General features: G+C 46.3%; 2 protein-coding genes across 2 annotated transcripts; one reads left to right on the top strand and one right to left on the bottom strand.

Annotated features, from left to right (window-relative positions):
* Nucleotides 1–39334: 39334 nt before the first annotated feature.
* Nucleotides 39335–57394, bottom strand: ATPSCKMT (ATP synthase c subunit lysine N-methyltransferase). The gene is made up of 5 exons (XM_047094131.1): nt 57149–57394; nt 52628–52914; nt 49297–49434; nt 47867–47917; nt 39335–40766 (listed from the first exon to the last, which is right to left on the bottom strand). Exons 1-5 carry the CDS (start codon nt 57162–57164, stop codon nt 40602–40604), a joined length of 657 nt encoding a protein of 218 aa, XP_046950087.1. The 5' UTR covers nt 57165–57394; the 3' UTR covers nt 39335–40601.
* A 24-nt stretch (nt 57395–57418) lies between these two features.
* CCT5 (chaperonin containing TCP1 subunit 5) lies at nt 57419–70697 on the top strand. The gene is made up of 11 exons (XM_047094117.1): nt 57419–57722; nt 60629–60689; nt 61218–61382; nt 62643–62841; nt 64426–64618; nt 64699–64848; nt 66344–66463; nt 67055–67240; nt 67838–67975; nt 68468–68648; nt 70336–70697. The coding sequence occupies exons 1-11, from the start codon at nt 57618–57620 to the stop codon at nt 70461–70463; spliced, it is 1626 nt and encodes a 541-aa protein (XP_046950073.1). The 5' UTR covers nt 57419–57617; the 3' UTR covers nt 70464–70697.
* The last annotated feature ends 959 nt before the right edge of the window (nt 70698–71656 follow it).

The following is a 71656-nucleotide window of genomic DNA, read 5'->3' as shown; positions in this document are numbered from 1 at the left end:
TGTAGACTCTCCCAATGTCTACAGTGCCATGTATTACCAGAGACTAGGAGCCCCCAGGAGACAGAGTCGCAGAATCTCAGAGGATAAACAGCTACAAATTTGGAGCAAAGGCCCTAGCTACGTGCTGAGTTCTCCCATTTCTCTCAGTAACAGCGCTGCTGTTTTAATTATGGCTCGTGGAGAATGCTGGCAAGGAAGAGAGCGGAAAGGTCAAAGAGGTGCTGTAGAAAGACGGAGGGTGGCAACCCACGTGAAACCTCATCCAAATTTGCCCCTCGCACCCGGGGTCCCAATATCTCCTCACCGACGATTCAGACCTAGGCAGGTAACTGGAGGTCAATACAGTGTTCCGTCCCAAGTTTGTGTGTCGCCTGCCACATTATTTCGGGCAGGAACAGCTACGTAGTTTGTGGGGCTCGGTGCAAAATGAAAATGCAGCTTCCCTTCCTCAAAAACTATGAAGAGTTTTAAGACCGCGCGGGAGAGCAGAGCATGAAACCAAGCACAGAGCCCTTCCAAGCATGGGACCGCATGTGACCGCCCAGGTCTTGAGCCCACGTGGCCAGTCCTGACTTCCAGACCCCGGGAAGACTGCTCCTGGTGCAGGGTGCTTGCTGAAAAGGAACTCACAGCCTGTTAGCTCCCTCCCTCTCAAGTAAACACGGCCAATCCTACAACCTGGGTTTCCTTATCAAATAATTGCACAAAAACAACAAGTGATGGGAAGGATAAACATGTTTAAAAGAAGCCATCTTTTCTCCTCCTATATTTCTAGAAAAAAACAATCAAGTATCTGCTGTGTGTGCCCTGCAGAGAACCTGAAGGACAAAGAGGAACAAACAGTAGCCCCAGCCTTTAGTTTTAAACCTTATCTCTGATGAAAGCCTTGGTCTCCCTTAAAGGAATCTTGGGCTTCTGCGAGAAGCCGGGAGAAGCATTTTGGGAGACAGGGAGCGTTTTCCCCCAAAGAAACTCTTAAAATCTTTCCATGTAGGCAGTGATCTGCTTAGAGTAGAAAGTACGTCAATACTTCAGAATCCCTTTTTTGCAGATCCCAACGCCTAGGTCCATTTTTAACTATAAGTGGACAATTTCTACCTGCACATAAATCTTTAACCTTGGCTCATAACCACCCGTCGAGGGAAACGTTTGTCAAGCCTGAGTCACACAGGTGTAGCGTGGGCATGATGACGAGCTCCAGTTCCGGAAACAGACACGCTTCACTAGCCCGACTCTACTGTTTGCAATCCCTGTGACCTTGAGTAAGCTGGCTCGTTTCTATAAGCCTCAGTCTCCCAACCTCTGCCATGGGGGTGACAGCAGGTGAGGATCAAATGAGACGGTACGTGTAAAACCCATCTGCAGCCTGGCACGTCATCAACTCAACAAATGTTAAGTCTCATCGTGGAGCCGTGGGTCCCACAGGCACACTGGGTCTGATGTGAAGCCCAGGTAGAACACCGGATCCCCAGGCCTCCTGGGGATGTTCCGGGACTCCGTTGTGAGTCTGGGGATGCTACTGGGAGTCCTGGTTTGACACCTGCCCCTGTTCTGGCAGGCAGCCCCTCTGCTTCAGACAGCCACCTACCCAGTCCTGATGGAGGAGTTGGGCTCAGCCCGCGGCTGTGACAGTGGCCTCCACGCAAGTCCCCTACTCTGTCACCTGCCTTCCCCAATCCACGACCAGGCCAAACCTCCCAAAACACTCTGAGACACACCAAGTTCTCTGCTCAAAGCCCTATTCCTTCCTACCACCTTGGCCTGATATTGGGCTCCTACCACCTTGGCCTGATATTGGGCTCCCACCACCTTGGCCTGATATTGGGCTCCCACCACCTTGGCCTGATACTGGGCTCCCACCACCTTGGCCTGATACTGGGCTCCCACCACCTTGGCCTGATACTGGGTTCCCACCACCTTGGCCTGATACTGGGCTCCCACCACCTTGGCCTGATATTGGGCTCCCACCACCTTGGCCTGATATTGGGCTCCCACCACCTTGGCCTGATATTGGGCTCCCACCACCTTGGCCTGATATTGGGCTCCTACCACCTTGGCCTGATATCGAGGGGCTTCCCTATGACTCCCTCCTGAACTGATCTTGTTTTCCACTCTACTCCACAGCATCAACCTCTCCTTAGCAGTTCCTTACTCCCTGCTGTGACTATGCCAAGTTCACGCCTCCAGCATTGCCCCGATCTGGAAAGTCTTTCCTGGTCCTCTGCCTGCCCGACCTGACCTGGGGCCACCCGGACCTACAGGTGGGATGTCTGGAATTTGTAACTTGGGAAAGCATTGGAAAGAACACCATTTAGCCTAGAAGCCTCTGCTCCCCTTTAAGTTGCATACCTACCACGCTCATCGTACCAAAATAAATTACAAACGGGTCAAAGATTTAAATTTTTAAAAATCCATAAATACTGTTGGAGAAAACATGGGCCAATTCCCTTATGCTCTCAAAGTAGGGAAGATCTTTATATGCACGACACAGAGTTCAAAAGTTATAAATAAAAGATTTTTAAAATCTGAGTAAACAACTTTCAAATTTTCTGCATGGCAAAAGAAAACTACCAGTTCCAGTATTGTTTGCAGCACCGTGACAAAGGGCTCCTATAAATCAAAAGGTAAGAGTGCAACAACATAATATAAAAATGGGCAAAGGACGTGAACGGACACGTCACAGGGAAAAAACGGCTTTCAAACGTATGAATCTTATCATTTAAAAATACAAACTGGGGCGGGGTGGGGGGGGGGGCCGCCTGGGTGGCTCAATCAGTTAAGTGTCCGACTTCGGCTCAGGTCATGATCTCACGGTCTGTGGGCTTGAGCCCCGCATCGAGCTCTGTGCTGACAGCTCAGAGCCTGGAGCCTGCTTCGGATTCTGTGTCTCCCTCTCTCTCTGCCCCTCCCCTGCTCATGCTCTGTCTCTCTCTCGCTCTCTCAAACATAAATAAACATTAAAAATTTTTTAAAAAATAAAAACACAAACTGGAAACTACAGTAGAATCTCAGTTTCCATGACCAGTTTAGCAAAGATACAATTTTTGTTTCGTCCATTGCACTGGCACTGTGTTCTTACAAATACCGTCGTCTACACTCTCGGCTGGAGATGTAAATTGATACCAACCTCTCTGCGCAGCAATTAGGCAGCAGCAATTAAGATTTAAAGCTCACGTGCCCACCGACCCAGCCCTTCTCAACACACTGATGGCTTGCCCTGGATCGTCTGTTGTCAACTCCGATGCCACCACCCACTTTGGCATCACAGGAGGAAAGGAGGGGGCTACGTCCCCAGCGCCCCTTCCCAGGGCGGTTCTGAGTTTGAACTCCGGTGAGCAGCCCTTGCAGACAAGAGAACAACTGGAAGGTGGGAGACTGCTGCTCGTGGTGAGCTCCTGAGGACCACCCGTGGCGCTGCAGGCGGAGATCCTTGGTGAGGGCTTCAGAGAGTTCTGGGAACCACAGCCAAGTTCACTAAGCTTGGAAGGACCACCCACGTAGGTGCTCCCTGCTGAGTCCCAGATTGCGGTTTGTATCCTCCCTGACCTTCACCGCCCCACATGTGCTAAGGATGTGTACGTCCTCACCACCTTGAAAACCTTTAACAGCAGCATGATGAAGACTGGCTTCTGTTTTCCTGACCGACCCCCGTCACACGTTCACCTTTGGGGAGTTTATCCTAAGGGTAGACTCACACACATGTGAAACCATGTATATACCACAAAATTCAATTGTTTCTAACAGCAAAAGAATGTAAACGACCAAAAAGTATATCAGTGGTGGATGATTTAAAACATCATGATACAGGGGGCACCTGGGTGGCTCAGTTGGGGAAGCAGCCAACTCTTGGTTTCCACTCAGGGCATGATCTCACGGTTCGCGGGTTCGAGCCCTGCATCTGGCTCTGCACTGCTGGTGTGGAGCCTGCTTGGGATTCTCTCTCTCTCTGTCTCTCTCTCTTTCTCTGCCCCTCCCCTGCTAACATCCTCTCTCAAGAATATTTTTTTAAAAAATCATGATACAGCCGAATGATAGAGTGCCATTTCAGACCAAAAAGCGCAATGCCTCATGTATTCATACAAACTGATCTTCAAAATGAAAAAAAAAAAATCAGCTTATATTGTGTCCTCCCACTTGTATAATTTTTTAAAAAAATACGAAGAATATTGCCAGGCATATACGGAAGAAACCAGTGACCATGGGTGCCTCTGAGGAAAAGTTAGGGAATCAGGACTGGGAGACAAAGCTACCTCACTCCATCTCCCTTTTCTACTCCTGGATGATTATCACGTGCATATATTTCAAACATGAAACTACTAATTTGCAGTTATTGAAATTACATAATCATTATGAAACAGCAGCAAGGCACCCACAGGACTCCATGCTTTCCTCCCTTTCCCTCTCTTTCTGTTTTTTATTTCTTCCTGAATTGTAAAACGCATTGGAGACAGGGAACTTTCCTCCTGGTTAGGGTGCTTTGCAATAATTGTCTCTTTGGCTTTTTGGAGATTCGTGTCCTACAAACATGTATAGTGTCTAGCACTTTCTCCTCCAACCCCAAAGATGAGGCAGAAGCTGGGTTGAGATTTATGTGCTCCCTCATCTATTCTAACACAGGATTACTCAAATTGCAAATCCATATGCTTGGTCTTACTGAGCTGAAGTGCCGACTCTCTTTTGGTTGATACGTTCTAGGGATTGACTTGACTGTTCCATATCTTCTAATTAAAAAAGAATAAACACAAAGGGGGCACCCTACTGACCTGGGAAGAGAATCCACATTCTTTAAGTTTCAGCCCTTGGCTAGAAATAGCGAGTCCAAATGGATGCCCTCCATTGCATGCTGACTGTCTGAACTCCAGTAACACTATTGAAACCAGAGTTCGACATCATGAGCCCGAAAAATCCCAGCTTCAAGGCACTATTCACACCCCAGACCTGTGATAAAGATCTCACGCGCTTCATCAGACATGGCTGATATTTCAACTTTTCCATGAAACCTTTTCTATTTCAGCAAAAAGTCCTTTCTTCCTTCTTTAGACCTCTGTAATATCACCTAAGTTTAAAAACTGGCCATTCACCAATGCATTCAAGTATATTTGGGTGCCTGATATTATTAATTTCTAGACAGTTATAATAATGAGAGATTTCCTGGCTCTTTCTGACATTTCCCCGTAACAACCAATGGTTGTTTGATTCTGCTTTACGTGTAATATGTCCGGTCTTCCCAGTCTTACGTGTGTCTGTAACCCCATCTCTCTTTTTTCACTTAGGCAGTTTTGAGCTGGGTCTCTCACTTCCAAAGGCAAGAATCCCAAGAGCTGTCATCCCGTCTTCCCTCTGCTGTAGTGTCGACGGTTCATGCAGCCACGCACACCTCTTCTCGGAGCCACTCTGCTAACTCAGCTCCTAATGAAACAGTCCTCCCAACACTGATAAGTCCTCCTACGTCCGACCTTCAGTGCTCCTTCCCTCATACCCACTCTGCTTCAGGCCCTCAAGTTCTGCCTCAGGGGACTTCCCTGCTCATCCAAGTGACATTGTAAGAGACCCAGTCCCTTCCAAGAAGCTTAAGGGAAAAGACATATTACAAGGTGTTGTGGGTTGACTTACGTCCCCTCAAAGGATATGTCCTAACCACAACCCCTGTAAATGAGACCTTATTTGGAAACAGGATCTTTGCAGATATGACAAGTTAAGACGATGTCATTAGGGTGGGTCCTAATACAGTATGACTCCCCCACCCCACACACACACACACACACACCCACACACACACACACACACCCTTGAGATTCTCTGCTTTCAAAATATTGTTTGGAGAACAAGCATCCAACCACTCAACAGACAACAATGCATTCTATCCTACAGAATGTTTTAAGCCAGTCTTAACTCCCTATTATAACAACATACCAGACTACATTCATAGAGTTTTATCAATGAGTTGTTAGAATTATATGGGGTTAAATTCCTGTAAGTTCTCAGTATTCAAAAAGGTACACAGCGTATGCCTTGGGTCATCATACCCTGATTTTACAAACGTTAGTAATTCGTGAGTTGCCATTCCTTGTTCCCGGCTCGTGGTTCGCGTTAAGGCTAAATGCGATCTGAAGGTTCCTTGATGACTCCGCCTCCTTGCTGTCCAGTGTTCATCGGCCCAATTGCTGCAGCTCGAAGTAAATGGGACTGACGTGTGGGCTGGAGGCCCAGGCTTGCTCTGATCTCAGATTACATGGAACCCTTGCCTAACTAGAGGCAGCCGAGTGGAGGAGAGTGCCTGGTTTGGGGAGAATCCAGGACCACTACCGACGAATTAACGTAAAGCACGTTCTTCCGACCCTGATTCAAGAGCATCGCCTTCGACTACAAAAGACAGCTCCGTGACTAATGACCATCCTCTGAGGTCAGCTCTACTGTTTACCAAATGAAGGGCAAACTCTAATACACTGATCATATTAACACAAATTCCGTGAAAATTCTGGACATTTCCCTTCTCTTGTTGTTGACTAAATCAGCTGAGATCGAGCAGGCTATGCCACCATAATGAACAGTCCCCAAATCTCAACAGCTGTAAACATCATTTCTCACCCGTGCTCATGACAACTGTCGACTGGCTGGGACTCTGCTCTATGTCATTTGCATTCAGGCACACAGGTTGACAGACACTCCACCATCTGGAACGTCACAGATGCTGTGGCAGAGGGAAGGGGGGGCGATGGCAAACGGCGCATTCCCTCTTATGGGAGTCTGCCTCGACAAAACACCTGTCGCTTCTGGTCACATTTCATTGGCCAAGTGAGCCACGTGACCGAGCCTATCTTCCAGAGGTTGTGGAAGCACAATCCTAACAGCTGAAGAGTCCTCATGATAACTGCAGTTCACCTCTCTGGTCGCTAAATAGTCAGCTCTGTTTTCCTCCCTTTAAACAAAATCTACTTATTTCCTACCCAAGAGAGACAACTCAGAAGCCCCATGCCCCGGACCAAGTATCTCTGGGTGACACAGGGCAGTCTCTTCCTCCTGAGTTGGGTTAGTCTGCTCAAGCTGGCATCACAAAACAGCACAGAAGCGGGGCTTAAACAACAAAAGTTTATTGTGCACAGTTCTAGAGACGAGCAGTCCAAGGTCAAGGCGTAGCAGGATTGATTTTTTCCTGAGGTCTATCCCACTGGATTGGGGCCTCACCTTTATGACCTCACTTATTCTTAATCACCTCTTTAAAGGTCCCACCTCCAAGCATAGGCTCATGGGGGGATTAAGGCTTCAACATTCGATCGTGGGGGATACAATTGAGTCCATAACAGGAAGTAAGACACAGTAACTAAACTGTGCTTAGATGTGCCTCTTCTTGTTCTGGAGACTTATGAAATAAAAAGAGTTACCTATCCCTCACATACCCAATTTACAAAGATGAAACAGGGAACAGACAATTCCAACAAACGTTCTTGTTTGGAAAGAGAAAATAGGAGAGACACAGGGACACTGGTCTCTAGCAATTCTGAAACCCCTGGACAAATACCTTAAGGTCAACCCTGGGCCTGGGGAATATCAGACCCTAAATATGCTCTCCGCGAGAAGCCTCATTATCCATGATCCTCCATGGACCCTGATTTCCTTTTATGTTCTGCTGTTCTGCTCTCTGATACTTCCAAAGCAGGCAGGCATTAGGGAACAGATTGAGCTTGAGGGTGAGCTTACTAAGCCCACCTCCTGCCCTAAATATCTGGGGCCCAAGGATCATTTTAAGAGGTTAGTAGTTACAGTCTCCTATAGCTCAACCTAGAGCGATTCTTTTGGAAGTGTATCTTCTGCAGTCACATTAGCCCCTGATCTACTTGATTCTAGAAAACTTCATCCGCCAGCAGGCACACCCATAGTTACCTTCAAAATATATCTTACTTGGATCTTTGCTCTAGTAAAGACATTTTAATAACGCAGAGGTTTTAATAATGTAGTGACAGCCAAGGAAACAGAATCAGTTGAATGGTTTTTAATAGTGGGCAAAAGAGGTCACGCCCTTTGCTGCAAGACTCAGATTCAACATTTTTTCTATTAGCAAAGGCTCTCTCAAGTTTATCTTCTGCTGTTTGGAATCCAATGTCAGCCTTTCCAACATTGCAAAGCCTCAAATTCCCCATTAACCCCTGATTATCCAGCTAATTCTTTTCTGACCCTGTCTCTTAAAATGCAGCCAACAGAAAGCAACATGCGTTGCTAATATTCTGTTTTCCTGCCCCCTTCTCTACAGCTACCAATTCACTAGGCGCATCATCTGCCTTCCAAGTTAGCTGGGCAACGGTTTAACCAAAATTTTCTGTGCTGCATAACATGGATTGTTGTCTTTCCAGACTTTATAACCGTTTCTTCACTGCCTATCGCTTGTCGTTCGAGCCAGTGACAAATTATAATTTTCTGGCTAGGTTAGCACCCCACTCCTGGTAGCAATTTCTGTAGCAGTCAGAATAAGCTAAATTATGCCACAGGAAGAAACAACCCCACAGTTTCCATGGTTAGAAGAAATTATTATTTCTCTCTCATGTTATATATCCATTACGCATCAGCTGGTGGGGCTCTGCTCCTTATCATCATCACTAAGGGATCCAGCCTGACAAAAACTCCACCATCTCGAACTCCTACGACAGGAAGAAGTCAAGGGAACAACTGGTATACTAGCTCTTAAAGATGTGTGCCCACATTCTATTAACCAAGTCAAGTCACATGGCCAAGCCTAACAAGGGTTGGGTGAGTTCAATCCTACCGTGTGCCTGGAAAGCAGGGCACCTAAAATAATAGTAAAATGTCCTGATGATTATCACATTCATTTTTTTTAGATTGAGATGTGTAAGAATAAGTTCCAATAAACTTTACAAAAATACACCCAAAAGAAGACACCAATATTCACCTGTGTTTCTACGTGCATGAGAATACCTTAGGGCGTTTCCCAGACTGCTCTGCGAATTACAATTTAAGAGATGCTATGTGAGAAAAAGAATTATGTATTCTAATAAATCTGTAAACAGGTGGATAAAGACTTTAAAAGGTTTCTTCACTACATAACTTCTCAGGAACATCTCATCGAACTAGTGTGTACCTGGACGTATACCTTGAGAGGAATGGCTTTTGCTTCTAAAAATACAATTCAGTTAGTGACCTTACTTTGTGTTTGGTCTAGGTTTTTATTTCTCAGGTGAATTAACTCTAAGCTTGGCTCTTTTAGAGGATACAAGTCATGAAGTCCAAAGAATCACCTGTGACTAACTAGAGCAGGTGTCCCTGTGTCACAGAACCACCTCTAGGATGTCAGCTTCATATTCTGCATGCCCATCACCTAGAGAGGCATCTGCGAGCTGGGAGGAAACCTCCGGTTCTGTATAGATAATTCTATCACAGCTTCTTCTGCTCTCCATTTCTGACTATTGACCAGGCGGAAGTATGGGGTTTCTTCTCTCCTATACACTCCGCATGCCCTTCAGAAGTTCCTTTCCCATAAAGACTGTCTTGCCATCTATATCAATACAACTTTATTCATCTAACGATAGAAGAAAGCTATACCTAGACTTCATGACCTCCATGGGCCTGGCCCAAACTCACCTGGACAGCCTCATTGATCGCAACCTAGTCCACATCTCTTACCCAACTATTACTGGAGACTTCTTTGTGTCTTACCCCAGTGTAACTTCCATGTCCTGATTTTCTCTTCAGGGTATAAGAAGGCTGTGTACCCATGCATATCTAGTTACCATTGTGTTTGTGACTTTAGAAATAAAAGACTGATTTATTTCCTGATACCAAACTGCATTATGAACAGTTTAGTGTTTGAAACACTATCAAGAATGAGTTTCCTCTCTTCCTGTCCTCTTGCCTGATTTACTCCGAGAAGAACACTGGGAGCTCACTAAAGAAGGATAATGCTCCATGGTTATGTCTTCTCTGGGAGTTGCAAACAAGACTCCATCAGCCTGCCAAGCATATGCACAGTATCCCAATGTGAAACAGAAGCTTCACTGATCAGTGAACAGAACAAGCCACAGCTGCTACTTTAGTTCCGGCTCGAATCAGAAGGTGTGACTTACGCCATCTCCAAAGGCTGGTTAAGGCTCTGATTCGTGCGTGAACTCCCCAGTCCGTATGGGGTGGGCAACTCGGCCTGAGCTAAAACTTTTCTACTGGAATTTAAGAGAGTTCAGGAAAACTGCTCGGATACCAATCCGTTACCATTTTCTGATGATTAACTGAATAGCGTCATTTCAAGCCACACACTTTTCATCTCTGAAGAAGCAACGTGACTTGCTCATAGGTAAAATTTGTGGAGAGCTGCTAAAAGTTATCTTTCCGACCAAACTACCATCTCTGGCTCTTCCAATGAAGGCAAGAGTCTTGGAAGTCCCCCTCCTGGCATGGATATGTGCTCGGGAATAACTCCTTGAGCCTACACTTCTCAAACTTCCCCACTACAGTACCCCTAACGAAGACAGGAAAGGCACAAGAGGCATTTCAAAACTCTAGAGGAGAAAGCAGGAAAAAAACCTCTCTGACCTCAGCTGCGGCAATTTCTTACTTGACACATCTCCAAAGGCAAGGGAATTAAAAGCAAAAATGAACTATTGGGACCTCATCAAGATAAAAAGCTTCTGCACTGCAAAGAAAACAATCAACAAAACTAAAAGGCAACCGACGGAATGGGAAAAGATATTTGCAAATGACATATCGGACAAAGGGCTAGTCTCCAAAATCTACAAAGAACTCACCAAACTCCACACCCGAAAAACAAATAATCCAGTGGAGAAATGGGCAGAAGACACGAATAGACACTTCTCTAAAGAAGACATCCAGATGGCCAATAGGCACATGAAAAGATGCTCAACGTCACTCCTCATGAGGGAAACACAAATCAAAACCACACTGAGATACCTCCTCATGCCGGTCAGAGTGGCTAAAATGAACAAATCAGGAGACTATAGATGCTGGAGAGGATGTGGAGAAATGGGAACCCTCTTGCACTGTTGGTGGGAATGCAAACTGGTGTAGCCACTCTGTAAAACAGTGTGGAGGTTCCTCAAAAAACTAAAAACAGATCTACCCTATGACCCAGCAATAGCACTGCTAGGAATTTATCCAAGGGATATAGGAGTGCTGATGTATAGGGGCACTTGAACCCCAATGTTTATAGCAGCGCTTGCAACAATAGCCAAATTATGGAAAGAGCCTAAACGTCCATCCACTGATGAACGGATAAAGATGTGGTTTATATATACAATGGAATACTATTCGGCAATGAGAAAGAATGAAATCTGGCCATTTGTAGCAATGTGGATGGAACTGAAAGGTATTATGCTAAGTGAAATACGTCATACAGAGAAAGGCAGATACCATATGTTTTCACTCATATGTGGATCCTGAGAAATTCAACGGAAGACCAGGGGGAAGGAGAAGGGAGGGAAAAAAAAAAGTTACAGTGAGGGAGGGAGGCAAACCATAAGAGACTCTTAAATACAGAAAACAAACTGAGGGTTGATGGGGGGTGGGTAGTGGGCATTGAGGAGGGCACCTGTTAGGATGAGCACTGGGTGTTATATGGAACCAATTTTGGCAATAAATTATATTTAATATAAAAAAAGAGGCATTTCTAAAGAGGTGTGAAATTCCTTTGAGGTGGTTTCTGTTTTATCTCTTAAATGTAAATAAATGTTGCGTTCTACTCCATAGATGTTATGATTATTTTAATATCATAGTAAATACTGATTTATGTACTTGTATCAGTCAGGGTCTGGCCGGGACACAGAAACCACGCGCACCGTTTTCACAGAGAATTTAACAGAAAAGCTGACAACCAAGCACTGGTGACCTAAAAACGCAAATGCGGGGGCGCCTGGGTGGCTCAGTCGGTTGAGCGTCCGACTTCGGCTCAGGTCATGATCTCGCAGTCTGTGAGTTCGAGCCCCGCGTCGGGCTCTGTGCTGACAGCTCAGAGCCTGGAGCCTGCTTCCGATTCTGTGTCTCCCTCTCTCTCTGCCCCTTCCCTGCTCATGCTCTGTCTCTCTCTGTCTCAAAAATAAATAAAAACATTAAGAAAAAAAATTTTTTTTAAATAAAAAAAATTTTTAAAAAAATGCAAATGCGGATACACAGAGGTTCACAGAGGTCGTCATGCAGAAAGCAACTAACACGCGAGGGTCAGGGAATAAAGAGAAGAGGCTGGGATAATGGAGCCCTTGAAGCCCAGAGGAGGAGGCTCATAAGGGACCCGGGTCTCTGAGTGGGGAGGATATGCACAGCCAGTGCCGTGTTTCTAAGGAGACCCATGAGACTGGTCCTGGGCACGTGGAAAAACTGCAAACTGAAATCAACCGTTGCTACTGGAAACGTGATGCTGCGAGGTAAGGAAGTGAACGGGCCCCGGGCGGTCAGCCAGTCACAGGAAACAGGAAGAACTGGGTCCCTTCTCCAGCCCTGTGGCCACACTCACGATCAACCCCCCTCTTGACAGACCCTGAAAAGGAGCAGCTGGCAAAGCAGAAAGGTGCGGTCTCCGCCCCTCACCGAACACGGAAGGGGACGGGGAGCTAAGAGACACGACCCTTAATTTTTTCCCAAGAAGAGTACTTCTTGCATTGACCCTCCAAGAAGAGGCACCATACTGATTCACCCAGTGGCTGTGCAGAGCGCCACAAAACCTCTTAGAGCCCTGCCAACGTGGGAATTGGGTATGGCCAGCCCGGTGTGGATGAGCTTAGCAGGCATTCGGCCAGATCCAAGGACACTGGCCAGGCCAGGCCAGCCACCTCTCGTATGACGTCACCTCTCACCTTACCATGAGGGAGCTGGTTAGCTTTCTTCAGGTCCATCCCAATGTTATAGTTACGGGAGATTATCATGGAAAAGCTCACCTTTCAGCGGCATGGTTTTTGTGGAGAGAGGAGTCCAAAACAATGGGACTCCTAGAACCCTACTGGGGCGTCCGGAAGTAACTTAAGGGCACTGGGAGGAGGAGGGCCTCGAGGAGAGGGGGTGAGAGAGAAAGAGACAGCGCGGGAAAGGAAGAGCGCTCAAGAGAAACCCGTCAGGGGCATGAAGGGGAGAGCAGACAGGCCGGGCAGGAGAACGTACCTGGAATCTTCTGTGATTCTGATTACTTGAATTTTCCCAATGGCTCATCCCACGGTTTCTGACAGTTGGGAAATGCGAGCTTCGCATGCGCGATCATCCCGTGTGGGAACCTGATGGCACGGGCCGGCACAAGTCCCCCCGGGGCAAAGCCAGCCTTTCTTCCGTAGTGAGGAATGAGTCCGAGGTTGGACACTTAATCCTCTCTTCCCTTCAGGACTGTAAAAATGGAAGGTGGGGGACCTGTACACATCGCCATCTGCCACAAAGCATTTCTTGACATCAGACTCCCTGCGTATAGATGAAATACTTGTGCTTCTTGGCAGAATGGTGTTATTTCAGTGCGATGTGTAACTCACCGCCTTGCAGAGGAAAGAGCCGCGCTTCTAACGGGATCACAGAAAAGATAGGTGCGTACAAAGGATACACAGTGTTTGTGGCAAGACTGTGTGGGCCACTTTGGTGCCAAGATGCTTACAATCCTCCCTAGAGCCCTCCCGTGAATTTGGTTACAAATCACTCAGTAATTAAATATCCTCTCCAAGATATCCTGGCTGGTTTAATAAGGGCCAAACCCATCACAACAGATCTGAATCTGAGCTGGTGGGTTGTTTTTTTTTTTTTTTTTTTTTTTCCTCTGTGCTTCATTTTCAAAGATTTTTATTACGGTAAGATATTTGGTAATATTCTTTATTAGGCTGATAAGTTTTGAATTGCTTTTCATTTTATTATCACATTAGTTCCTTCTTAATGGTTTTACTAGAACTCAGAAGTCTCCTGAGTTTTAATAACCTCTCTTTTTTCAGTACTTATAGTCGTGGAATTAATTGTATAAAATCACGATCCTTCACAGATGTGTCACCGGGCCAAAAGAAGAAAACTCAGTAGGAAGAATTAGACCTTAAGAGTGAATGATGATTCGTCTTGCTACAGATTTTTCACTTGGGGGCTTTCATTTGCTTTTCAGTAACACGATTTCCTTCCTTTCCACCTCTAAGAATGCCCTTCAAATTGAAGAATGCTTTGGAATTCTCTGAACTGAGGCTTATTAAAATTGAACTTTTTAGTGATCAGTTGACTTTTTTTGATTTGTTTAAATTTTTTTTAATGTTTATTTATTTTTGAGAGAGAGAGAGAGAGCGAGTGCAGAGGAAGAGCAGAGAGGGAGGGAGACACAGAATCCAAAGCAGGCTCCAGGCTCTGAGCTGGCAGCACAGAGCCCGATGTGGGGCTTGAACTCACAAACCATGACGTCATGACCTGAGCTGAAGTCGGGCGCTTAACCGACTGAGCCACCCAGGCGCCCCCCAACTTTTTTAAAGTATATGAAAGAACATCTTTTTATTTACCTAAGAATACTCTCTATAGTTGGCTCTGTTTAAAAGAGGGACAACAATAAGGTGGACTATACAAAAGTATCAACTTAGCAATTAGCTAGTTTTCTTTGGGTCTTATTTTCACGTTCATCTTCCTTGATCCATGTTGGTAATTCTCTTAAAAATAAACGGCTATTAGTTAAGGTCCTAAAGTCAAATCATCTTTGTTAAATCATAATTAACTGATATAAATGAGTATTAAAAGAGCAAAATGCCAGATATAACAAGCTCAGAAAGAACCGAAATTTTAAATAATCTTTTATTTAGATTTTAGCAAACAATGAAACTATTGAGTGGAAATCAGTGGCCAGGTTTTCAAAAAGGAATAAATAATTAAATGCGCAGTAACAGGATTAAAGTTTTCTCATACTTTCTGGCACTTCTCCATATGTTGTAATCATCCACATCCTTTCCATCATTTAGGAGCCCTGAAATTATAAACTTGAGTATTAACATGGGTCATCTTCCTTTATTTCAACTCAATGTGAAGACGAGTTGGAATTAATGACTAAGAAAGGTTTAATTAGAGAGTCCATACCAACGATGGGAAATTAAATTAAACTGTTTAAAAATTCATTATCAGGGGCACTTGGGTGGCTCAGTCAGTTAGGCATCTGACTCTTGGTTTCGCCCAGGTTGTGATCTCACAGTTCATGGAACAAAGCTCCACATCGGGCTCCGCACAGACAGCAGGGAGCCTGCTTGGGATTCTCTCTCTCCTCTCTCTCTGCCTTCTTCCACACGCATGCCTACTCTCTCTTTCAAAATAAATAAACTTAATAAAACCAAGAAATTTCCACTCTTTCTTTAAATTTTTTTTAATGTTTATTTATTTTTGAGAGAGACAGAGAGACACAGCGCCAGCAGGGGAGGGGCAGAGAGGGAGAAACAGAATCTGAAGCAGGCTCTAGGCTCTGAGCTGTCAGCACAGAGCCCGATGCTGGGCTCGAACCCACGAACGGTGAGATCATGACCTGACCAAAGTCCAATGCTTAACTGAGCCACCCAGGCTCCTCAAGAAATTTCCACTCTTAACCAGTGTACAACTGATTATGTACATTACAACTGAAGTCTCTCCACAACAGCAAATTAAAACATTATGCTCACGTTAAAATTTCTCTTCTAAATCTAACACATAATAGATATGCCACAAATGACTACTGAATAAATGGATTTGTTCAAGTAGTGGTTTCAATCGGTTAAAACATAACAGAGTCCATCAAATATAATTCCTTAGTGTAAGCTGTAAATTTTGAAACTAGTCAATTACCAATGGATCTGATTTTTAACAATTCATTTGGGAAGGTGAGTTATTTCTAAAGGTATTTAAATAAGGAAACTATTTACGTGATAACCAAACTATGATGCAAAATATTACTACATTGGTCCTTGATGTATGTAAAGCTAAATACAGATTTTATTTTCTTCAAAACCAGATGGCTTCACTGGTGGATTCTACCAAATGTTTAAAGAAGCCTTAACATCAGCCTTTCACAAACTCTACAAAAAGACAGAAGAGGGGACAACATTTTCATAACTCATTCTACGTCCAGTATTATCCTGATACAAAAACCAGACAAAGACAAGAAAAGAAAATAGGCTCATATCCCTTATGACGACAGGCACAAAAATCCTCAACAAAATGCTAGCAAACTGAATCTAGTAATGTATAAAAAATCATCCACCACAGGTAAATGGGATTTATCCCAGGGAAGCAAGTTTGACTCAGTATATGAAAATCCAGTTAATGTATCACACTAATAGAATTAAAAACAAAGACCACGTCATTGTGTCAACAGACGAAGAAAAAGTGTTTGATAAAATCTAACACCCTTTCATCACAACAACACAATAAACTAGAAATAGAAGGAAACGTTCTCATGCTGATAAAGGGTATCTACAAAACGCCCCACATATGACATTATACTTAATGTTAAAAGACGGAAAACGTCCCCCCTAAGATCAGGAAAAGACCTCCTTAGGTCTACTCTCACCGCTTCTATTCGACACTATACTGGAGGTTCTAGCGAAGGCAATTGAACAAGAAAAAGAAATAAAAGTACACAGATATGATCTTGTGCATAAAAAATCCTAAGAGAGGGGCACCTAGGTGGCTCAGTCAGTTAAGCGTCTGACTCTTGATTTCAGCTCAGGTCATAATCTCATGGTTCATGGGATCAAGCCCCATGTCAGGCCCCACACTGACAGAATAGAGCCTGCTTAGGATTTTCTCCCCCCCAACCCCTGTCCCTCCTCTGCTCGCGCATGCACACACACAGCCTCTCTTTTTCTCTACAATAAATAAACTTAAAAAAAAAAAAAAGGAAAGAAAGAAAATCCTAAGGGATTCACAAATACACTATTAGAACTAATAGACAAGCTCAGAAAGGTAGTGGGGCGCAAGATCAATATACAAGAATCAATTACATTTTTATACACTAGCAACAAAGAATCTGAAAAGGAAATTAAGAAAATTCCATTTACAATAGCATAAAAAAATAAAATAGCTAGGAATACACTTAATAAAATAAGTACAAGATTTGAATGCAAGGAACTACACAACACTGTTGAAAAAAATTAAAGATCTAAATAAATTAAATGACATCCCATTTTCATGAAGAAGAATGTAATATTGTTGGGGCACCTGGGTGGCTCAGTCAGTTAAATGTCTGACTTTGGCTCAGGTCATGATCTCACGGTTTGTGCATTTGGGCCCTTCTGAGATGTCAGCACAGAACCTGGAGCCTGCTTCGGATTCTGTGTCTCCCTCTCTCTCCGCTCCTCCCCTGCTCACACGCTCTCTCTCAAAAATAAATAGAGATTAAAAAAAATTAAAAAAAAATAACAGACTTATAGGTCAATGAAATAAAATTAAGAGTCCTGAAATGAAACCATACATCTCTTGTCAATTGGGTTGTGACAAGGGCACCATGACAATTCAGTGGAGAGACAACAGTCATCGACTGGTACTGGGACAACTGGATAGCCATGTGCAAAATGATGAAATACCAATTCTGTGTCATACAATATACAAAAAGTAACTCCAAATGGATCAAAGACCCAAATGTAAGAGCTAAATCTACCAAACTCTTAGAAGAAAACATAGGAGTAAACACGCACAGCCGTGAATGAGGCAACGGTTTCTTAGATGTGACACCAAAAGCGCAAGCAACGAAAAGATGAACTGACTTCACCAAAACTAAAACCTCTTGCGTTCACTTTCGTGCTTTTGACGCTGTCAAGAAAGTGAAAAGACAGTCCACAGAATGGGAGAAAATCTTCACAAATCATACATCTGATAAAAGCCTCTTGTCCAGAATATTTACGGAACTCCCACAGCAGAGCTATACAAGGATATACAACCCAATGTCTCCAATGGGCAAGGGAGTTGAATATGTATGTCTCCAAATAATATATTTAAGTGGCCAATAAGCACATGAAAAGATACTCAGCATCTTTCATCATCAGAGAAATACAAATCAATGCCACATTGTGATGATACCACTTCACGCCCACTAGAATGGCCGTAATCAAAAAGATGGACAATAACAAGCGTCGGTGAGACGTAGAGAAGTTAGAACCCTCACACGCTGGTGAGAATGTAAAATGGTGCAGCCGCTGTGGAATACAGTTTGCCAGGGCCTCAAAAATGTTAAACACAGAATTACCATAGGACCCAGCAAGAGAACTGAAAACGCACGTTTGCATAAAAACGTGTGCACGGATGTCCATAGCAGCATTATTTCTTTTTTTTTATTTTTTTTAATGTTTATTTATTATTGAGAGACAGAGAGAGACAGAGCGTGAGCATGGGAGGGGCATAGAGAGAGAGAGGGAGACACAGAATCCGAAGCAGGCTCCAGGCTCCGAGCTGTCAGCACAGAGCCTGACGCGGGGCTCGAACTCACAAACCGCAAGATCGTGACCTGAGCCGAAGTCGGACGCTTAACCGACTGGGCCACTCAGGCGCCCCAGCAGCATTATTTCTAAGAGCCAAAACGTGGAAACAACCCAAATGTCCATCAACTGTCCATCAGTGGATAACAACATTTAACATATCCACACGGTGGAACGTTATTCAGCCATTAGAAGTGCTGAAGTACTGTTATGTCCTACGACATGGACGAAGACTGAAAACATACTAAGTGAAAGAAGTCAAGCACAAAAGCCCACATATTCTATGATTCCCGTTAGATGAAATTTTCAGAATTGACAACTCGATGAAGGCAGGGAACAGATTCGTGGTTTCCAAGGGCTGAGAAAGTAGGGGGGGGGAGGTTACTGCCAGTGGGTAATTTCCGGGTTGTGGAAAATATTCTGACATTAGATACTGGTGACGATTGCACAACTTTGTGAACATATTAAAAAAAACACTCAACTGTACACTTGAATTAAAAAATGTGAAATTTAAAAAACAAAACAGACGAACATAGAGGAAGGGGGAAAAATGAGAGAGGGAAACAAACCATAAGAGACTCCTAACTATAGAGAACGAACTGAGGGTTGATGGAGGGGGTTGGGGGGATGGGCTAGATGGGGGAGGGGCATTAAGGAGGGCACTTGGGATGAGCACTGGGTGTTGATACGTAAGTGATGAATCACTAAATTCGACTCCTGAAACCAGTATTACACTATGTATTAACGAGCTAGAATTTAAATAAAAGGTTGAAAAAAAAAATCAATGTTCTAACAAAGTGTAAGTTTCTTTAAAAAAAAAAAAGCATCAGATAAAATACTAAGATATGTGAAAATGTGATTATGTCCAAAATACTGTAAAAAAAGTTATAGCTCTACACCTGAAACTAATAATGCACTGTATGTTAACTAGCTCAAATTTAAATAAAAACTTGTGGGAAAAAAGATGTGTTGATAAACATATTAAGTAGAAGCATATAAAAGTTATAGCAATTAAACACTAAACATCATATTTTGCTTTGTTACATCTATTTTCCCTAATAGAGAAAAAATTTTATCATTACTTTTCTGTATCTTATACTGTTGATGTAAAAATATGTCACATAATTTCTACAGAGTAATGACTAATAAAATGATCAAAAATCACTGTTTTCATTGGGATAATTGTAATAAAATATTCTGCCATGATTATTTTTCAGTAGGAGGTAAATCACATCCATTCATTGATTATGCCCCACCTTCTCCCTTTCCTGAACATGTTTTATCGTTTTACAAAGCATATGATCAATTAAGTTTAAATAAAGTACCAGCTATTAAGACTAGCATATTTCAACTACTGAGAACTATTCTGCAGTAAATGCACCTGGTGTCTAACATCCATTGATCCACCAAAAATTTTACAAGGTCCTTTTCAAAAACAGTGTGTACATGTGTGTGTAATACTGGAAAAACATTTGCAATCAGACCAAGGAAACAGCTGTAATCTAATGTTCATTAAGGGTCACTCTTAAAAGATAATTATAGGGGCGCCTGGGTGGCGCAGTCGGTTAAGCGTCCGACTTCAGCCAGGTCACGATCTCGCGGTCCGTGAGTCCGAGCCCCGCGTCGGGCTCTGGGCTGATGGCTCAGAGCCTGGAGCCTGTTTCCGATTCTGTGTCTCCCTCTCTCTCTGCCCCTCCCCCGTTCATGCTCTGTCTCTCTCTGTCCCAAAAATAAATAAAAAACGCTGAAAAAAAAATTTTTTAAGATAATTATAAAGATATGACTTAATTATCTCATAACCTCAGATGGTATAAACTGACCTACAAATCTAAAGATCAACCTGTTATTCTTTATCAAATGGCAAGGGGAAACACTAGAGAGACTGCTGAACACTTAAAACACTGGAATGTAAAATGTCCATCATGTGGGGTGCCTGGGTGGGTCAGCTGGTTAAGCATCTGACTCTTGATTTCAGCTCAGGTCATGATTTCATGGTTCATGAGTTCAAGACCCATGTCAGGCTCTGCACTGACAGTGCTGAACCTGCTTAGGATTCTCTCTCCCTGCCTCTCTCTCTCTCTCTCTCTAAAACACATAAATAAATAAATAAATAAATAAATAAATAAATAAATAAATAAATAAAATTTTTTAAAAAGAAAGAACCATTATGTTTAACATCATTCTAGCACTGACACTGCAAATACATAATAAATTTTAGAAGGCACTCTTTATGTTGGATTGGAATTATAATGATCAAATCTATCAATTGTTACCAAAATAGATTTCTTACTAAAAATGCATTACAACTATAATGTTTCTAACTCCTTTCTTATGAAAAGTCTGCTTCTCAGAATTCTCACAAGTCATGAAAAGGGAGCAAGAAATCAGGTACTAATATCTTCAGGTCATATTTTTAGTAAGAGAAAGTGAGAAATGAAAAGTCTTGCCCCCTTGTTGGGATGAGCACTGGGTAGCGTGTGTAAATGATAAATCACAGGAATCTACCCCCAAAACCAAGAGCACACGGTATATACTGTGTTAGCTAACTAGACAATAAATTATATTTAAAAATAAATTTTAAAAAAGGTTTTTAAAAAAAGATTTAAAAAAGGAAAAAGGAAATGTCTTGCCCAATGTCACCAACATTACAAACATTTTTAAGAGTAGGTAGGCCAGGTGAGAGAGAAAACAACCTGTTATAACAGACAAATTGAACCATGTGGCCCATACCACGTAGGAACTCAAAATTCCTACTGTGAATCAAAGATTTTCCAAACAAGTGAGTATGAAGAAAGCAGGACTGACACTGACACAAGTAGCTTACTGTTGGAATCACAATTCTATCTGACTAATTCCAAGAAGGTGAAGAAAGACTGAAAATGCTCTCTTGAAACGGTAAGAATGAAAAAGACATCAGTTCCTACAAAACTCCTTTAAAAAGTTATTCATAAGGATCTCAAATTGTCAAAAGGAAAGGATTTTTTGAAGATAAAGGAAATAGAAAAAAAAAATCCTTAGAGCTAGTACAGGCTCTTCTCAGCATCCCATCATCTAGAACAGTCCCTACTAATTAGAATCGTGCGTGAATACAGGCTTAGCACTCAGTGATGACACCACTTTGGCACTCTTTAAATTTCTTATGGTATTTATAAAGGATGGCATATTTGTTCTAGTGGTTATCATTTTATATAGAAATATATATATAATACACATTTAATATATTCTGTAGATTCAATGCAAACCTTTTTAAAATCCCAGTAGACTTTTTTGTTGAAATTGACAAGCTGATTCTAAAATTCATATGGAAAGGCAAAGGAAATGAAACAGCCAAAACACTTTTTTTACAAGATCAAAGTTGGAGGACTCCCCATCCGCTTTTCAGACTTATCATAAGCTAGTACTTAAGACCGTATGTTATGGAAGAAAGCATAGACACATAGATCGATGGAATAAAATACATAGTCAAGAAATAGACTCACATACTTACAGATGGCCAGCAGACCCAGGACAAGATGCTCAACATCACTCATCACCAGTGGAATGCAAACCAAAACTACAATGAGCTATCCCCTCACACCCGTCAGAATGGCTGAAACCGAAAGCAGAAGAAACAACAAGTACTGGTGAGGAAGTGGAGAAAAATGAGCCCTCATGCACCGTTGGTGGGAATGCACACTGGTGCAGCCACTGTGAAAAACAGTCTGGAGGTTCCTCAGAAAATTAGAAATAGGATTACCATAGGATCCAGCAATTCCACTACTGGGTATTTGCCCAAAGAATATGAAAACACTCGTCTGAAAACATATATGCACCCTATGCTTATAGCAGCATTATTTATAATAGCCAAATTATGGAAGCAGTCCATATGATGGAAGTGTCCATCAACTGATGTAAGCCAGCCAGAGAAAGACAAATACCATATGATTTCACTCACGTGTGGACTTTAAAAAACAAAACAAATGGGCAAAGGAAAAAAGAGAGAGAGAGAGACAAACCAAGAAACAGACTCTTAACTATAGGGAGCACACTGATGGTTACCGGAGGGGAGGCTGGGAGGTGGGTGAGGTGGGCACTTGTGATGAGCACTGAGTAATGTACAGAACTGTTGAATCGCTATTTTGTACATCTGAAACTAATATAACACTGTATGTTAGCTATATTAAAATTAAGGTTTTTTTAATAAGAAAAAATTGGGGCCCCTGGGTGGCTCAGTCAGTTAAGCGTCCAACTTCGGCTCAGGTCACCATTTCATGGTCCATGAGTTCGAGTCTCGCGTGGGGCTCTATGCTGACAGCCCGGAGCCCGGAGCCTGCTTCAGATTCTGTGTTTCCTTCTCTCTCTGCCTCTCATCCGCTCACACTCTGTCTCTCGCACTCTCTCAAAAACAGATAAACGTGGTTTTTTAAGTGGATTCTTATACATTTTGTCAAATGATTTTCAATACAGATGCACTGGTAACTCAGTAAAGAAAGAAGTCTTTTCAGTAAATTCTGCTGGGACAACTGGACAGCCACGTGCAAAGAAACAAACCTTCATCTATACTTCACCCCACAAACAAAATTTAACCTAAAATGGACCAGAGACTTAAATATAAAGTCTAAAACTATAAAACTTCTAAAAGTAAACATAGGAGAAAATCTCTGTGACCTTAGGAAAGATTTCTCAGCTATGTCACCAAAGCAGAATTCAGAAACGATTAATTGGACTTCATCAAAATTAAAGCCTTCTCCTTTGCAAAAGATGCTCTTAACTGAATGAAAAAGAAAGGCCACAAACTGAGAGCAAGTACTGGCAAAACATATGTAAGACAAAGGATTTGTATCCTAAATATATACAGAACTGTCAAAATCCCCAGTAATATGTAAACGAGCAACACAGTTTTGAAAACAAGCAAAAGATTTGAACAGACACTGCACCAAAGAAGATATATGGGCACAATAAGATTACAAAGAGATGCTTCACAAAATGCAAATTGAAACCCTAGTAAGAAACCAGGACGAACCTATTAGAATGGAGGGAAGAAAATTAAGAAAACCAGGCAGTAAGGACACAAAGCAATGGGAACTGTCCTATACTGCAGTCTCTTATGAAGTTAACACACAAGCCCGCAATCCCACCCCCAGGGAATTACCCACTTTGGCAAAACTCGGGTTCACAAAAGAAAGCCTACATGCCATGTTTATAGTGACTTTACTCATCATCATCAAAAACTGGAAAAAAAACCCAAACGTTTTTCTATTGGTGAATGATAAAGTCAGGGGCATTCATACAGTGGAGCCCTACTCAGCAAGGGAGAGAAATAAACACCAAACAAACAACAGGGATGAATTTCAAATGCATTACGCTGAGTGAGAGAAGCCAGACACAAGAGGCTACATTCTGTATGATTCTGTCTACGTCACATTCTGGAAAAGGGCAGACTAAAGGGACAGGAAAGAGATCAGTGGTTGCCAGGGAACAGGAGTCAGACAAGGCACTGACGACCACCGTGGGGCAGGTGGGGATTCTGTGGTAGCAGGATTATTCTCTATCCTGATCGTGTGGTACTTATGCGACCATATGCATTTGTCAAAACTCAGAGCACTGAAGACCAAAAAGGGTGAATTTTTCTGTACGTAAATCATACCTCAGTGTTTTTAAGTGTCTAGCATTCCTACTCTACCATTATTAACACCTACAAATAGTATGTTAAAACATTTCTACATAAGGGCGCCTGGGTGGCTCAGCGTCCGACTCTTGACTTCGGCTCAGGTCGTGATCTCAGGGTTCATGGGTTCAAGCCCCACGTTAGGTTCTGCGCTCACAGCACGGAGCCTACTTGGGATTCTCTTTCTCCCTCTCTGACCCTCCCTGGCTTTCATGCTCGCTCACTCCCTCTCTCTCTCTCTCAAAATAAATAAGTAAACATTTTTAAGAATTTTCTACATAGTACTAATATACATCATCCTAAATGGCCTACACTTGGACACTATTTTTTAGGCCAGAATATTAGTTTTTCTGAACAAAGGTTTGCCTGTTAGAAATATACATAGGAGCACTTGGGTTGCTCTGTTAAGCATCTTGACTCTTGATTTGGCTCAGGTCATGATCTCAGGGCTTGTAGGTTTGAGCCCCGTGTCAGTCTCTGTGCTGACAGCATGGAGCCTGCTTGGGATTCTCTCTCCCTCTCCCTCTCTCTCTCTCTCTCTCTCTCTCTCTCTCTCTCTCTCTCAAAAAGAAATACACTCTTTTTAGAAGGCTAAATATATATGTACATCAAACCCACTCTGAAACTCTGAAGCTTTCTCCTGTTGTGGGGATTAAAAAAATTGTAACTAGCAAATCACTGTCCTTTATCATTTCCCTCCACACACAAATTGAACAGTAAAATCCTTTCTTGTCTTAATTCAAGCAATAAATAGTTCATTTGCTTCTGGGAAAGAATTCATCACAGTCGATTATTTTCACGTTTGCTAGCAGTCTGCGGGATCTGACCAACAGTCACATGGATAATTTGAAATGTTTGTTTGTTCATATCCATTTCAACACAACACATTGTGTTCTGTAGCAAAGTAATTCCTTACACCTAGAAAAAAAAAATCAGAATCTTCTGTTTTTAGGGAAACACTCTTTACATAGGATCAAAATTCATGTCTGAAAAGGCATCACATAAAAAACCTGGACAAATAATCACCAAACTACTGAAGATCCCAAACATCGACACGTGAATCAAACCATGAGGCAGAATCAAATGCAAACCCATCACGTTCCTTTCTCATCTCAGAGAATCGCTGAGCACTCAAGCTTTTTCCCTTCCCTTTGCCTAACTACCAAGTGGGTGGAAATGTTTTCCTTTCACTCACTGGAAACAAAAGTGATGCTACATCAGCAGATAGGCTACAAAATAAAACATTAAGAAAAAAAAAAGATGACGCCTAGTTAAATGTGAACAAAATGACAAGAGGCTTCATTAGGGCGTAAATTTTGCAATCACAGATCGTATTCAGAAAAATTAAACTGTGGAAGGAAAAGCCTAAGACCCCATCAAGGACAGAAAGAGCACAGGGTCCCAGGTGCAAGAGAGACGGGACAGAAAAGAAGATGAAGGTGAAATGTCGGAGGGAGGAAGAGAGTAACCAGCCCAGCTGAACTGGTGGATGGTGAAAAAGACTATCAAATGGCAAGTACTTCATAAATTGTAAATAAAAGCAGAAGTGTGCAGTAAATGTAAAATCCATTGCTCTATTTTGGGAACCCACCACCCCCAAAATACTTAGATTTTAATTGACAGATTAAAAATGAAAAATTGTGAATGGGAAGAAATGTTCTCCCAATTAGTTCTCCTGCTAAGAGGAAAATTTTTCACTAGAAATTCCAAATTTACGGGGTGCCTGGGTGGCCCAGTTGGTTGAGGGTCCAACTTCAATTCAGGTCGTGATCTCATGGTTTGTGAGTTCAAGCCTTGCATCGGGCTCTGTGCTAACAGCTCAGAGCCTGGAGCCTGCTTCAGATTCCATGTCTCCCTCTCTCTCTGCCCTTACACCACTCATGGTCTGTTTGTCTCTCTCTCTCAAAAATAAACATTAAAAATATATACATATGTGTGTGTATGTATACATGTATATATATATAAATATATATATACATATATATATTTAAAGAAAAGAAATTCCAAATTTAGGCAGATTTACTCAGGAAGAAACTAACACTGCTACAATTTCAGTCACAAAAAAACAAAAGGAAGTTTAAAAAAAACAGGATAGCAAAATGTATTCTAACTTGGGCTTTTTTTTTTAATCTTTATTATTTATTTTTGAGAGAGAGAGAGAGAGAAAGAGAGTATGAGCAGGGGAGGGGCAGAGAGAGAGGGAGACACAGAATCCAAAGCAGGCTCCAGGCCCTGAGCTGTCAGCACAGAGCCCGACGTGGGACTCGAACCCACGAACTGTGAGATCATGACCTAAGCCAAAGTCGGACGCTTAACCGACTGAGCCACCCAGGCGCCCCTAACTCGGGCTTTTTTTATCTACAGAGAGAGAGAGCTCTGTCAGTTAACTGCTCTAAATGAATTCATGTTAGAACCAAATAGGCTCCACTGTATGAATGCCCCTGACTTTATCATTCACCAATAGAAAAACATTTGGATTTTTTCCACGTTTTGATGATTATGAGTAAAGTCACTATAAACATTGGCATGCAGGCTTTCTTTTGTGAACACAAATTTTTAAAAATGTTTACTTATTTATTTTGAGAGAGAGTGAGTGAGTGCATGAAAGCCGGGGAGGGGCAAAGAGAGTGGGAGAGAGAATCCCAAGTAGGCTCCGTGCTGTCAGCTCAGAACACAACATGGGGCTTGAACCCATGAACCCTGAGATCATGACCTGAGCCAAAATCAAGAGTCGGGCACTCAACTGACTGAAAACTCCAGAAAACTGAGAAGTCGTGTACATGAGACAGCCGAATCACTTACTGGGGATGTTGGAGAGATTGTGTAGAACAGAAGTGCCAGAGATCCAGGGTGGTCCGCGAATATTAGTGAAGTCTTAGAAGGGGAGGAAGATCTGGGCACGACAGACCCACAGGCTGGGCGTTAGTTAACCTCGGGAAAGAGCGGGCCCTACAGAGAGGAAGTCACACGCGGCTAGACCCGGACAACACTCTGCGGAGGGAAGTAAACCAGCCACAGAAGGCCAAACACCGCAGGACTCCAAAACAGTCAAGCTCCTAGAAGCAGAGAATAGAATGGAGGTCACCAAGTGCTGAGGGAGGGGGGAACTGGGGAGCTGCTCCTTGGGGGTCTAAAGTTTCAGTCATGTGGGGTGAATAAATTGGAGAGATCTGCCGCTCATTACAGCGCCTGGAATTAGCAATTCAGTGTCGTTCTCTTCAAAATCTCACCGTCAGTGTTCTTACCACCAAGACAGCATCAACAAAAAACAAAAGAGCAGGAGGAACCTTCTGGAGATGACGGATATGTTTATTACCTTGGTTGTGGTGATGGTTTCATGGGTTTGTATGTCCAAACTCATCAAATTGTATACATTAAATAAACATGTGCAGCTTTTTGTGAGGTTTGGTTTTTTTGGGGGGGCAGGGGATCTATTATACCTCAATAAATTTTTTTAAGAAAGAAAAAGAAGGGTGCCCGGGTGGCTCAGTCAGTTGGGCATCTGTCTTCAGCTCAGGTCATGATCTCACGGTTCGTGGGTTGGAGCCCCGCATCGGGCTCTGTGCTGACCGCTCAGAGCCTGGAGCCTGCTTCGGATTCTATGTCTCCCTCTCTCTCTGAGCCCACACCCCCCCCACCCCCCACTCATGTTCTGTCTCTCTCTCTCTCTCTAATATAAATAAAACATTAAAGTTTTTTTAAAAAGGAATGAAAAAGAGGGGCACCTGGGTGGCTCAGTCGGTTAAGCCTCCGACTTCAGCTCAGGTCACGATCTCATGTCCGTGAGTTCGAGCCCCGCGTCGGGCTCTGTGCTGACAGCTCAGAGCCTGGAGCCTGTTTCGGATTCTGTGTCTCCCTCTCTCTCTGACCCTCCCCCATTCATGCTCTGTCTCTCTCTGTCTCAAAAATAAATAAACGTTAAAAAAAAAATTTTTTTAAAAGGAACGAAAAAGAAAATGTAGGAAGGCAAATAATAACATAGGAGTCCAAAAAAAAAAAAAAAAAAAAAAAAAACCCGTAGAGACTCCAGGAGACAGTATGGATTGCCAGGAATGAATTCTGGTGATTTTCTTTTTTAACTAGTAGTACACCAATGCCACCAGGTCGAAATAAAGGGAAAAGATAATGTAGCTGGACTTCAGTAAGACGTGTGTCCACTCTCCCCTGACGTCCTTCACTTACACATTTATTCAATAAATATTTATGGACTGCCTAAGACATGCAGGCATCATCCTCCAGGCTGGACACACAGTGATGAAACCCATCCTAGACCACACTCATCTACATGTCCTAACAGTCAGAGTGAGGGCATCACCGAGTAGAGCATAAATTAATGAACAGCCACCTTCTGCGAGCGCTGATACAGTTTATAGGACGGGGAGGTCCTAGGGCTCTGTCTCATTCAAAATTTGTGGCTGTTCCTTTCGAATAATGTAGATGAGAGCACTAATTTCATGGTTATTAACGTTGCATGCGGCCTAAGGTACACAGGGACAAGTAAGTAATTGGATGATTGAATTAGTGTCCAAAATCCCTTAAAAAACCTTCAGCAGTGGGACAAACCTAACGTGACAAAACTTACAAAAAGGAAAACAGTCCATTTTTTCACTTGCTTCAAAAACATAAAATGCACTTGGGTCTAAAAAAAACCCCCAAAACTCCACTGACATGGTTTATATAAGAAGATTGTGTGTGACAGACAACTTATCAGAAGCCTAAGTAAAAACTCCACGCGCATCGAGTATCAGGCATCAGTCTGAAGACTAGTTCAGAGCGAGGAAGGGGGTCATCCGTTCCCCTCTGTGCTGGCCGGGCCACCCCTGGCTCTGCGTCTGGCTCCAGGACCCACACTTCAGGAAGATAATTTAAGGGGCACCTGGGTGGCTCAGTCAGTTGAGCAGCCAACTTCAGCTCAGGTCGTGATTTCATGGTTCATCAGTTCGAGACCCACGTCGGGCTCTGTGCTGATGGCTCAGAGCCTGGAACCTGCTTCGGATTCTGTGTCTCGCTCTCTCTCTGCTCCTCCCCTGCTCGTGTTCTTTCTCTCTGTGTGTCTGTCTCTCTCAAAAATAAATTAAAAAATTAAAAAGGAAGGAAGGAAGGGAAAATTTAAAACCTAGCTTCTGTTAAGAGGAGAGTTACCAGGCTAGGGAGGGTTGGTTTTTCTGAAGAAACACAAGAATGAAAGATTCAGTGGGAATAGGAGAGGGTCCTCCAAATCTTTGGGGTTTTGGATTTCCCACGAAGGAAGCATTAGATTTGTGCAGGGTGGTCCCCAGGAGGTAAAATTAGGGCCAGCGGGTGGGAAATGCTAGGGAGCCAGCTTTCAGCCAGGTGGGTATACAGAAGGCATTGCTAACACGGTGTCCGAAGGTAAAACGAGCTGCTGTAAGAGTTGGGAGCTAACTGACATTCCCCAGAAGCCCCCACGCAGAGGCGCCATAAAAAACCAAAATGTTTCAGGCAGGAGTTGAGGGTTATTCAGAATCAATAACCTAAAGGTTCCACTCAGAGCTGTTATGTCACTTGCTAGTCTACCCAGTGTGTCCCTTTTTACACACCACAAAAAGCAGAGAAGAATGTGTCTTGCTTGGCTTTTAACTTGCGATCACAATCTGGTGTTGGGCACAACCAGTTCTAAGTTTTTTTAATTTTTTTTTTTTTTTTTGAGAGAGCACAAGCAGGGGAGGTGCAGAAAGAGAGGGGGACAGAGGATCTGAAGCGGGCTTTGCGCTGACAGCAGCGAGCCCGATGTGGGGCTTGAACTCACGAACTGTGAGATCACGACCTGAGCTGAAGTCGGTCGCTTAACCGACTGAGCCACCCACGCGCCCCCCCCCAAAAAAAAGTATTTTAAAATATAACAAAAGGGGTCTTTTCTCACCTCAGATCCCAAACCCCACCCATCCTCCCCGGAGGCAAAAGCTATTACCAGGTTCTCGCGTACTCATGGATTCTTTCTGGCAAGGTATGTGTGGGAGAGTCGGGGAAGGGGGACACACGCGGATGCCCCTTTTTTACAAAAGTGGAAGCAAATATCACGCTGTCCTGCCCCTGGTTTTTTACACCTGTCAACACTCTACTCTGCTACAGCACCTATCATCGTAACACCAATTAACTCCCATACCACCGCTGCAGAGGGGATGATGTCAGAATAACCTGGAAGTTTCGTTGGTTTCTATGTAGTTATTTCTGCAAGGGGAGCCTAGCTTTGCATTATGAGTAGAACTTCCTGCTTCAGCAGGAAGGGAAGCGCCTCTCAACGTGGAGCCCCATCAGTTGGATTTTTAGAAAACGTTAGCAAGAGGGCCTGCCCCTCCCCAGAGAGGGGTTCCCCGGCCTTTCGCGGTCCTGGGCGTGCATTGGGGCGCAAGCCCTCCAGTGCTCATGCGCACCGTGTCGTTCCCCCAAATCAGCACTCCCGGGCTGATTTCTAAAATTACTATCCCCCACTGGGTGTTGTATGGAAACCAATTTGACAATAAATTTCATATTAAAAAAAATCAAAATAAAAATAAAAAGGTTAAATAAGTAAATAAGTAAAATTATCACCCCCTCGGGCAGTCTCCAGTGCCACTGAGCTGCCTGCCTGCACTGCCCAGTTCTCTCCCCAGATACTGATTGTCTCCTGAACGCTCTGATTTCAAGGTGGCAACCATTCTGAGTGGTATGCCATTAACCCAGCTTTTTCCGCCAGACCGGCTACGCTCGGCGTGTGTTGTTGCAGAATGCGTGTCACAGCACAGGAGCCTCTACTGGAAATGCCACGTGCCCTGGTACCTGTCACTCTGCCACAGGCTTTTTCACGGCTGCCCAGCCAGTCTCGACTGACGCACGCTTGGGCTGCGTCCAATTACTTGCTTGTGAAAGTGAGGCTGTAATTAACTTGGTGGGATTTCTTACCCACTGAACCGTGTCCCCCTCAAAACTCATCTATGGAAATGCTAATCCCCGGTATCTCGGAACGTGACCGTAGCGGGACTTCCAGTCTCCAGAGCTATGAGAAATGCGTATCTGTGGTCTCAATGACGAGGCTGTGCCACGTTGTTGTGGCCGTCCCAGCGGCCGATGGAGACGTGTGCTTCTGCAAGTCGTTTACTGTCTAACAGAGACAGGTGATACATCTGCACGCACCCATTTTTGGGAGGTGGACCTAAAAGGCAGGTGGTAAGTCAGCTCTGCGTAGAACTCATTACTCCCTCTGCCTATTTCTGAGCGCGGAGACAATTCTGAAAAACTGGCTGCCTTATTCTTCTCACGGGCTCATGCTTCTGACTCAAAGACCACCCTTGTGCCTACCAAAAACACGATGTATTCTGATTCAAAGACACATGGGGCCCAAGCCTCAGAGTTACTCAAACGTTGCTGATATCTAAGCTCCTGGGTAGACGGGATCGATTCTGGAGCAGTAGGGTCGTCCCCACGCCCTGGCCGGGCAGGGACAAAGGGGAAATCACACAGGTGTTAGTGCCAGACAGGCCTGGGTGTGAATACCAGCTCCACTACCTGGTAATGGGTGCATGGGCCTTAGCAAACGAATTACTCTCTAAATGCCTCAGATTACCCCTGGGAAATATCATATCTACACTGTAGTTAGTATGAGAATTAAAAATAATGTATCTAGGGGGCGCTTGGGTGGCTCAGTCAGTTAAGTGTCCGACTCTTGATCTCAGTTCAGGTCATGATCTCACAGTTCGTGAGTTCAAGTCCCGTGTCTCTCAGTGCAAAGTCTGCTTGGGACTCTGTCTCTCCCTTTCTCTGCCCCTTCCTGCTCTCTCTCTCTCAAAATAAATAAACTTAAAAAAAATAAAAATAACGTATCTAAAAGACGTATGACTTGGTAGACAGTCAACACTTGAGAGCTATCCTTGTTATCATTGTTTCTGGACTATGAATTTCTATTCATAATTAACATTTCCAGGTCAAGAGAAACTTTCAGTGACCGTAGTCTGCCTTTCTGAGCTGCCATGATTATGTCAGTTTGGTAGTTTGGACTGGGGTAAGAGCAGGTGGAAACAAGGAACCATTGCAAATCCCATCTTTCGGCCTCCCTGAACATTCAAATTCCTATTGAATGACTCCTTAACAAAATGCAAATGCCCTTGAAAATGGCAATATGTAACTCTTAAGTCAGAGATTAGCAGACATGTGGGAAAGAGGCCATGGGATGAAGTGATAAAGCACAGGTGCCCAGGACAGGTAAATGTCAGGGAGTGAGAAGAGACGGTCTCTGGAATAGCAGAGGCTTTGGCCCCCTCCAGAATGTGCTGACCGCTCACCATGTGCACCAGCATGAACCTAATGCCTTGTGACACCCCGTCTCTGTAGCTGTCACGTTCCCCACGAACAACACTGCCTGGCAAACCCCATAAGACCGCGCCACTCAAACGTCCCCAGCAAGTCTGGGACATACGTGGAGTTTTGTGAATTTTTCCGGCATTTGGATCAATTCTCATAAAGAATAATTTCGCTGCCCGATGTTTCACCCCACAGTATTCCAGAGGAGAAAATGTACTCGATTCCTCCTTCCCATCCCTGACTCAAACCTTGTGATCAATGAGCTATTGTTCGATCAGCCCTTCTCAGGTAACATTCGCACCGTAACATTAAATTAGAAAAAGTAAGATCTGATTCCCCTTACCTATAAAAGTTACATGATTTCTTTGTTCACGTTCAATTTGCATCGGTCCATCGGGTCACAAGTGTGCCAATTCCAATATAACCACAACGTGTCACGATTACGGGAGTGCTTCACTCTGCCTGAGAGGATGCCAGATGACTCAAGTTTTCTATTTGAGTGCAGAAACTTGATTGTGTTATTCAGAGGGGAGATTTCTCACATTTATATAAATACCCACTTTTCTATTTGAAATAGATGGCCTGCGCCACCTTTGGGGGTACCAAGCTCCTTGTGTTTAACACCTGTCGTGACAAGTATTATTTTCGTTCATCATAAAATAGCCGATTACATAAATGGAGTTCTTCACTGGGTGCCTGGGTGGCTCAGTCGGTTGAGCGTCCGACTTCGGCTCAGGTCATGATCTCGCAGTTCGTGAGTTCGAGCCCCACGTCAGACTCGGTGCTGACAGCTTGGGGCCTGGAGCCTGCTTCAGATTCTGTTTCCCTCTCTCTCTGCCCCTAACCCACTCACATTCTGCCTCTGTCTCTCTCAAAAATAAATAAAAACATTTAAAAAAATTAAAAGAAAAATGGAGTTCTTCAGGAAACACGACACTCAACTGAACCCTTTGAGGGGGGCTAAGATGTGAGGGGCAGCGGGGGTTCCACCCGGCCCGGTTCTTGGGCCCTCTGGTGGTGGGCGGGCGGGCCTGCGGCCGGGTCCCTGGACTGGGCCCTTGACCCAGAGAAACCCGTTCGTTACCCTCTCGTCTGTCACAGCCCTCCAAACTCCCCTGGCCTCAGCATCATGCCCTCAGCCTCCCCCTGGACATCCCCAGTCTTTCTGTTCCCCAATTTAAATTCTCAACATGGAATCAGAATAGCTCATCTCATTTCTGTGGCCTGACGTTGGCTCCAATCAGTTGGAGAGGGGTCAGAGAACCTTGTGAGGCTGCTCCCTTGACAAGGGATGGGTAAGACGGCGTCACTCAGAAGGCAGTGAGGCATCATCAGTGACGGACTTGTCCCAGGGGCTTCAAGAACAGTCTCCTGGCTCTCATCAGAACTTGGAAACACATGGGGCGCCTGGGTGGCTCAGTCGGTCGAGCCTCTGACTCTTGACTTCAACTCAGGTCAGGATCTCACGGCTCAAGCCCTGCATCGGGCTACGCGCTGAGCAAGGAGGCTGCCTGGATTCTCTCTCTCCCTCTCTCCCGCTCTGTGCTCTTCCCCCATTCATGTGCACATGTTCACACTCTCTCAAAATAAATAAATTTTGGGGGTGCCTGGGTGGCTCAGTCAGTTGAGTGGCTGACTTTGGCTCAGGTCATGATCTTACAGCTTGTGACCTCGAGCCCTCCATTGGGCTCTGTGCTGACAGCTCGGAGCCTGGAGCCTGCTTCGGATTCTATGTCCCTCTCTCACTCTGCCCCTCCCCGAGTCATGTTTGCTCGCTCTCTCTCTCTCTGTCTCAAGGTTAAATAAAACATTAAAAAATATTTTTTTATTTTAATAAATAAATGTTTTACAAAAGTGGGGAGGCGCCCGGGTAGCGCAGTTGGTTATGTGTCCGACTTCAACTCAGGTCATGAGCTCCCTGTCCGTGGGTTCCAGCCCCGCATCAGGCTCCGTGCTGACAGTTCAGAGCCTGGAGCCTGCTTCAGATCCTGTGTCTCCCTCTCTCTCTGCTCCTCCCCTACTCACGCTCTGTCTCCCTCCATCTCTCAAAAATGAATAAATGTTAAGAACTTAAAAAAAAAAAAAAAGAAGAAGAACGTGGGAGACCCAAGTGTGCTCTCTGGGTCTAAGCTCTCTGGGGTCGAACAATTTCCAACCTTCTCTGAGCGTCAGCTCTCTGCTGGGGTTCTGATAAAACCTATTGTCATTCATTAGCTTCTCCGAGATTTCAAAATTTCGACTACTTCCATTTCGTATACCAGAGTAAAAAGCCGCCCGTGGCCTGGAGCTGGGGGAGGCTAAGTTGAATCGGGAAGCATGTGCAACGTTGCTGCTCAAAGGCCACTCTGATGCCTCACAGACCCACTGTGTTCGGCCGGGAAGGTTCTGGCAAGACTGCTAAGACTGGAAAACTCGCGGTCATTTTAGGCCATTTCAAGACTCCACACCTGCTTGTAGATGAATCCCTTCTACAATATCTCCACCAAGTGGCTGTCCAGCCCTCTGCTCCACTATCTCCAGTGACAAGAAACTCACTGTGTCCAGAGGCAACGCATCCTAACCTGAAACGACTTTACCCAAACTGTGCTGGGGACTGAGCCGCAGCCTCCCGTCCCTTCGGCGCCAGCCCAGTGTGACCCGAGTTGGTATCTCAGAGCCAGTTAGAACGTAAGACTCTGTGCTCCCGTGTCCAGGTGTGACTGAGCAAGCTGACCGCAACTCCCGCTGGTTGAGAGAAAAGAAACGAGCTCGTGCCTCCGCCCTACAGATGCGAACGGGGTTATTTCCAGCACATGGAAACTGTCGACACACGGTCACGTCCACAATCACTTTTCCTTTCTTCTGCCGCTTGGCAAGCCTTCGAACACCAGAAAGGTCCGTTCTGTGCCCTCTACACCTCCTCTCATCCCGGGCAAACATCCACAGCCTGTTTAACTGCGCCTCGTAGGAGAGGTTTCCAAGACCCTCTGCCACCTAGACTTCATTTCTGCTTGTCAACGCGGCTTCTGTTCCTCTCCCGCTGGTTTTGTTTCATCTTCCACGTTAGTTTAGGGACAAACCGTGCCAGAAGCATCCTCCGAGAGAGCCAGGAGGGAGAGGCACAGAAGAGACCCCTCGCAGGGAAACTGCCCTCGAGATGGTGCCAACCATACCCCCCGACGGCCATCCAGAGAGGGCCCCTGTGGAACTTCAGGACTCGGCCAACCGACCCCGACCATCACGTCGGGGGGAAGGTTTCCCGCTCCTCCCAGCTGGCACCGGAGGGAGCCCTCTTCAATCCTGGCTCCCTTCCTTTCCAGGTCAAGGAAGTGATGGCTGGAGTGGTGACACGACTGGACAGTGCGGGGTGGGGCTCCTCTCGGGGGCCAGCCTGTCTCTCACCAGCTCCGGCTGCCGCACCATCACCCAGACCAGGGCGCTTAAACAATAAGCATTTCTTCGTCTCAGTTGTGGAGGCTAAGACGTCTAAGATCAAGGACCCACAGATTCGGCGTCTGGCGAGAAGCCGCCTCCTGGTTCACGGCCGGCTGTCTTCCCAAGCTCGCTGAGGCCATCAAACCCGGGCGCCAGCCCCACTCGTGAGGGCTCCACTCTCAGGACCGAAGCATCTCCAGAGACCCCCTCCCTCAACCATCGCACTGGGGGTCAGGATCTCAACCCAAGGACACACACGTGCCGTCTACACCGCAGCTCCTTCACTGGGCAACCCCACCTGCCAAGTGGGCAGTCTGAGGTGTTTCCTTCCCCTCCCTTCACTAAGTCCTTTCTAATCCTGAGGAATCATCTTTCCCCCTATGGAGCCCCCCGCATGCAGGGGTGTGGCTGAGGCTCTGTTACTCAGCCCTGCCTGCGTCCCCAGGAACAGGATGCCCGCCTGGGATGACTGCTGTCGACTGTGAATGCTGGGTCTAAGTTCAGAGCCCTTCTGACCTGGTACAGCTCCCCAGGTGCCCCTCTGGCTGTGCCCGCACTCCACACCCTGGGGCTTCCTCCTCACCCCCGTTCAGCCTCACACCCTCCTGTCCCCACCAGATGGCCACACAGCCCAAATACTGCCACCCCCGCAGGACAGCAGCAACGTGGGTTTGTCACTTCCCTTAAGACGTCCTGAAGTCGGGGCGGGGGGGGGGGGGCGGGGGGCGCGGCGGGCACCTGGGCGGCTCAGTTAAGCGTCCAACTTTGGCTCAGGTCACGATCTCACAGTTCGTGGGTTCAAGACCCGCGTCGGGCTCTGTGCTGACAGCTCAAAGCCTGGAGCCTGCTTCCGATTCTGTGTCTCCCTCTCTCTCTCTGCCCCTCCCCTGCTTGTGCTCTGTCTCTTTCCCCCCCTCTCAAGAATAAACATTAAAAAAAAAAAAATTAGGGGCGCCTGGGTGGCGCAGTCGGTTAAGCGTCCGACTTCAGCCAGGTCACGATCTCGCGGTCCGTGAGTTCGAGCCCCGCGTCGGGCTCTGGGCTGATGGCTCGGAGCCTGGAGCCTGTTTCCGATTCTGTGTCTCCCTCTCTCTCTGCCCCTCCCCCGTTCATGCTCTGTCTCTCTCTGTCCCAAAAATAAATAAACGTTGAAAAAAAAAAATTAAAAAAAAAAAAATTAAAAAAAAGACATCCTGCAGTCGGAGGCTCCAGGTCAGCTCAGCAAATCAGCAAACACCAGGAGTCTGTCCATCTCTCTGCTCGGCCGGCGTCAGCACCCCCGCTTTCAACTTCACTTTCCCCTGGTGGCTGTAACACAGCCGTCAGAACCGCAGGTGCCAGGGCTCCATACAGCCCGTCCGAGGCCCGGAAGGCCACGCTCGCCTTAAGCGCCTTCCGTTAGCAACACAACCTCTCCCTAAGCTCCCAGCAGACGCCCCTTCACGCCTCGCTGGCCGGAGCTGAATCACCTGCCCGTGGCCCACCGCCCACCGCCCACCCTGATGCCCAAAGCACTGGGGGGGGGGGGGGGGCTCTGTTCCCAAGAAAGAGGAGAGACGGCTGGGGGGTCCCAGCGAGCGGTGTCTGCGTCCCTTCGGCCGGCCTGCCGGCATCCTCCGCTCCCCGACAGGTGGCCCAGGTCAGAGACGTGCAGACTTCGGTTCCCCGGGCCAGGTGAGAAACGCTCCCCCCGCGGCCCGGGGGACTCCAGATGATCTAGGAAATACAGGTTACAGCGCAAGCTCAGAGGACTCCTGCGTTTGAGAACAGCTATTTCTTTTACGCCTTTGGCCATCAGGGAAAGTACTCTGGCAGAGGCATAGCATCCTGCCGCGTGGTTTAAATGTCAGGACCTTCGTTCTTTCTGTCTGGCTGTAACCTGTCATGGTGTACACCATCTCTCAGCAACGGTGGACACGGTGCATCTAGAAGGGTCTCGGTCTTTCAAACTCGGTTTCCCATACTCTTGGCGGAGCAAAGCTCATTTCAGGGGGTCTGAACGCCGGAACTGGCTGAGGGTCTGGCGAAGCCCATCTGGCAGGGCTGGGAAAGGCAAGGGTTGTAGCCCTGGGGCCATGCTTTGGGAGAAAGATGCACTCAGGCGGGAATGGGCTCAAGGCCCTGACCGTGTGTCAATGGAACCTCCAGGTCTGGTCACAATGGCTCGTTAGGCTACGTCACCCCTAAGCTCTATTTCTATTCTTGTTTGGTTGTTGTCGTTTTAACCTTAAATTTTCTCAAGCTAGCACTCATCCCTGATTTCAATCGGTCAGGCGTCTGTGAATCCTACTTTCGACATCAAACGTAACAGGTCTCGCTCCCTGCCTTGTGTTGTGCGCAAATTTCAGACCCTGAATCCGGGAACCAATAAAAACTCAAACCAGCCAGTCAGAGAAGCCACAATAACCCCTGTAAGAAAATTCTTATAGCTCACTTCCAGGTTATTCAAATGCAAAATTTTAAAAAATCCATTAGGGGCGCCTGGGTGGCTCAGTCTGTTAAGCGTCAGACTTCAGCTCAGGTCATGATCTTGTGGTTCGGGAATTCAAGTCCCGCGTCGGGCTCTGTGCTGACAGCTTGGAGCCCGCTGCCAATTCTCTGTCTCCCTCTCTTCGCCCCTCCCCTGCTTGTGTGCTCGCTTGCTCTCTCTCTCTCAAAAAAAGAATAAATATTTTTTAAAAATCAATCAATCCATTAGAGAGCTTACAAACTCCATGAATGCCAACACTTCCGTGAAATGGTCCATTTTATTCTGAGGTTGCAACACCAGGGACCATTTAATCTTTGGGAAGCTAAACCAGAAACCTCAAAAAGGCAAGTTATATTTGCCTTTGCAGACAGCCTGATGCCTCCACAAGTCTGCCAGGAGCACGTCTAGAAGATTACTGAACACACCCAAGGTTCCACAAAACCCTACCTCTGCCCGTCACACCTGCCTGGCCAGGAGCCACGATGGGTCCCTCTCCAGGCGTGCCTCGCCCACTTACAGAGCTGGCTGGGGTGACAGGCAGGGACAGACACCAAACTACACACCGTCGTAGGGAGTTCGCTCTTCGGAAAGAAATCGGGGGCTACTGGGAAGGGATGGACAGTGGCAGCCAAAAATCTGACAAGTGCCCATGACTGTCACACTGTTTACTTCTTTCAGAGAGCTTCACACACACACTTACATTCACGCCCGTATTTGTCTCTCTCTTCCGGAATACACGTTTCCATAAGATTAGGGGTCCTTCATGTCTACTCACCATTGAATCGGACAGGCCTATTACACAGCAGACAAGAAGCATTCGCCGAATGAATGAACGGGTCCCCAGTTGCTTTTCATTTAAATGAAAATTCTCAAGCTGATCGTATTTTCGTGAGTTTAGTTAAAAATACAAACCATCTGGGGCGCCTGGGTGGCGCAGTCGGTTAAGCGTCCGACTTCAGCCAGGTCACGATCTCGCGGTCCGTGGGTTCGAGCCCCGCGTCGGGCTCTGGGCTGATGGCTCAGAGCCTGGAGCCTGCTTCTGATTCTGTGTCTCCCTCTCTCTCTGCCCCTCCCCCGTTCATGCTCTGTCTCTCTCTGTCCCAAAAATAAATAAACGTTGAAAAAAAAAAAAAATACAAACCATCTCATTTTATCAAACCTCCATGAAGACACAGTTTGGTATTTAGGTTACAGGTGTACGATCGGGAGCGCAATCCTTTTCTGTGATACACAGGGATTATTAGAGCCACCATTTAATAGATTAACGTTTCAGATACATGAAGCCTATCTATTCACATTCAAAGGTTTTCCGTAACTTGTCTTTATCTAAATCAGTCAGGTCTCTTCTCCTAAACGAGAATATTAAATGAATGGCTACTTTCATAAAATAAAGATGCGACTAGCAGAAATAATCTGTGACTTCTTTAGTATCTAAAATGATAAGACCAAAGACTTCGCGTCATGAGTTTTACAAAAAAAGAGTCCCCTGTTCGGTGTATCATTATCCCAACAGAGGCTGGGGACACTCGGGAAAGCGAGGCTCCAGGAGATCAAGCCACTGGTGCAAGGCTGGTCGCCGAGCAGGGATGTGATTCCAGGTCTGGCTGAGCCCAAGCTCATGACGGCTTATGTTATTACCTATAACTCCAGAATGTCCTGCATCTCCTCTGAGCACCTCGCATCACATCTGACATACCATCCGTGGTGGCTACAGCTACGTCGTGATGTGCAGTGCTGCCGATCGTAGACACAAAACACCATCAGCCGGAAGGTACGTCACAACTTCAGAAACGGCCAAATGTGTGTGTCTATCCACACGTTTACACGCACACGTATAGACACCTCAGATCCAAGAAAATACAGTAGAGCGCTGGCCTCACAACAAATTATTCCTAATCAATGTTATAAAATAGGAGCGCCTGAGTCCTTTAGAAAACGTTGCCATGAAGTACAGAAAAAAAGAAAGACAAATCTTAAGTATGAATAAAGTTAGATGAAACTGCAAACATTTCCTACTGCACAGCCTCTTTAAAAAGTGTTTCTGTTCATCTCTGGCATTAAATCATACTTTTTGTAGCGTGAAGAGCTGTTCACATCTCTCCCGCCCATCAACGTTGACCATCCCTTGGTCATATTTTCATACATCAGAGCGCGTGGGAAAGAAGACCACTTTTTTGAATATGCCACAAAAAGGGACTTTAAATCTACCTGCTGTTCTTAACTTCTGTTTGTTTTCCAAAAGTTAAGGAAAGTAATAGATTTTCATTCCATAGAGAAGAAAAACAGACTCTTTGCTGACGACACAGCTGTAGATCTCTATGAAACCGAAGACCACCATCACTTGGGAAACCACTCTCCATAAAGTCTACACTCGAATGACCAGCTGGAAACGTCTTCAGGGCCTCCTGCCTCGCAGCGTGCTCAGGTCGTAGGCCCACACGGTGTCTACCCCCTCCCCGGTGACGTGGTCTGGGGTCCAGCGAGGGAAAGGGAACCGGCAAGCAATGACTCTGGCGTCATCCTTCAGTTCAAGCTCGAGTTTCTCCTCCAACTGTGGCATCTGTGCAGAACGACAGTCATTATTTCAGTAAGCAGGGAGTCGGAGGAAGAGACTCCCAAATGCTCGTTTGGATTTGAGGGCCTGAAAATACCTGTGCAGGAATTAGTAGCTGTAGAAAAGATCACTCCGGGGCATAAACACATTATCAAACGATCCATTAAATCACGAAAGTCACATTAGCAACGGTTACAAGAACATCTTCTATCAATCATAAAATAAGCCATTTTTAGCAGAGATGACAGATTTCCCATTTTCTAACTAAAACCATGATGTGGCAGTCATTAAAATGAGAAGCAGCTTTATTTTCCCACCTAGCATCTCAATCCACCCTGTCTCAACTATTTCACACATTTTCCCACACATTTTAACATCTCTGAAATCAGGATACACCTTACAATGGACATAATCTTAGATTTACAATTGGCAGTATTTTTTTCTTTCTCAACAGCAATGGGGCATCTTAAAATTGACAGCATCTAGATTCAGTGAGATACGGTATTATTAAATTAGACCATGAAAAAACAGACTCTACCAACTTGAAATATAATGAAATATTTCATAATTCTTCAAAAATGTATCGATAATACACTGATAATTTGTTGACAATCAACATATCTTCTAAAAAGTAAAATCCTTTTATCATTTTTGTATTCTTTTATTACCAATCTACCTGCTGAAAACACTGTCATCGTAATCACAATGGCAAATTAACAATTGCTTAAAAATTTATCTTCAGATCCTACCAGCTTTACCTCCTAGAAGTATTTTTTCCACTTTCTTCATTCATTATTCTGAAGTCATTTCAAATTTAGAGAACAGTTGCAAGAAGAAAACAAAGGACTCCGTACTTCTTTACCCGGCTTCACCAATTCTTAATACTCTGTCATATTTGTTCTCTCCAATCTGCCCTATTCCTCTATGAATATTTTTCCTAAACCATTTGGGAATAGGTTGCACACACATGCCCCTTTGTTCCTTGATGCCTCAGTGCTTCCTAAGACATAAGCCCACCTCAGTTATCAAATTCAGGATATTGAAGATTGTATTCCAATAATAATAATTCCAATCGCATTCCAATTTTGCCTAAAGTCCCAATAACGTCCTTTATGATGTTTCTCCTTACGATGTCATATTGCATTCAGCTAGAATGTTTCCTCAGTCTACTTCAATCTGGAGCAGTTCCATGACCTTCCTTTGTCTCATGACAGCTTTAGGAATACAGGCCAGTTATTTCCCCAGTGGCCCGCACCCTGGATCATCTGACGCGTGCTCGTGACGACTCAGCACGTGCATCTTTGGCGATGCCCCACAAGAGGGGCGGTGAGCTTCTCAGGGCCCCACAGTCAGGCACCCGTGAGGACTTTCTGCTTTGAGACTGATGGTCACCACCTGGCATCTCCATAGTGGGGTTACTAATTTTCCTTCATAATGACTAACTTGTCAGACTTAGCTTGAGACGATGTAAATATCCTGCCGCTCATCGAACTGTCCCTCACGAGATGCAGCATTCTTGATGACCCGCCTGAGTCAGTTTTCCCTATACGGTTGCAGAGTGGCCATTTGCTAATTCCGTCATTCCTTCCAGGCTGACAGTCAGCATTCTACCGTAAGGAAGAACTCTCCCTTCTTTTCTACCTATCTACCTATTGCCATAAGTAACAGCTCCTAGATTCCTATCTCGTTCAATGGGTTGTAATCCACTATCACCCTTGTTTCTTCTGATGCTCAGACTGCCCCCGTCTGGCCACCAGGAGCCTCCTCAAATTGGCTTCTCTCTCCTTTGGATGTGCCCCCAACAAATATTCTGAACACTTCCTTAGACTTGGGATCAACAAAACACCCCAGGCTTTTGTTATTGATCCCCAACTCAGCCCTCAGATCAATCAACCACCTCTCAAACATTCCTGGTTCCTCTAAATGGGAAATGCTATCTCAAAACCAAGACCTGAGCAAAACGAATCCCTTTAAAACTACAAACAAATCGACAGCGCTTCTATAAAAACTTTACTCCTGATCTATATCTTTAAAAAGCGGCTTGGGGAAAGTCCTCTACATGGCCTAAGGCTACAGAGAGCCAAAATTCTAATTCTTCATTACAATTAATACCAATATAACCAAAAGTAAATTCCATTAAGGATGGGATATTTCTACTCTTTTAACAGCCAGTGAAAGATTTCTTTAAAGAAAGAAAGAAAGAAAGAAAGAAAGAAAGAAAGAAAAGTTTTGTTCCTGAGGGAAACATTAAATAGGCGAAGAATGAGACAATATGTATGTTTCCAAAGTATCAGAGATTTCTTATGGTAATTTTATTCATAAAAAGAATAATTGTAAACTTATTCATGTTACCATGATTCTTTTCTATTTTACGGTTTCCTTTATTTCCCAATGACTGTCATATGCTAAGTCAAGATAAACCCACAAATGAAAGGAGCTATTTCAATCACAAGAAATTAACTGGCTAAATTACACATAAATATGCAATGAGCCCGGGTCTTGATATCACGCACAAAGAGAGGCAGTGATGTGTCATGTCTGTCTAATGGAATTCAAAATTATTCATACAATTATAGGTCTCAAAGTGACACGAACTCGTCATATTCTAATTACATCTTCAAAACTTTAAGCCTAAGTTGAAACGAGCTCTAAGACATAGGACAACTTAGCCATACCCGTGAGCAGCTCTTGAGCCCCTTGACGTCTCCCTCCTCCCCAAAACACTGGCTTCACCGGGCTCCTAGGGTAACCGCCACCCCCCCCCCCAGGGCTTTCCTCCTACCCAACGCCTCCTCTCGGGTCCTTGGCTGGGTGCCCTCATTTGTCAGAGGCCAGAACTCCGGACCTGACCCGCTCTGCCTCCTCCCGGGTGACCTCGGCCACTCCCGGGCTTCAGCTCCCTCGGGGACTGATGCACAATCTCCAGCCCCCTCCCCTTCCTGAGTCACAGACCCCCTCCACCCACCACTGCCAACCTCACACCTCCACACACATCTCGGGCTTCACCTGCCTGAGGAACCCCCGGCCCTCCTTCTGGGTCCACACAGGCTGCACCTTTCCCAGCTCAGTCACAACTGCAAACTTTCAGTTAGTCCGGCCAAAGCCCTCGAGGTGCCCTTGGTCCCTCTTTCTCGCACACCCCACACCGGATGTGCCGGCTCATCCTGTTGGCATCCCCACGATGCCTCTGGAACTTGACTGCTTCTGCCCGGACAAGAGCCTAGCACACCTACCGTCTGGATGCCTGCAAGAGCTCAGAACCCGTCTCCCAGCTTCCACCCGCACTCGGCGTCCACACAGCAGCCTGAGATCCTCTGTAACCCAGGCAGGTCCTCTGCTCCTCTGCCCAAACCCACCACGGCGTCTGCATTCCAACAGCACGGCCCCCATTTCCCCTCTGACGTCACCTCTCCCTGCTCCTGCCACCCCCCCCACCTGCTGCTGCTGGAACCCCACAGGCACACACCCCTGGGCGCCTCCACAATGGCTCTGCCTGGCACGTTCCCCCTTACCTCCACACATCCTCTTCAGGGGCACTGTCTCCTCCCCTCCCTCTCCTGCTTTCGTCTGCCCCACGGCACTTACCTCCTGCTACTGAACGACACATCTTACATAGGTACCCCCAGGTAAGAGCTGCTCTCCTCACTAGTGTATAGGCACCTCGGGGCAAGGATGTTTCTCATGCACTAAAGTACCCAAGTGATTAGAACAGAACCTGGCACTTAGGGGCACCGAATAAATAATTGTTGAATGGATGGACGAAGGATAAAGGATTCCGTTGTGAATCATTTATCTTTATCAGAACACGATAACATTTTCGTTCATCAATTCACAACAGGATCTGTAACTAAAATTAAATTAGTCAGTCTTTGAAAGTTATGAAATTTAACAGCCCACTAGGAAGTGTCATTAACGGATATGTTTCTACCATACTCGTTCATTCATTTAATGAGTATTTGAGTCATTACTTTGCGCTGGTGCCGCTGCGCTGGGGGTCTGGGAGCAAAGACAGGCCGGCCCTCACTCTTGAGCTCACAGTGCGGTCCACACGGCAAACCTGCCGAAGCCATCATGTGAGTAAATACAATCTCACTACGGAGAGGCAACAGGCACTGTGCAGATGGAAAACAGGGGCACTGGAGTCTGTCTCGTTGGGCAATCAGGGATGACTTCCTGAAGGAAAGGACACCCGACCTGTGAGTGGTCAGCAGCTCGCCAACTAGGCCCAGAGCTGGGGGGGACTTAGGTCAGAGGGAAGAATACGGCTCACACAGTGGAGTCCAGGGGCCGGGAGAAGGGCAGGGGGCTGGCAAGCACAGAGCTGAAGGAAGCAGGGGCCACTCCACGCCAGGCCTCAGGCCACGTGGAGCATTCAGGCCTTATCTTCACTGCTTTAAAGCAGCAAGACGTCCTGGGCGCGTTTTAAACAGGGCAGGACTGATCTTCTCACATTTTGAAAAGAACATAAGCTCAAGTTACACGTGGGTATTTACCATGCTAGCACTGGATTTACCAGATCTGGACGAGATTCCTCACTCCTGGGGGGGTTACAGACACACCTGCTGAAATGAGTTTTGAGCCACAAAAGCTCAACAGTCAGTGCGGTATGAGAAGCGGGGTGGACGAGTTCTGGAACACCAGGTTTCCACCTCTCACGTTCCCTACGTACTCCCCTAGCTCTCTCCGGGCCTGTGTGGGCCTCAGCTGCCACAGGAACATTCATGCTCCGCTGGCTTTGCTGAGCCACGATGCCATGACTGGACTGCCGACCAGTGCTCAGACAAGGGAAGTGCATTTCACTAAAGACGACCCGATCGGGGCTCCCATGACTCCGGAGAGCAGAGCTGGCCTCCTGAATCCCTAGCCAGCACCGTCCCTCCCCTCCCCTGCTCCACGTAGGTGAAGCTCAATGAGGGTTACGAGCAGGGCCTTGCATGCATGAACGATCCCCTGTGGGTCCCGTGAACAATACACCTGCATGGAAAACTGCATGCTGGCTGAACCCCTCTCGCTCATTCCAGGGAACATGGATGCTTTGTGTACTTCAGCTGCCCCACTTTTTCTTGGGAACACTGAAATGTCACAAGTTCCTTACTTAAGGTTTCTCTGCGTACAGAAAAATGGACAACAATTGCAAAAACATTCATCAAAAAAAAACCAAATAGAGGACTCTTATTTCTGCTAGGTGAACAGCTCCAAAAACCGACCATACTCAAACATGGTAAGACGCACAAGGAGTTGGAGCCCACAGGTTACGGGGTGACGTGCCCACCAAAGGCCACTGCTGCCCCCCACTGGGGCCTCACGAGCCCACAACTCAGGCCAGGATCGGCCAGCCTCTCAGAATGGCATGGAAATCTCAATAACTATTAATTTTCTATTTTCATAAAGCATGGAATTCAAATGAAATCTATTTGCTCCAAGATGCTAATTAATCCAAAGGAATGCCCAAACTTCATAAGTAGTAAATAACCATCAAGTTCCATAGCAATGCTATGGTCCCAGTTTCTTTTTTTTTTTTTTTTTATAATTTTTTTTTTTCAACGTTTATTTATTTTTTGGGGACAGAGAGAGACAGAGCATGAACAGGGGAGGGGCAGAGAGAGAGGGAGACACAGAATCGGAAGCAGGCTCCAGGCTCTGAGCCATCAGCCCAGAGCCTGACGCGGGGCTCGAACTCACGGACCGCGAGATCGTGACCTGGCTGAAGTCGGACGCCTAACCGACTGCGCCACCCAGGCGCCCCTATGGTCCCAGTTTCTTAAACGACTTAAACTCATGCCCCTTTTAATTTCCTTTTTTAAGTTTATTTATTTTGGGAGAGAGAGAGAGAGAGAGAGAGGGGAAGGGAGAGAGAGAAAGAGCACGAGAGGGGCAGAGAGGGAGACAGAGAGAGGAAGACAAAGACAGAGACAGAGAGACAGACAGAGAGAGAGAGAGAGACAGACAGAGAGATTGAGAGAGAGAGAGAGAGAGAGAGAGAGAGAGAGAGAGAGAGAATCCCAAGCAGGCCCCACACTGGCAGCACAGAGCCCAATACAGGGCTCAAACCCATGACCCCGGGATCCTGACCTGAGCCGAAACCAAGAGTTGGACGTTCAACCAACTGAGCCACCCAGGCGCCCCCCTCTTTTGATTTCTATAACAAAAGTGTAAACACCCCAGTTTCATCTTAAATTTAGGCTTACTGAGATTTCCAAACATATAGAATCCTGTTCCTTTCAAAAATATGTAACAAAAGCACTTCTAAATCAACTTAAAAATAAATGTGGCATTGTACCCAACATCCTGATAGTAAGAATAAATTTCTCAAGCACTAAACCACCTTCGACCAAAATTAAAGTGTGAATAAGAAAACAAAACAACCAAAAAGTAAATATCCTTTTTTTTTTTAAATTAAAAACCATACATATCAGTTGCATAGTGGCATTTTAGCAAACATCCAATTTTGCCAAGATTATTATGGCTACAATTATAGACCTTGAAAGATGAAAAGGGATTTCTTTCTATGGTCTGTAAACCAACAATTACAATAAAAGCATCCCATCCTGGTCATCTTTCCAAAGGCTAAATTTAGAACCATTTTCAGCACAGATGCCACGGTATTTTCACTTCTGAAAGTACGTAATCAAAGTTCGATACAAATCAGTCAGCCGAGGTCAACTGAAACTAGCCAGCGCTCACCCGCCCCGAAAACGGCCTCATTGCAAAATCGGAGGAACGATCAATTCGAAGGGAACATGCCATTAACTCTCCCAAGTGACTTCAGCTGGATGGTGAGTGAGCAACCGCGAAAATCTCCAACTACATTAGACACCGGGAGCTCATAAAGCAGTTTCCAGATTGGAATTTTTAGGGCTTAGGGAGATCATTGAGAATTTTATCTGAAGCAAAAGTTTTAACATGACTGAATCTTTTATGATTAAAGTTTTAAGGCCCTGAAGTACTTTGTCAAGCCAGTGAACTGAAATCCGACGTGCCCCCAGAATCCCTGGGAGGCCGCCAAGGGCGCGGGGGCAGGCGGCCAAGGACACGGTGTGGTGGACCTGGAGGGGCCACACGGGACCTAGAGCCAACCAACCAGGGACAGGAGGACGTGTACTCACCATCTGAGGCACACCAAAAACAACCACGTTTGTGTACTGCGAAAAAGTAACCTAAAGAAGAGGGGGAACAAGGCACAGGTTAATTTAAAAGGCCAAACACAAGGATCCGTTTCATCAAACAGGTTTTCACAAGGGATGTGGCTTCCTCTAAGATTTCACGAGAAGAACCCAAGTTCGAGCTTCTGTCTCTTAATTCAGCCCATTACAGTTTTCCAAACACCTCCCTATAAGTCACTCCTGCCATCTTCAGGGATACTCCACACAGGCCCCCCAGGGGTCATCTGTCAGACTTGCCAGTGACTCATCCAGTGACCGGCCGGTGGCCACCTATGTCCCAGTCCACACTCTCTACGCTACCCCACCATACACCAAACCAGCTCAGCGAGAACTCGCGAGATCAGGGAACCACCTGCCTTTCGTGCTGAGCCATCCTTAAAATTCTAGTCCCCCGCCTCCTCTCGAAAATACTACCCAAAAACTGAAATAAAATGCTCTTTAGTCGAAAAACTGGGGGGAAAAGTGCTTTGCCAGTCAAAATTCTTATTGCCCAATAAAAGTCTTATTTACTCCATAGAGAGATCATTTACGTATATATGGTATAAAAAACAACGCAAGCAAAACTCAATGAATTTTTATAAGCTACTGATGACAATATTACAATGGGAAATTCTTATTTAAGAAAAAGCATTTTATGGAGCTTTCCTAAAGCAAAATTACAGGGTATGTTTTTTTAGAGTACAAATAAACTTGGAAGTTTCTTATACATTATGAAGACCAGAAAGAACCATGAGAACATAGTGGATTCTTTCTTTTGCACTCATCTCTGCCTCTTGCAAAACACACCTGCACACACACAAGCACGCACACAGAAAAGTCCACCGTTTACCAAGAACATTAACAAATTAATGTCTACAATTTATAAGATTTCCAAATGAAGTCAAAAAAAAATTTCATCATTTTGTAATAAATAGAAATGAGAAATTTTTTAATTGAGCAAATTCTTGGAATTCACATGACCTATCAGGATTAAAACCTTAAGCTTCTACTCTAAAAGAGTTGATAGGTAAACCTGTCAATTTAAAAGGTGTTCACGTTTCATTATACAGAAACATACACTTGTATTTTAACTATTTTTCCTTTAATACATTTTACATTTTTTTAATGTTTATTTTTGAAGTAGAGAAAGAACACAAGCAGGGGAGGGGCCGAGAAAGGGAGACACAGAATCCGAAGCAGGCTCTAGGCTCTGAGCTGTCTGAGCAGTCTGACATGGGGCTCGAACTCACAAGCCGTGAGATCATGATCTGAGCCGAAGTCAGACACTTAACTGAGCCACCCAGGTGTCCCCATTTTATGTTTTTTAGTCATACTAATTATGAATTATAAAGTTTTGGTTGGCATTTCCTAGGACCATTCTCTGCCTTACATACCTTCCACAAATCTGAAATATAAAATTTGGCAGAGTCCTGCACCCCTTCTCGCCAAGCACGGTATCTGGAGTACCAAACGAGCCATGGGTTTAATTCATAACCGACAGCGGTGAATCCCTCCTTTGCAGCTGCTATCACCTGCAGAAAGAAGTCAGTGTTTATTCAAGATAAGAAAAACATCAACTTATGGAATGGGAGAAGGTATCTACAAATGATATATTTGATAAGGGGTCAGTATCCAAAATACATAAAGAACTTCTATACTCAACACCAAAACACCTGAAACATTCCAATTAAAAATGGGCTGAAGATACGAACAGACACTTCTCCCAAGAAGACATACAGATGGCCAAAGAGACACATGAAACGATGCTCAACATCACTCATCATCAGGGAAGTGCAATCAAACCTACAGTGAGATATCACTTCACACCTGTCAGAATGGCTAAAATCCCGAAACATAAGAAACACTGACGTCGGCGAGGATGTGGAGAAAAAGGAACCCTCGTGCACTGTTGGTGAGACTGCAAACTGGCGCAGCCACCGTGGAAAACAGTATGGGAGATTCCTCAAAAAATTAAAAATAGATTGACCATACATATGATCCAGTAATTCCACTACTGGGTATCTACCCAAAGATGAAAACACTAATTCAAAGGGATATATGCACCCCTATGTTTATTGCAACGTTATTTACAACAGCCAAATTATGGAAGCAGCCCGGTGTCCATCACTAGATGAATGAATAAAGAAGAGATATGTGTATGTATATATATATATGTACATAATGAAATCCTAGTCATAAAAAAAGAATGAAACCTTGCATTTGCAATGACATGGATGGATCTGGAAGCGTATGATGCTAATAAATAAAATAAGTAAGTGAGAGAAAGACAAATACTCATGATTTGACTCACATGTAGAATTTAAGAAACAAAACAAATGAAAAAAAGAGACAAACAAAAAAACACACTCCTAACTCTAGAGAACAAACTGATGGTTACCGGAGGGGAGGTGGGTGGGGGGCTTAAGAGCACACCGGAGGATTAAGAGCACACTTATCATGATGAGCACGGAGTAACATACAGAAATGCTGAATTGATATATTGTACACCTGAAAGTAATAAAACACTACGTTAACTGTGCTGGAATTTTAAAAATTTAATTGAAAAAAAAGAAAAACATCAACTTACGTGGTCAAATGATATGAATACCTCCCATTTATGGTCTATAATCAAAACGTCCGATAAAAAAGGCACCTCTTTTGTTCAAAATATCACTTAAAGACAGAACTCTAAAGTTCTACAGCTTTGTAGACAAGACAACGCTAACTGATTTAAAGTCAGTTTTTGTGTTCTTGTCAAAGATTTCACCACGAGCATTGCAACAGTCAGGTTTGCTTTGGATAAAGCACTTCTGGATCGGCCGACCCCTGGGGAGGCCTGACCGGTTGCTGAAAACCCAGTGTCTCTCTCCATCAGTGACAGCACAGCAGCGGGCAAGATGGACCTGCCTGGGAGAATGTTCTGTGAACTAGTTGTAATATGCAATCAAAATCCTGTCCGTGAAGAACCTGCCATTACTTACACAGTTCCTTCGGCTTTAAAGACTGCTCACTCAAAACTGAAAACAGGTAAAAGAGAAGCGGAATTATTCAGAACAAAGTCAACCACAGAATGCCACCGGCCTCTGTAAGGTGAGGACAGTGGGCTGGGCCTGGGGCCTCTGCTCATTTGTCTTGCCCACTCTTCAAGGCAGCCTGCCTGAAGGAGCCGTCCGCCTACAGTAACTTCCCTAGTTAACTACAATGTCACCCCCTTAAGAAAAGGAAACCACAGGGGCGCCTGGGTGGCACAGTCGGTTAAGCGTCCGACTTCAGCCAGGTCACGATCTCACGGTCCGTGAGTTCGAGCCCCGCGTCGGGCTCTGGGCTGATGGCTCAGAGCCTGGAGCCTGCTTCCGATTCTGTGTCTCCCTCTCTCTCTGCCCCTCCCCCGTTCATGCTCTGTCTCTCTCTCTCTGTCTCAAAAATAAATAAAATGTTAAAAAAAAAAATTTGAAAAAGAAAAGGAAACCACAAAGATACTATTCAGATGTGTAAAGCATTCATATCTGGATTTTAAAACTTCCTCCTGGTTAATATATACATCTTGCAGGGCTCCTGGGTGGCTCAGTCAGTTCAGCATCCTACTCTTGATTTCGGCTCAGGTCGTGATCCCTCAGTCATGGGATCGAGCCCATCAGGCTCCATGCTGAGTGTGGAACCTGCTTAAGATTCTCTCTCTCCCAGGGCGCCTGGGTGGCTCAGTCGGTTAAGCATCTGACTTTGGCTCAGGTCGTGATCTCAGGGGTCGTGAGTTCAAGCCCAACGTGGGATTCTCTGTTGACAGCTCAGAGCCTGGGGTCTGCTTCCGATTCTGTGTCTCCCTCTCTCTCTCTGCCCCTCCCCTGCTCACGCTCCATCCCTCTCTCTTCTCTCAAAAATAAACAAAACATTAAGAACAAAACTTAAAGGTTCTCTCTCTCTCCTTTTGCCCCTCTCCCCCACTCATGCTCTCTAAAATAAAATATATACATCTCTTGATTTCTTAAACAAGTCACTTCCTAACCTCCTCCTGGCTATTCGAGTCACTATGATGAAATCACAAGGTCCATGCTGCAGGGGTGGTGAAAGGTGTTGTGCCCCTTTTGGTCCCCACATAAATGTTTCCAGAACGCAGGCCTTGACTACTGCTAGCCTCACTTTCTGGCTCATGGTTGGATGGAGGCCTAAGGATGATGCCACCAGGCCCATGAAGAAATGTGCTCTCGGACACCCATCGGGCAGTCAGTGACCCTGAATCTATAGGTTCTCAACTGGAGTCAGTATGCTGAGCTCACTCAAAGTCTGATCTTTGGATAAATGAGGGTTAACGGCGCTGGCTCTTTCCTATTTTAACTCTACATTACCCCTTAAGATTATTATGCATGTAAGAATATTAATAAATACAGAAGCAAACATCTCTATTAAACTCTATGACTCAATGTTTCCTCTAATTATGCCACCTCTACTGACCCAAGTTTTTTTATTGGACAATTTCATAATTACCAATTAATTGCTCCTTTTTACCTGGCGGATCTACAGAGCACTTTTTCCTTTCAGAAAAATTAAATCTGAGAAAAATAAATTCCAAATCATGCTGGAAGGTTTGATCATTAAACACACACAAAATACATGACGACTTAATTACCGTCAGATTTAACGGGGCTTTGCATAAGCCTCACAAGAAACGTGAAGCAGAAATTTTAAAACTTTGGGTTTGAAACCTGAAAATGCCTTAGCGGAACTCACAACACGTCCGTCACCACTGCCAATGTCGACCAGGGATCCTCTTCTGCAATGCAACATTTTCACAACGTTGGCAATCTGCTTTGTAGTTGCGGGTACGAATGGCAAACAAATTTTTCGGAGGGCCGGTGTTAGAAACGGGGTGGCCACGGCATACACGGCCACCAGGGTCCCACCAACGATCCCAGTAAGGAAGAACCCCCAACTGCTTTTCTTCAAACCGTTGGCTCCAAGACCTGTAGGTAGACTACATCCTGACTGACTTTCTTCAAGTATTTCTGGGGGTGTACCTAGGTGGAAAGCAAGCAGGAAATATATACGTCACACCAAATCTGAAATCCAAGGTATTTTTTTTTCCCTGTGGTTCTTATTGACAAACTCGTACTGTGTAAAGAATAACTTAGCTGAATACAATCTAACTTACAAATGAAGGATTCCACACTGAGTTCCAAATTCTATCAACTAATGTGTTTTACAGAAAATTCTTTAATAGAAAACTAAAATCTTTTGCTTCCAACATAATGATTTTTTTGAGTCATCCTTAGAAAACAATATGTTCATCTCTAGCATTTTATGAATTCAATATATCCATTAATACAGATGTTAACCATGAACTCTGTATTTTTACGGTTCAGAACAAAGCCTCACAAATAAGAATTAAAATGTCTAATTACTGCCTTCTTTTAAATAAGATGCAAAGATTCCACATCAAAATGGGTTAGGCATCTATAATCCAGGTGCAGTAATACGATTTTCAAGTAACAAGAGACCAAAGTCAGGTTCCACTAAAAAAAAAATAAGTATGATAATGAAAAGATTTTTTAAAAAGACCCAAAAAGAACAAAAGATAAAATAATCATTTCAATGCACCAATATGAAAGAAAGCAAACTCCAATCACTGAAAACAGAGAAATGAATGATCTACCCTCCTCTTTTTACCCTTTAAAATACACTCTTGGGGTGCCTGGGTGACTCAGTCGGTTGAGCGTCCAACTCTTGCTTTTGGCTCAGGTTGTGATCTCACAGTTCATGAGTGTGTCGGGTTCTGCACTGAGCATGGTGTCTGTTCGGGATTCTCTCTCTCCCTCTCTCTCTCTGCCCCTCCTCCCATGTGTGCACACTCTCTCAAAGTAAATAAACTTTAAGAAAATAAAATACATCCTCAGGAGGATCTCAAGTTCTGGAGACTGAAATTGATTTCATTTTGAAATTGATCGAGGGGGAAGGACACATCAAGAGCACAACCCCAAGGTTAGGACCTGGGCTCCGCACCTTGCCAACGGTACGATCCTTCGCCTCTCTGAACCTCAGTTCACTCATCTGACTCACGGGGATTAGAGTCACCGCGCGGATGAAATTAGTGGACGCGCTTAGAACACTGCCCAGCACAACAGGGCCTGTTGCTGTTATTATTTATCCACAGTTGGCTAGATGCTGAACCCTACAGGGAGCAAGGCTGCCCTGAAGCAGCTCGGTGTAGTACAGAAGACAAGGCCAGAAACACAGGAATCATAAGAAACAGAAGACAGTAAGAGGGAGGACACCGGATTCTGGTCATTCGAAGATGTTCTTATTCATGGCTGCAGGAATCAGTAAGCCATTCAAAGCACCCAAGGGATTCCATTCCCAAGGCTGCAGTAGGAAACCACCACAAACTTAGAGGGTTAAAACAACACATGCTCATTATCATACAGGTCTGGAGGTCAGCTATCTGAAATGGGTTGGAAGCACTGGGTTCCTTCTGGAGGCTCTATGGTGGGATAGGTTTGCTTGCCTTTTCCAGCTTCTAGAGGCCACCTGCATTCCTGGGCCAGTGGCCCCATGTCACCCCAACCTCTGCTTCCATCAGGATACCTCCTTCCGACTCTCCTGCCTCCCCCCTTTATTTTTAAATCTGTTTATTTATTTTGAGAGAGCAAGCTTGGGTAGGAGAGGGGCAGGGAGAAAGGGAGAAAGAATCCCAAGCAGGCTCCACACCGTCAGCACAGAGCCCAAGACGGGGCTCGAACTCACAACCATGAGTCCACCACCTGAGCTGAAATCAAGAATCAGGCGCTCAACCTAATGAGCCACCCAGGCACCCCTCCCTTTTCTTTATAGGGACCCTGTGATGACAGTGGGTGCATCCAGACAAGCCAGCAGAATCTCCCCATCTCAAAGTCCTAACTTCACCCCATCTGCAGATTCTCTCATGTAACATATTCACCAGTTCCAGGGATTAGGACATGGACGTATTTGGGGGGTCTGCCTACCACACTCATGAAATGTGGTGATCTGTTACAACTTTGTGAGGTACAGGTGTGAACACAGGACACACGAGAAGCTGGCCCACTGCAGTGAGTCACTGCTCCAGGGCAACCGACCAATCACCAACATCTCACGCACAGTAGAGCTTTGTTCCGGACACCTGAGGTCCCCTAAAGTGAGCTTTGTTTTGTTTTTTACTTTAGAGACAGAGCACACATACCCACAAGCAGAAGGGGGGAGGGAGAGAGAGAGAGAGAGCGCGAGAGAGAGCGAGAGAGCATCTCAAACAGGCTCCAAGCTTAGCGAGGAACACAACCCAGGGCTCGGTCCCACTGCCATGTGATCATGACCTGAGCCAAAATCAAGAGTGGGACACTCCACTGACTGAGCCACCCAGGCACTTCTAAAGTGACTTTTAAATCTAGTTACACAGTGGAAAACCAACTCAGAAACAAGAACAACAAAAGTCCGCTGCTGGTGCTGGAGATAAGATAAAAGGTAAAGTTTAGGTAGGTGACGGTGTTTGATGGAAAGCAAAGGTTTTAAATACATTTTGTTATACTTATCAGCATCGTATGGAGGAATTTACATGCTATAGCAATAGTCATGCATTTGACTGTTTTTTAAAAAGTCAAAGCACCATCTGCCATGCCTCTGTAAAATTATCCTGTGGGCATTCCAATTATACAGTACAGTTGTTAAAAGGATTTGAGTCCTAAAGTTCTGGAGTCACAGAACCTAACTAGTGTGAAACATTAGATAAGTTTTTGCCAAGGCTCAGATTCTTCGCTTGTAAAATTCAGAAATAATACTATCCTCACAGGATTGATGGAACGCTTAAAAAAAATAATACAGATAAAGCACTGAGTGCTCTAAACGAGACAGTAAGTGATAACTTGGCTACTATTGTCAGTCTCAATACTATGCTTGGGAAGAGATCCATAGTTTTTAACAGCTTTATTGAGATGTAACTCATATGCCACACAATGTGCCCATTTAACATATATGATCCTAAGGTTTTCAGTATATTCATAGATAGATGTCACCATCACCACAGTCAATTTTAAAAACATTCTCATTACCCTTAAGCCTTACCTATCACCCCCCACCTTTCCTTTCACACCTTAGCCCTAAGCAACCACTAACTGACTTTCTGTCCCTAGAGTTCCTATTCTGGACTTTCACAGAAGTGGACTCATACAGTATGTGGTCTTTTAGGAATGGCTTCCTTCACTTAGCATAATGTTTCCAAGATCCGAGCATCAGTACACTTGATCCTTCAACAACACGGGTTTGAGCTACGCAAATCCACTTACAGGTGGATTTTTTTTCATAGAGTACTGCAAATTCATTTTCTTTTATGATTTTAATAACACCTCGCCTCTAGGTTATTTTATCATAAGAACACGGCATATAACATACAAAAAAAAGTTGACTTCTGACCAACAGGCTGTCAGTAAAATTTGGGCGGGGAGGGGGGGGAGGAGGGGGCTGGGCTGGAGTCGAAAGTTATAGGTGGATTTTGACTGCACAGGTCTGACTGCACAGGTGTAGACAGCACCAGCACCCCGAACGCCCACGTTGTTCAAAGGTCACCTGTACTTTTTTTTGTGGCCGAATCTAAGCCTGTAAAGAATTAGCTCATGATCAGTGTTCTCAAGAAAAGGCGGCAGAAGCTATTTAGAGGAACAGAGTAATTAGGAAGATAGAATGGCCAGGGAAGATCGCCAAGGCAGCACAAAGCGGGGCTTTGGAGTGGGACCCTTAGCGCTACACAATCTTGCTTCTTACTAGCTGTCTGACGGTGGTCAAGTTACTGGACGATGTGCACAATGAGGATTTCTTCAACGAACACTTACACGGAACTCGCTTGCTAAGGGCCCGGCACTGCTCCCCCCGAATCCTTTCAGGAGCCGTGCAAGGCAGACAGTACGGTTCCCATTGCTATTTTTGCAAGCAAGGTAACTGAGGCACAAAGAGGCTACTGCCCACCGAGACCCAGCTGGCAAGGGGCCACGCGGATCCCCACCCACACGGGGGCACTCCGCTCAACTCAGAAGATCGTGCTGCACACGCCGGGGGTCACTCGCCCTAAGGCGCTCAGAACAGCTCCGGGCAGCTAGACGCGGGTACCAGCGCGCGCACTGCGGCCCGCGCCCCGCACGCCAGACTCCCAGCCAGGACTGCGGCCGGCGGCTCCCACTCCCGCCCGGCCAGGAGCCCAACGTGAAGTCCCGGCCCCGCCACCCCGGCAGCCCGCCGCGCCCGCCGGCTCACCGCCTCCTCCCTCCATCGCGAGATTTCCTGCGGCCGGAGGCGGGGCTGGGAGGGTGGAAATCCGGAAGTGGGTTCTACCATCTCCTCCGAGCCGGGGAGGGGGGGGCACGGAGGGAGAAACTAACGGCGTGACGAAACGAGTTCCTCGTTGGGGCCCCCTGCCCAGAAACTCTCGAGCGTGAAGCTTTAGCAGATGAGCTCGATCTGCTCTCGGCTGGAGGGTTTTAAGTTCCCGTCCGCGTCTTCGAGCTTCCTCTCCCCGACAGGGTCCTGGACGATAGAAGTTCCCTGAGGCCCCTGATTCCAGAAGCTACGGTGTGGCGTTAAACTAGTCTCGCGTGAAAAATAAGTCTCGCGCGCCCGGACTGCGCACGCGCGCGCTGTGGCGCCCTCCCGCGACCGGAAGGCGTGCTCTGGGTTCCGGAGCGGACTCCGCTGGTCTGGGGAAAGTAACCACTGCTGCCGCACCATGGCGTCGGTCGGGACCCTCGCCTTCGATGAATATGGGCGCCCTTTCCTCATCATCAAGGATCAGGATCGCAAGTCTCGTCTTATGGGACTTGAGGCCCTCAAGGTAACGGGACGGACGCTGGCGGTGGGATGAGAGGGGAGGCGGCCGAAGCCCGCGGCTCTGCGCCTGCGCAAGCATGGGAGCGGTTCAGCCATGTGCTCCCCGGAAAGGTCGGGGATCCCCTCTCGTCTTCGGCCCTGCACCCCGCTCCTTTAGCTCGGGAGAGGCCGATGTAGAAGCCTTTAATCCCGGTTTGGGAGTTGGGGTGGAGCCGCTAGCGCCCTTCAGCGTTGGGTGGGGCGGGTTCAAGTCCTAGGCTCTGAGCCCGCGTCTCCGATCGCTTCTCCAGCCTGTGGTCGTTCCTTACGGTGTTTCCATCGGGAAAGGCAGAGGTCGTTCTCAGGTCACCCGGCTGCGAGAGAAACAATAGCCCTTGAGGATGCCGTTCGTTTTCCGGTCACTCCTTAAAGACTTGGTCGCTTATAGAGTAATTTCTTGCAATGCGTGGCCTAATACTGGATGTGGTGTCGTGAAAATTAAAAACGTGTGCTTTTAACGCAGAAACTTACCACCGCAAGAGTGGAAAGTGGACACCAGTGACCGTAACACAAGGCAGCGTGTGACTGGAATCACCAGTTACGGATGCAGCTAAAAGTTGGAGGGTGTCCTAGAGACTGGCTTCTGATCGGGGATGGCGTCACTGCTTTGAATGCGAGAGAGAGCGCGCTAGCACCTGGGGGAGAAGGGACAGCAAAAGCCAAAAGCTGGGCAGAACGCATGGCACGTTGTAGGGCAGAAGAGCAATCTGGTTTGGAAGGAGCACAGTCTAGTCTCAGTGAACGGTAGGGCCCCAAAGGTGGAAACCCTCGAATGCCCCACAGTCAAGATGTTATCCCTGGAAGGAGGGAGCCTTTGAGGGGGTTTTGAGCAGAGCCACGGTTGAGGTAGAAGTGTGCTTCAGAAAGTAGGGTCTGGTGGACCAAAGGGGCTAAGAAAGACCAGAGGCGTTAAACCGCCAGGAGTCCAGGTGAGCACAAGCCTGTTTAAACAGACGAAGAAACCGTAGAGTTCCCTCGCTGTTTGTCTTAGGACAAGCTGCACAGCCTCTCTGAACCTCCTTTCTCGGCGGGGGCAGCACGCCTCTGTGGAGCTGAGGATGAGGATCGAACGGGGCAACTTAAGCAGGGGCCACACGGTGCTCGATCTGTGGTGGATACTCGAGCGCTTGTATCACATACTCCGTTTCATCGTTCGTTTAAAGGAACCAGCAGAGAACATACACCCTCCAGTACCTCGTGTGTAACAGCACGACAAAAGCTATGTGTTGTGTGTGAGCTGTCACGCTAGCTAGTTAATGGGCACTCGTACTCTGCATCACACGATCCTCACGCTCGGAGGTAGGTATTGGGGTGACAGCTGCAAGCGTGGCCCCGGAGCGGGTAAGGTGACAGAGCTAATCCAGAACGGGGCCATGATTCAAGCCCACCCCTGGCTGACTCCAAAGCCAGAGTTCGGAGCATCGGCAGGGTTAGCATTCGGGGCCAGGTCATTCTTTTTGTTGTGGGGGCCTGTCCTCTATCGGACGCAGAGCAGCAGACGGGCCTCTACCCACTTTGTGCTGTTAGCAGCCCCCACCCCATTCGTTAGAACCAGCAATGTCTGCAGGCATTGCCAGGGGGCTCCTGAGGGACAGAATCCTCTAAAAAGTCCATTACACTGACAGATCGGGCAAAGTGTATTTTCGTGGTTACCAGTATTTTCACCGATCCGTGAACTCTGTTCTTGTCTCAGCTGCCAGATGCAGTGACTAGGGAGGGCTCCACGGATCATGGGCATTTGAACTGCGTTCAGTGTCGGTCAGCGTTTTGATGACTGGAGGCCCTTCGGTGCATTAGCGCTTCAAGGATCAGAGGGCATATGTGGGGGGGACACATGGACCGCCATCGTCACTGGAAGGGAACTAGGTCTCAGATTGTGGGGGGCATTGAAGAAAAACGGAAGCTTTCAGACTCCATGTTGAGGCACTAGGGAGTCATTGGAGGTTTGGGGACCGGCAGATGACACGGTTGAGGAAAATGGGTGAGTTAGCTGGGCGTCGGATGGACCTAAAGGACAGGCGGTGAGATCAGAGACCCCGGATTTCTGTAGGGTGCTGTGGAGCCAGGCCAGGCTGGTGACAACAAGACTAGGAACGAAGGAAACAGCCTCTGCGGAAAAAACACACTGCTGATCGTGTGTGCAAGCAGGAAAGGATGCTGGCAGGTTTCCATTGAGTTAGCTGTCGATGCCCTGGGCAGATGGCAAGGGTGACTTTTCACCTATGGGTTGTGTATTGACTCAGCCGTCAATTTCTGGGTGTATTTCTGCAGTAAGTCTAGTATGCCGGTTCAAGGGGCTGTACGTGTACATCTGGACTCTTCACATGAGGCTAGCATTGCAGGACGGTCTTGCAAGGCCTGTCCCTGTCCCGTCAGACCGCACCTGCTGTGAAGTGGGGCAGATAAGAGAACCTGCCTCGTAGGTGTGCTGGGAGTTAAAGCTCTAGGCTCTCGTTCTTTTGCGTAAGAATTACCTACTAAAGCTGGTGGTTGTTATCACGCCAAGGTTTAGACTTGGGTGTTGCCTCTTAAATGTAGAAGCTTCTGGAGAACAGAAACTGTTCTGTATGATTGGATTTTATAATCATCAAGTGTATGCTTCTAACTATTAAAAATTGGGGGCCTGGGTGGGTGGCTCAGTCGGTTAAACATCTGACTCTTGACTCCAGCTCAGGTCACGATCTCATGGTTCATGAGTTCAAGCCCCATGTCGGGGGGTGCCTGCTTGGGATGCTCTCGCTGTCTCTCTGCTCTCTCCCTCTTGTGCTCACTCTCTTTCTCTCTCAAAATAAATAAAAATAAACTTTAAAGAAAACCACTGAATTATTAAAGTTATTTGTAACTTGAACCTTTTCTGTGTCTTTCATTTAGTCTCATATCATGGCAGCAAAAGCTGTAGCAAACACAATGAGAACATCACTTGGACCAAATGGTAAGAGACTACCATTCTGTGTTAATGCGTGTTATGTCTAAATCGTGGAGAGTTGATGCAACCCTTTTATAGAAATTTGGGACGTGGGGCAGGGGGCATCCTAGGCCTCCAGCACTAACACACTTGTTTTGTGTATTTCAGGCTTTAAACACATTTATAAGTGCAAGTACAATTTTAGGTCAGAGGTTTTTTTCTTCTTTTAACATTTTATTAGCATTTTCCACATCAGGGCTGTCATTTTTTGTAATTAATACATTTAGTGATGCTCCTCACCCCCATTTCTCTAGTTTTAGCCCTTTAGGTGGTTTTGTACTCACCAGTGCAAAAATGTCTGCACACAGATACTCTCTTACGTATGCTGAATTTTTCTGATAAATTCTGTAAATAGGCATTGGGTCAAGAGGTCTAGCTTTTTTTTGGTTTTGGTGCAGATTGCATTTTTGTTTGGTTTTGTTTTGGGGGGGCTTTTTTTGTTTTTTTGTTGTTGTTTTTTGCATAATGTCATTCTAAACGTTGCTGTCTTCCTAGGACTTGATAAAATGATGGTGGACAAAGATGGCGATGTGACGGTGACTAACGATGGTGCTACCATTTTAAGCATGATGGACGTCGATCACCAGATTGCCAAGCTGATGGTTGAACTGTCAAAATCACAGGATGATGAAATTGGAGATGGGACCACGGGAGTGGTTGGTAAGAAAGCAAATTATCCTTACTTGTTTGAGAGGCATTCCTCAAAGTCACGCACACCTGCCAAGAGTGTTTGCTCTGAATCAGATCATGAGAAGACTGTTGCACAAATCCAAGTTGAAGGACATGCCGAAATACAAGCGGCCCAGACTCTTCAGAAGTCCTTGTCCTGGAACAACAGGACAGTTCTTCAGGGGAGAGTTAAGCGGCTCTTCTAGATCAGGGGAGCCAAAGAGAAATGACACGCGGCTGTAATGCAGAACACTTGATGGGATGCGGGCTTTTTCTTTATTTAAACTGGGGGGGGGGGGGGAGGGCGGTGTTTGGGATACATGGGAGGATTTGTGGATCGTGCATTGCAGAGTAGTGCCCTGTTAAGTGTCCTGAGTGTGACAGGTATGTTAGAGTGATAGGGAGATTGCCCTCGTATCTTAGCTTACAGCTGAGACGTGTCATGATTTCTGCGCCTCTCACATAGTTGAAGGGAATAGGTGTGGGTTCGTAGAGAAAACAAATGTGGCAAAATAGTGTTAATCAGTAAACGATTCATTTGAATGTTCTTACGCTTTCTCTGAAGTTCTGATATACTTAGAAATGGGGAAGATGGAAGACAGAAATAGTTTTAACGTTACCTTTTCTGCAGATGAGGTTTGAATTCATTTATTCAGCAAGTATTTGTTGGGAACCAAGCACTGTTATGGATGTGCTTGGAGTATAGCAGTATTGAAACAAATATCATCATCTTTGTGGCCCTAAAATAACGGGAGGAAGGAAGATGGTGAGGAGGATAAACCATAAGCATATTATATATAAATTCTCTTATCACCAGCACAAATTTTACTGACTAGAAATCCCTCTCCTGGCAGGGCGCCTGGCCGGCTCAGTTGGTAGAACATGCAGTTCTTGACCTCAGGGTTATAAGTTCAAGCCCGCATTAGGTGTAGAGATTACTTTAAAAAATCTTAAAACGAAATCCTTGGCTCGGGAAACACGAGCTTTTTGCCCTTAAACGTTCTTAGGTTACGTTCTTCACTTACGTTTTGTCCATCACTGAGAGCTGAACATCCATTTATAAGGGGTGACCTGTTAGATCTTTGCTAGAAGCAAAACCAGAGTCTCCCTTTTAAAAAAACACTTCAGCCTCCCAGATCCTTTTGCCTTAATTTTGGACCCTTCACATTCCCAGGGTGTAGCATCTAATTGGTATCGATGGTGTAAGTGTCAGTGCTTGCCTGACGTGGTTGTGCGCTGTCTTGTCTGCAGTCCTGGCCGGCGCCCTGCTGGAGGAAGCCGAGCAGTTGCTGGACCGCGGCATTCACCCGATCAGGATCGCCGACGGCTATGAACAGGCCGCCCGCATTGCTATCGAGCACCTGGACAAGATCAGCGATAGCGTCCTCGTTGACATGAAGGACACTGAGCCCCTGATCCAGACAGCAAAAACCACGCTGGGCTCCAAAGTGTACGTTTACAGTACAGTTCTTCAGCGCTTCTAGAGGAAGCAAAACGTGTGTGCTTATTGCTAAAAACCTCCTTTTGTAACGATCGCACGTAGCTTCATGCGGACTCGATGAACTTCTTTCCACTTTTGTTGTTATTTTGCTTTGCTTTGTTTCTAATGCAGGTGTAGCCACATGCATCTTGTGTTTTAGTTGGAAACTGAAGTTCCAGGCTTGGGTATTAAATCCTCTCAGTATTTGTAAGAGATCCAGGGCTTTGATTTAGCAGGATAGGCTGTGTTAGCAGTCAAGCAGAAATAAATGGTCCTACTTGGGGAATGTTAGCCTTCAAAACACCTTCTACCATTTCTTTGCTAGGAAGCCATTTAGGAGGAGAGGCTCTCCTTTTCATTATTGACCAAGCAAGTTACTGGTCCAGAATCTTAATTTAGTGAGAAGGGGCAGTCTTGAAAGTGACTTACATGGGGTGTTTTCCACGCTTGCATAATGCCTGCTGTTTACCAGGCCTGCTGCCACATCTTAAGAGCACAGAGACACAGTGCCTGTCCTCTGGAGACCCAAAGCAGCCTCGGCCAAAAGACACACTTATTTGAACAATAATGGAGACCTGTGGGCTCTTGGCACGATGTAGCATGAAAATTCTAGTATGAGGAGCTTTATTACTGGTTTTTCGAATCAAGATCAGGGTGAGAAACATTTTAAACTTTAATTTGTGTGGTAGTTTTAGCAAAAAGGCATGGCCTTGTCTCAGAGGTCAGGGGAAGTGCAACAAAGTTGTTGCTCTCTCCACCCCTAGGGAAAAGCCTCTGCCGCCACGCTGTGCTAGAACGTGCTGGGTGCCAGGTGCCCTCTTACACGGGTGCTGAGACCAGCTGCTGGGCAAGGGGGCCACCGGGATGGTCTCTGTCACGGCGCACTATTGTTCTCCTGAGAGGAAAGTGTCCTAGTTGAAATGCGTGAATCTTATCATTGCTTTGTAAGTTGATCTTGTTATATTTGTAAGTCTTTGTAAAATCCACGTATTTATAGGTCTTTACTACAGAAAACGTTCAAAACCACTGACAGCAGCCAAACATAGTGTGAGGCAAGTTATAAATCACTTAGGGTACTAACATTTACGGTTTTCCCGTTATCTTTTCTCTAAGATGAGTTGAGATTTCATGCACTGTTTCAAGTATTAAATTTCCCTTGAAGTTTTTCCAGAACCAAAAGTAAATTTATTGAGCAACTTATTCAGATGTTTCAAAGCTTTCAGAAAAGATCCCCGCCCCCGCCCGGAACTGATGTTGGTGGAAATTCCTGCAAGGGAAGCAGCCATGTGGAGTCCTCTGGCTTCTTACTGAATGCTGCACCCCATTTACACAAGATGTCATTTTCTCCCGTCCCAGTTTACGGCTCTCTTTGGGTTCTGTGGATCCCAGCTTGAGAACCCCTGCCCCAAACTTGAAAGTGCAGGTTCTAGTGGCACAGCTGTCTACAGAGTCTGAGCGTCCTTCGTTTTATAAGACGTATCTGAGTTGCCACGTTACGTTCTGGGTCCTGCTGTGGCTGTAGTGGAGTGAAAGGTTGCTCTTTGTTTTCATCAGGGTTAACAGCTGTCACCGGCAGATGGCTGAGATCGCTGTGAATGCTGTCCTCACCGTAGCAGACATGCAGCGCAGAGACGTGGACTTCGAGCTCATCAAAGTGGAAGGCAAAGTGGGCGGGAGGCTGGAGGACACGAAACTTATCAAGGGCGTGATCGTGGACAAGGATTTCAGTCACCCACAGATGCCAAAAGTGAGTCCGTGTCCTGCACGGCTTCACGCTGTTTTTCACTCCTAAATCCACGAATTGAAAGATTCTCTTTGTCCCCACAGCAAGTGGAAAATGCCAAGATTGCAATCCTCACGTGTCCTTTTGAACCGCCAAAACCAAAGACCAAGCATAAGCTGGATGTGACCTCTGTGGAAGATTATAAAGCCCTTCAGAAATACGAAAAGGAGAAGTTTGAAGAGATGATTCAGCAAGTAAGTCTTCCCATAGCTTTTCGTGAGGTAGGTCTGTAGGTGGTAACGTGGCACTCCTCTTTACCATCTTGATTCTTCAGCGCGTGGCTGCAGATGCCGTGTCGGTGTGAGCCCCCTTTTTTCACTTTTAAGTTAGAATAGTAATCAGCATTCACGGCGAGAAGAAATCAGGTGGCACAGAAAGGCTTAAGGGGGAAGAGACCCGATTCACAAAATGGTCACGTGTCTGGGGCGCCTCAGAGAGTTGGCTCCGTGACCTTCGAGCTGTGCTTTCGATTTTACGATACTGTCCTGGACTCATCTGAGCCAAGCTCGTATGTTCAGGGTATAAACACCTTAACTCTCCTCCTCGGGCTGCTAATAAGCGTGCACACCCTGACAGTGGTTCCTCTTTGGGCCTCTGTCCTTGGGGACTTCCAGCATCCGCACACGGGTACGTGGACGTGGGTATCGGTTGAAACGTTACTCGTGACAGACAGGCAAGAAGTTACGTGGGTGTCTCTCTTCAGGGGGGGAGTTGGGTTCGTCTGCTCCTGCGTGATCTGTGTCTCCGCCTACCTCATACCAGGCACCGTCGTAGGGACCTGAGACACAGTAGTGACCAAAGTAGAGCCCTTGCTCTTGCGGCGCAGAGTAAGGGGATGGTGGGTAGGGGCCGTGCTAAAGACGGGGCCTCTCGGGCAGAGACCCACCTACCTGGGGGAGGGGCACTTACCCAGCTGGGGTAAGCTGGGGCGGACAGCGGGTGCAGAGGCCCTGAGGCAGGAGCAGGGTTGGCATGCTGACAGGTCGGAGGGGCTGAAGACCCGTCACCTGGGCTACAAGGCTGCCGTGGAAATGCCAGGCAGGGTGCCCGGGGCGACAAGGTGGCAGGACCTAAGAGGCCGAGGGAATCGGATAGGCGTGTTGGTGGATATGCGGGTTGCTGGGGATGATGACAGGAAGGTGATGGGCTGCATGTTTTTAAAGAACAGGAATGGCCCAAAGAGGAACGTTGTAGGTACTTGTGAGGGGCACGAGGGAGGAGAAGGAGCCGTGTGAGGACAAATGCTGAGGCAGGCTGGTTTCCAGGGGACAACCAGGGTTGGCCCCCAGGGAGAACGTGGCAGAAGCGAGGAATGTGCAGGAACGAGTCGGCTGTTAACGGACGGAGGGTCACGGAAGAAGCAAAAGCAGAGAGCCGGGCTCGAACTCACGAAGTGTGAGATCATGACCTGAGCCGAAATAGAGTCTGACGCTTAACTGAGTGAGCACCCAGGTGCCCCTGAAGTACTGATTCTGAAAGCATATCAAGAACTGAAGTGATTCCCTTTGATACTTGCTCATTGTTTGGGATTTGGGCCTGACAGAAGGTAGACACTTCTGTGCTTCCTTCCTTCTCTTTTCTCTGCTTTATTTTAACACTCCCACCTTGCACGCCCCTTTGTGCGCCTCATCTTTTTCCCCGAGCACAAGGAATACTTACTAACGTGATGGGCGTTTTTCTCCCCCGCAGATAAAAGAAACTGGCGCTAACCTAGCCATTTGCCAATGGGGCTTCGACGACGAAGCCAATCATTTACTTCTTCAGAATAACTTGCCTGCGGTGCGTTGGGTAGGAGGACCGGAAATAGAGGTAGGCGGCTCGTGGGAAGAGACTTCCGAACGCAGGGCTCAGGCTCGATGCCTGTGCGTGCTGGGGGCCTGCTTGGGGAGCAGTTGCCGTGAATAACCACGGTGTCAAGGCTCCACAGATAGAGGGCCAGCGGGGAGAGAGGAGAGTGCTGCGATCTTTCTCTATTTCAGCCACAGTGCTGCGAGTTTCTGGTGTTCCGTGGGATTTAGAAATGCTTTCCGTGTGTCGTCGCACTTGGCTCTCTGAGGCAGGGACACCTGCTTACCGACTGGTGTGTCAGCCACACGCCGACCGCCGTCCCACACGTGGTCCGTGCCCCGGGGCAGGCTCGGCCTCCGGTCCTCACCGCAGCCAGGGTGCGATCGGTCAGGACACGGTGACACGGAGGGTGGTGGCGTCACCCCGAGACACCGGCTCCTCAGAAACCCACTCGTTTCATAGGCCTTCTTGGGTTGACCTTGAAATTTGAGGCTAGAGTGGGTTGCAGTTCGGGCACAAGGTAGCCCTGGGTGGAGTTTGGCTCTTCTGCGGTCTGATCGTGAGAGCCCAGTGTTCACCAGCACCTTCCTCCCCCCGACCCACCCTGCCTAGTTGATCGCCATCGCGACAGGAGGGCGGATCGTGCCGCGGTTCTCAGAGCTGACCCCTGAGAAGCTGGGCTTCGCCGGGCTCGTGAAGGAGATCTCCTTCGGGACGACTAAGGACAAGATGCTGGTCATCGAGCAGTGTAAGAACTCCAGGGCTGTGACCATTTTCATCAGAGGAGGAAATAAGATGGTGAGAATCCTAGTGACTTGCCCTGCATTCTTTTCTGCCCTTGGTGTAGGGTTTGGTTTTGCCCAGAACGTGTTTGACTGAGATACGGGTGCCATTTCTCAAAAAACGATCATTTTTCTCAAAGAAACCGTGGCTTACCGAGGTGTAAAATCGCCGAAGACCATATTCGGTGCTACCTGTTAGTGCTACGCAGGCCTTTTTTGCGTCGCTCGGGTGGAAGTAGGGGCCCGGTGCATCCACGCTGCTAATCTCCCTCCCGCGAGAGCGAGTCTGTACCGCATCGGCATCAGTGAGACGGGCCTCAGGTGTCTCTTAGTCGGTTTTGGCTCGTCTGACCACTTCCCATGGTCACGTGTCCCGAAATGAGTCACTGGCTGCCTCCGCCTGGTGTTCACGTAACCACGTGGCAGAGAAAAGGGGGAGAACGGCAGAAATCACCTGGTAATGAACATCCTGGCGTGTGCTCTCCATTTGTTCCTAAGCAAGGTGGCTTTGATGCCGGTACCTGGCAAACAGAGGTTCAACCAGGCGCCGCGGATTTGACTCTAAAACACTAGATTGTGCTAATGTTAACTTCTGCGGAACTGTCTTCCCTAGATCATCGAGGAAGCAAAGCGATCCCTTCACGATGCTCTGTGTGTCATCCGGAACCTCATCCGGGATAATCGTGTCGTGTATGGCGGAGGCGCCGCCGAAATCGCGTGTGCTTTGGCCGTCAGCCAGGAGGCGGACCAGGTAAAACCCGTGCGGGGCCTCAAGGCGTAAAGCAGTGGGACTGAACAAACTGGGGGAAACAAAGTGAAACTGGGGGAAAAACAAACTGGGGGAAACATGGGTGAGCAGCGCCTGGTCCTCGCCCTGGTACTGAGGTGCAGCCTCCCGAAAACTAGCATTGCTCAGCCTTCTCAACCTTTCCAGCCTTGACAATAACCGCTGTCCAGTCTTCAGTGTCCTCATTTGAAGTTCCAAATAAATTGAATATCGTGACTGTCATAACTAAAAGTAGAGCTGATTTGTCTTCAGACTCCTCTCACGTGTCTGTCTTCTCCATCCTTACTCTGTCGTGACATTTTAATATTCTGGTAGTTTAACAGTAATCAAGACGGTCTGTTCTTAGAATTCTTCGTGAGTTAGGTTTTCAAAGTATGCGATTTAATTTACCCTTCCAAATTGCCTGCTTTTTGTCTTGTTTTTTGCTAATAAGCACGCTTACCTGTACCCTTCCAGTGCCCGACCTTGGAGCAGTACGCCATGCGGGCGTTCGCGGATGCCCTGGAGGTCATCCCCATGGCCCTCGCCGAAAACAGTGGCATGAATCCCATCCAGACTATGACCGAAGTCCGAGCCAGACAAGTGAAGGAGACGAACCCCGCTCTTGGGATTGACTGTTTGCACAAGGGAACAAACGGTGAGAGCCAGTCGCAACCCGGTGGGGCCGTGTCTGGGTCAAGACCGGGTGATCTCCTGCTGGTCGCACAGTGTGCGGTGCCTTCCGTGAGCTTCGATACTTTCGCACTTCGGATATTCGGGTCCTAAGTTGTAGAATGTTTCGGTTTGATTACCTGAGGATTTGGTCAGACTGCTGGTCCTGTAACGCGGCACTCCTTAATAACAGTAAGCTGTAGCACGCTGGCTTACACCAAAGGTGACTTCTGTTTCAGTCTCTGGTTTTAGAAAGTCCTTCTTCTCTTGCTCTTTAACACCGATGTCTGTCAGGTAGGTTCTGGATGTCATGGGAAGCAGCCTGGCAGGTGACTTGGTGCTGTCTGCTTATTTTGTGCTTTTGTCCAGGACTTAGGGGTGTTTTCAGATGTGACGTACTGGGACCGTAGCCATGTGTGTAGTTTAGAGGGTGATTTCACTTAAGCTTGTTGGAACGGTGGTGCCAGTGATTTCTCACTAATGGGGCCAGGCCCACATTTTTTTTTTTTTTTTTAATGTTTGTTTTTGAGAGAGAACACGCAAGCGGGAAAGGGGCAGAGAGAGAGGGAGCCACGGAATCTGAAGCAGGCTCCAGGCTCTGAGCTGTCAGTACAGAGCCCGATACGGAGTTCGAGTTCGAACTACGAGATCATGACCTGAGCTGAGTTCAGGTGCTTAACCAACTGAGCCCCCCCGCCCCAGGCACCCCCAGGTCTGTACTTTTGCAGCCACTCCCAGCCCATGGAATCAGATGATCTGTGCTTTTATGTAGAACAGCAGCTATGTCCTGGTTTTCATGTTCACAGCCAGCAGAGTTTAATAACAGCAGCAACTCTTTGTCAGACAGATATTCACATTTTCTTTAACTTGAATGCCTGGTTCTGCTGAAATTTGTTTACATCTTTCTTGGAATTATTTTGTTTCATATACAGTCTGATTTTTTCACTTACATTGGGCTTTCTAAAGTATGTGAGTGAATATTTTGTGGGATGAAATGTCGCTGAAAGGTTTTAGCCAGTCACCTAGCACTTTGGCTTGTCATTGAAGGGAGGTCCCCTTCACCCCCAGCTTTCTGGGACCCAGGTTCAAATTCCAGACTGTCCTCTGGAATAATGGAATCTTACTACCCCTCTGAAAATGTAGCTGGATGAGTGGTTTCTTCTTAATGTTTTGTTTTTTTTTTTAGAGGGAGGATACACGCAAGCAGGGGAGGGGCAGAGACAGAATCCCAAGCAGGCTCCACGCTGTCAGTGCAGAACCCGACACAAGGCTCGAATTCACAAACCTCAAGATCGTGACCTGTGTGGAAATCAAGAGACGCTTAACTGACTTACCCAGTCGTCCCCAGATTTATATTTTTTTAAGTTTCAGTGTCTTTGTAAAAACGAGAGCAAGATGGGGCGCCTGGGTGGCGCAGTCGGTTGAGTGTCCGACTTCAGCCAGGTCACGATCTCGCGGTCCGTGAGTTCGAGCCCCGCGTCAGGCTCTGGGCTGATGGCTCGGAGCCTGGAGCCTGCTTCCGATTCTGTGTCTCCCTCTCTCTCTGCCCCTCCCCCGTTCATGCTCTGTCTCTCTCTGTCCCAAAAATAAGTTAAAAAAAAAAAAAAATGAGAGCAAGTTACTAATATCAAATACACATGTTTTAGGATAATTCATTTATTTGTGTTTTCCAGATATGAAGCAACAGCATGTCATAGAAACTCTGATCGGCAAAAAGCAACAGATCTCTCTTGCCACACAGATGGTTAGAATGATTTTGAAGATCGATGACATCCGTAAGCCTGGGGAATCCGAAGAATAAAGAAAAAATTGAGAGTAAATGTAGTAGTAAGGTTCACTGTTGTGATTAAATAAATGGATGTCTTGTGATGCATCTACAGTTATTTATTACTGTGTCTTTTTTCAGACACTGTAGATGCTATAATAGAAACAGCTGTTTAGTTACCATGGTTCTCCTGTTGAAAGAAGTTCAGTTATGGGAATGCGGTCTCGCAGGCTTTTGTATCTGTTCTATTAAAGCGGTCTCTTTAAACAACGGCTGTCTTCTCTTCAAGTTAAGAAACTGGCTGTACCGACCCAATGCTGCCCTAATGAAGGGGTTTGGTTGAGTAGATCTTTTTTTTTTTAATTTGTAGATACTTGTAACAGCTTAAACATGGAGTTTGGTCTCAAGCTTTGAAAGAAGACCGGGCTTGGTCCTATGAAACGTATTTAAATGCCGCGTGTCTCTAAGTAGACCAGTCCTTTGATCGCGGAGACCCATCCTGCGGAGTGTGGGAAAGCGTGAGATTGGGGGGGGGGGGGGTCCTAAGTGCTTTGAGCTGCCAGCCACGTAGCGAGCGTGGGACTGGAGCACAAGGCCAGCGTGGGTTCCAGCCTCATGTCCCCTGGGTGTTTGGTTGCCCCTGTCCTGACCCTCCCCAAACGGCCGGACACCTGCTCCCCCTGCAGAAACCTGGAGGGGCCGTTAGAGCACGGCTGGGGCTTCCCCAGTGGGACAAGAGCAGCGCAGGTTCAGAGCGGGGCGTGGAACACGAGCAGTGGGCCGGGTGCGAGGAAGGGTCCCAGGTTACCGTAACGTGGGTGGGCTGCTGTCACTTCATTCTCCTTCCTAAAGTAACCATGACGGACGTGACCGGGCCTCGTTCCAAGATGTCGACCGTCCCGCTTCTCCCACCACCCTGGACGAAGACCTTTCTTTTCCCACAGCTTCCAGGCAAGGCGCGATCCTCTGCCGGCACCTCATGGCCGGCGAGCGGTAGAGCAGGTCAGACGCCCAGCCGTCGGGCTCCCGGGTCCCCGCAGCCTCTGCGCCTCGTGCGCCATTTACTTGTGTGCGTGGTTCTCTGGGTTCCATTTTTCTGGCCAGTCTTGGGATGGAGTTCACTTGTGTGCCACCAGGGGGAGCCTCCCACAACTGGTCAGAACCGGAATCTGAACCGTTCTGACTGGTGACCTTTCACTTGCCTTCTGCGCACCTGGGTGCTCGTCAGC

Source organism: Lynx rufus, unplaced genomic scaffold (genome assembly GCF_022079265.1).
Source record: "Lynx rufus isolate CCGP_SWC_20201006 ecotype Redwood Valley unplaced genomic scaffold, mLynRuf1.p SCAF_1, whole genome shotgun sequence".
Classification (NCBI taxonomy): domain Eukaryota; kingdom Metazoa; phylum Chordata; class Mammalia; order Carnivora; family Felidae; genus Lynx; species Lynx rufus.
This window is presented reverse-complemented; position numbering and strand designations above follow the sequence as displayed.

Coding starts and splice junctions, on each gene's coding strand:
- ATPSCKMT (XM_047094131.1), bottom strand. Junction 47,918..49,296: donor ATATTTCAGATTTGTGGAAG/GTATGTAAGGCA, acceptor CCTCTTCTTTAG/GTTACTTTTTCGCAGTACAC. Junction 40,767..47,866: donor TTTTTGGTGTGCCTCAGATG/GTGAGTACACGT, acceptor CGTTCTGCACAG/ATGCCACAGTTGGAGGAGAA.
- CCT5 (XM_047094117.1), top strand. CDS start 57,618: ATGGCGTCGGTCGGGACCCTCGCCTTCGATGAATATGGGCGCCCTTTC. Junction 57,723..60,628: donor TGGGACTTGAGGCCCTCAAG/GTAACGGGACGG, acceptor TCTTTCATTTAG/TCTCATATCATGGCAGCAAA. Junction 68,649..70,335: donor TTTGCACAAGGGAACAAACG/GTGAGAGCCAGT, acceptor TGTGTTTTCCAG/ATATGAAGCAACAGCATGTC.